The 72,089-nt window shown below is 45.8% G+C and overlaps 3 protein-coding genes and 1 long non-coding RNA gene across 5 annotated transcripts; 1 reads left to right on the top strand and 3 right to left on the bottom strand.

Moving 5' to 3' along the window:
• Nucleotides 1–3,458: 3,458 nt before the first annotated feature.
• LOC144097366 (uncharacterized) lies at nt 3,459–8,972 on the bottom strand. Its single transcript, XR_013306992.1, has 2 exons — nt 8,875–8,972; nt 3,459–3,624 (listed from the first exon to the last, which is right to left on the bottom strand). It is a non-coding gene; the product is annotated as an uncharacterized LOC144097366 (long non-coding RNA).
• A 6,377-nt stretch (nt 8,973–15,349) lies between these two features.
• On the top strand, nt 15,350–66,854 carry LOC144099450 (uncharacterized). Of its 2 annotated transcripts, XM_077632754.1 has the most exons (5): nt 15,350–15,469; nt 16,375–16,971; nt 42,806–42,911; nt 45,365–45,661; nt 66,729–66,854. In XM_077632754.1, the coding sequence occupies exons 2-5, from the start codon at nt 16,396–16,398 to the stop codon at nt 66,731–66,733; spliced, it is 984 nt and encodes a 327-aa protein (XP_077488880.1). In that variant the 5' UTR covers nt 15,350–15,469; nt 16,375–16,395; the 3' UTR covers nt 66,734–66,854. The 2 variants fall into 2 exon arrangements, with proteins under 2 accessions (XP_077488880.1, XP_077488879.1); XM_077632753.1 differs by lacking the exon at nt 66,729–66,854 and having other exon boundaries at nt 45,365–45,811.
• LOC144097365 (arylamine N-acetyltransferase-like) lies at nt 61,405–62,953 on the bottom strand. Its single transcript, XM_077630104.1, has one exon. It carries the CDS (start codon nt 62,748–62,750, stop codon nt 61,782–61,784), a length of 969 nt encoding a protein of 322 aa, XP_077486230.1. The 5' UTR covers nt 62,751–62,953; the 3' UTR covers nt 61,405–61,781.
• Nucleotides 66,855–70,831: 3,977 nt separating the features above from the next.
• LOC144097980 (arylamine N-acetyltransferase-like) lies at nt 70,832–71,830 on the bottom strand. The gene has a single exon (XM_077630564.1). The coding sequence runs from the start codon at nt 71,828–71,830 to the stop codon at nt 70,832–70,834; it is 999 nt and encodes a 332-aa protein (XP_077486690.1).
• Nucleotides 71,831–72,089: the final 259 nt, after the last annotated feature.

Raw genomic sequence — 72,089 nt, 5'->3', positions numbered from 1 at the left:
GCGCCACCCTGCGAAGAGAATAAAGACGGCACCTGGTCGTGGCTCGTGCAGCCACGGCTAGGCAGTTCTGTTCTGGTGTCGGTTCGTAGCAGTGGTCTCATTTCCTTCGCTCCTGAGGCGTTAAGCCTACATTGTGGTGACCCGTTGAGCCGCGCCTTCTCCATCAGCTGAGTTCCTGGATGGCTTACTGGCAGAACCCAGCCTTCGACCCGCCGCTTCCGGCGTTCCGGCCTCAAGGCGTCGGCGGGTGGTTCACTCAATTCGAGGCGGCCCTGTACCTGAAGGGCATAACCACTCAGCCGTTCAAATACGCCGTCCTCTGCGATATCCCCCGCCCGACCTGCTGCGCCTACCTGCCTGCCTTGCCCTGGGCAGCCGGCCGTACGACGAGCTGCGCGCTGCCATTCTGGAGGACTTCGGCGTCTCCTACTGCCCGCTGCCGCTCTACGACGCTGCAGACCCCCTGTCACCGCCGCCAGCAGCTGGCGCAGGACCAGCCTCGGTCTCACCCACGCCGCCTTCGCCCCAGCCCTGCCCGCCTCGGCAGCCCCTGGCCGCTAGCTCCCCGCCACTCCACCTCTGCGTCTCCGGCGCCGCCGTCCATCGTCACGACTCACGAGCTCTTCCGGCAGGCTCGGAGCTCCCGGCGCCCCCGGCCCCACCTTCGGCCTCGGCTCTCCCGGCGCCGCCAGCCCTGCCGGCGTAACCTGCCCACCAGGTGTCATCGGCCCTCCCGACAGCCTCGGCACACCCAGCGCCCCCAGCCATCCTGGCGGTCTCGGCCCTCCCGGTGGCCTCGGCTCTCCCGGTGCTCACGGCCCTATCGGCGACCGTGGCACTCCCAGCAGCTCCGCCACTCCAGGCGCCTCCTATTGCCGCTGCCTCGCCAGCGTCCTCCTACGTGCACGGCTCGGCGCCAAGGGCGCCACTCGTGCGCACGCCCGTCACGTTCAAGTTAATCGCTCCAAGGCTCTCTGTGAGCGTGTCCCAGCACCCCATGCAGTCCACAACAGCTACTCCCTACCTAGAATATCGATGCGCCTCCCGTAGCCGCCCCTCTGGGTACCAGGCAGCTCAGCCCGGCGTCAGCTGCGCTACACACCTAGCTCCCTCTGCTACACCACCTCTCATGCGTTGGCCAACAGCTGCTGCACCTGCACCACCGGCACTTGGTGCATTTCGCAGGCCGACCCAGATGACCCATCTTCTTCACATTCCCCTCCGCGTCCCTCGACGCCCTCCGTAAGCTCGGCCTCAACGCCACAGCCAGAGTCGCCCTCCTGAGCCTCACCTTCAGACCCCGGCCGGCCTGCACGACTCTTGACTGATACCGACTAATCGTCCAGGAAGGAGGGGGGAGCCCTGTAGCGACCCTCGCCTCCCGGACCAGCCCTGGAACGACTCCCAGCGCCGCCTGACCTAGCGCTCGAGTGCCATTGCCGGCCCTCCGTCCGTTTCGACTTCCAGTCTAGGCGGGGGGCCCTGTAGCGCCCTCTCTTGGGCGGCGCCGACAACCCGGCTAGCGCGCGCCACCCTGCGAAGAGAATAAAGACGGCACCTGGTCGTGGCTCGTGCAGCCAAGGCTATAGGCAGTTCTGTTCTGTTGTCGGCTCGTAGTAGTGGTCTCGTTTCCTTCGCTCTTGAGGCGTTAAGCCTACAGTCCTTTTGTGCTGAGCTCGTTGCAATTCAAGAAGCACTCTGCTCCGTGGCCGACAAAACTATGCTCCCGGCGGCCCGCGTTGTCATCCGCACTGACGCCCTTCAAGTTGTCCGGTTGCTACGACGTGTTAGCCGCGGTCCAACGATATGTCAGGACATCCACCGGCTCGCGGCACGCATCCCGCAGCCAGTACGTATTGAGTAGGTCCCCCGGGATCTGCTGACCTATCAAAGCCAGGTAGATTTAGCGACCCGCCTTGCGAATACAAACTCATCACCGCCTCGGCTCCATCATTTGGACAATTTTACCCTCCTTTCATCAAGAAAGGAACTCCTCCGGCGCCGCACACGTGCTCTCATCCCTCCGTGTGCGGTAACCCTCCCCCGCGGTCTTACCAGTGCAGAGGAGGTTGCGCTTAGTAGGATCCGGGTCGGGGTTTGCCCTCACACCAGCCATCACTCGGAAGTGGCCTCTGTACCGAGAATTGTTTCATCGGCCAGGGTGTCCGATATGTAAACACGAGAACATTGAAGCCGACATTCATCACTTATTGTGGGACTACCCAGCCCTCAAGCCTACAAGGATCCGGCACCTGACGGTAGCAGGTCTTTGACCAAGAAACCTTGCTTCATACATTGCCTGGACGCAGGGTCCGTACCATCGTTCTCTACTGGACTTCATGAAATCAGCTAACCTTTCTCCATTCATTTAATCTCTACTGCATAATTCATCACACCTTCACCCATCATAAACGCCCTGGGGCAATAAATTTCATTTAAAAAAACCGTATCTATTCGTCTTCACCAAAGGTAACTTCAGGGCTTCGGTTCAGGTACTATCGCATCAAATGCAGCCCTGTTGATAAAAACGGTGTGCAGAGTGGGCATGAGCTATGAATGGTTTATAACATATCTCCCTTTACTAGCGCATCTCCTCTACATTTTATTGAATCATAAATATTGCCCACACTGTAAGAAAAATCCCGCATAAATACAGGACATGTGGCCGCTAACCTTGTTGCCGCAACATGTGCTGCACCACTCCGTTGTGCAAACACCCCGTGGTAAAGTGGTGCGGTGCATTTTGCGGAAACAAGGTTAGCACACACACGCTACGTACCCTGTTATGATGTCAGATGTTCTGTATGCCACGGTGTATGTGCTGTTATTATGTCCACATAACACCAACCATCACAACAATATATAGCATGTGTGCTGTAACCATGTTAACATGACAGGATCTGTGTTATATGACTACATATCACGTTCTGTTCTCATGCTGCACTGTACATTCCACTGCAAAGATGCTAACATATGCATGTCCCGTAGCATTTATGAGCAGCCCATGTTCATCTTTGAAAGCTGACTGAACACATGCTGTTTAATGCTTGATGGCACATGATACGCAATATTACACTCCTGTATTTTCTGATCGGAGCCAGGCCCACGTTCAGGTAAGAGGCATGCTATGCATGGTAAATGTGTCATGTCTGTAGCATGCAAACAAATTTTTCTGCACACAGATTACGTATCAAAATGAACACACTTTGAAAGTAAATTGCTTGCGTGTGGTATTTTGCACCTCCTTCAAACACAATCTAGGAAGTGATAAAATTGCATAGAAGTGAATTAGTTTGAAACAGTTTTAATTAAGAACACAAAAAGGTACAAAAATAGCAAAAACAAGCTACACATCCAATGATATACAATATGCATGTACTTGAAAACTGAATCTAATTTCCAATATCTAACTTCCGATATCAGAGTTCGTAATCTGAGCCACTCAATGAATCCAAAATGAAAGTTCAAAGTTCACAAACACACTAAATCCGAGACATGCAATCTTGCCACTTTTTTTTGAATTTGTCAAGCTGCTGAAGGGCGCTCTGCACTTTTGGGTGGACTGAGGTGATCCTGCGGTTCAACTGCCAGCTCCCTTCCTCTGGGTTCATGCCCACTAGTTGCCTGAAAAGAATAAGACATATTAAGAAGCTAGATCATCCGAATTAAGACGTGCGGAATTATAGGGCTAGTCTAAATGTAGATCCGCATTTGGTCTTTGCGCCACTTCTGTGGAAATAAGGGTTCATGTTAACATCATTTACATGGTTATACTAGCTTTTCAAGAAAAACCACGTATCACAAAACACAGAGGAAGAGATGCTGTGATGCCAAGAAAGCAAATGCCTCCAGCATTAGGCAGGCAACAGTAATAGCAATACTGCAGTTACTCACTGCATTCTGATTTAGCATGCTTTACACAGCAAATTTCTGGTGCAGAGATATGCCTTGTGCGTGCTGTTGCTGCACACAAGTACAGTGCTGTTGCTGCCACATGCCTAAGCTTCTAATTTTAAGAAAAAGTTGAATTCTGTGAATTCCATATGAAGAATCTGCAATATTCTCCGCGGCCTTACAGCAACGGCTCGCATGCCATCGCTTCCTTTTCTCACTGCTTCATGGTTCATGCGGCACAGTTGTGTGCTTGTTAGCAATTTTTTTCCTTCCCTACTACTCAAGGCTCTTTCAGTGCCTTCTATTCTTTCTCAGTAGTCTGCACGGTTTCCTTTCCACGTTCCTGGCCACCAAAAAGTTGGCTTACTCTCGCAGCTCTATAGTCTGTTGGGTGAGCTTGCTATGGGTGTAAAAAAGTTAGAAAAAAAATTGCTCTGTATTCATACCTTGGATCCAATATAACGTGAGGTGCTTTCTGAAGCATATGATTTTAAAAATAAACACGTGCTGCATTTGTGCATATATGGTAGTACTGCTGAACTTTTTTCATTGCCAGGTTGCACCCTTCATGATAAGTCACGTGACAAACAATAGCATTCCTATCGTTACGTCATTGTACTGATTACTGAAGGCACAATATCGTCCAAAAAAGATAATGTAGCTGCTAGCACACCATTGCACAGAAATGCTAAAATCAGCGGGGTTTTTTTTCTCAAAAACTGGGGATCTTACACATGACAAGCCAATGCAGTTGAGCTCTGATTTTAATACTGAGCCAAATGATTAATGTAGCTTAAGGAAGTTATTAACTGAGCCACAGTCACATAAATGCTAGCCTTCAAGATTTCAGCAAGGCCATGAAGAACTGCCCTAAAGCACGATACACAATAAAGATAATGTAGCTGCTAGCACACCATTGCACAGAAATGCTAAAATCAGCGGGGTTTTTTTTCTCAAAAACTGGGGATCTTACACATGACAAGCCAATGCAGTTGAGCTCTGATTTTAATACTGAGCCAAATGATTAATGTAGCTTAAGGAAGTTATTAACTGAGCCACAGTCACATAAATGCTAGCCTTCAAGATTTCAGCAAGGCCATGAAGAACTGCCCTAAAGCACGATACACAATAAGCAGACAGGTTGAGCGCACGTGTGCGCATGTTGTCTTTTAGCACAACTCTTGCTGGGTGTGGAGAATAGAAAAAAACTAGCACCTTTCCCAAGACTTACTTTGCAGCTACAGCACATTAAATTACAACTCATCTCTCGAGGAGGGCCGGCTCAAGGGCGGTAAGAATATGAAAATAAATATTCTTTCCTAGCTGCCTTGCTATACTGCAGGCTTACATAAGCCATGCCCAACATGAATTCAAGAACAGCAGATACCAAAATATTGCTTGCATGTTTTCTTTTTTTCAAATCATGTATTAGGCATTAGTATATATGAATTACCTTGTATTATTTTCCTATTGCAGCTAAATTATTTATAATCACATTTTTCTTGATGCTATTTACACTTCATGAACCGAACAATAGCCTCGACATGTGAGGAGTGAACTGCAGTATAATCACTGATTTCTAGTTATAAATCACTGTACATGTGTTGCACCGTCATAGCAGCTCCATGTTTGAAAACAGTCACTGCGGAAACCTGAGCATTTTAAATCCACGTGTTACCGCCTGCTCTGACCTGCACTGCAGAAGCTACGCCTTGGACTCAATCATGGCATCTGTGATGTCACATGCAACCCATGTAAGCAGGGAAGCTGGTCTTAGAAAAAAAATTTCGAATCATAGTCACAACTATGAAAATTCCATGGAACGTGTTTCTACACGGTGATTCCAAATATGCCACTGAATTTTATAGACATCTAGTGCTTGTGCACTTATATGTTAAGTAAGATTTTGGCGAGAAACTAAAGAAATTTTGCTGCAGAAAACTTGCTGAAATACATGCTATTATTTTTGTCTTGACATCAACAAAAGGTAAAATTATCCTGCCTATCATATAACTTGAGTTATAAGGTTCTTGTGTTGCCATTTTAAAAACAAGAATATGTACACGCTTGCCTTTCCGTTTCTGAAGTGGCAACTTCAAACACCAACAACTTAATTTCTATGATAAGTAAGATGATAATTTTACCCTTATTGCATTCCCTGACGTCACTACAAATGAATGGCATGCCTTTTTACAAGTTTCCTCCAGCAAAATTACTTACAATTTCTCTCCAAATTCTTACATATGACATAACATAATGAAATTGAATGGCATATTTTCAATTAGCATATAAAAACATAGTGGACAGGGTTTTTTACCTTCGGCTTTTTTTGGCTTTTGGTATTTTTTTGTACAACAATAACTGATGGGCACGTTGGTATATTATTTGCCTTTGATACCTTTGTTATTTTTTTGTCAATTTAATTATTGGAATAAGCCTGTGATAGCTATGCCGGGACACACATTTCCACACATTTACTTTTCCTTTCTTTGTCATGTTCCTTGAACATGAGACACCAAAAAAAGGAAATGACAGATGTTTGATTCCAGAAAAAATCACAACTGTGAAGCATTTTTTTCATTTACGAAAGTCCTGTTATACTTGTTTCAAAGAACAGAAAAGACATCTTGAGGATTATTACAGACAGTTAAGCATCCAGACTGACAGCGAAATGTACCTCCGAACACTTGTGATGAGCTTGAAAATCGAGCTAACGATGATGTTAATCATAACCAGGGTGCTCAAGTGCCGGTGAGTGGCTGTTTCCTTATTCTTTTAGATAATAGAAGAAGCATCCGCCGCAAACAAGACACCTATAGAGGGTATAGTTTTTTAGTACCGAAGTCAAGGCAGTTGCCCATTACACCTTCCTACATAAACTTCAGTTTGTTTTACCAGTGCATTGTCTTTATGCATTCCATCCTGAAAATGGTAGCACAAATCATGTAATCTGATAGCTAAACATAGAGATGCATATTACAAAAGTACGCACTTAAATATTATACTGAACATTTAGACATTATTATGCAGCTTCAAGAGTTGGCTATCCCGTAGCATTCACACCAGCAGAATATATGTCTCAAGTAGATGACACGAGCCTGAAATTTCATCTTAGATGTAGCACTTTGACTTACATTATTAAATTGCAATATGGAACGTTATTTCCAATGCACCACATTACTATTTCAACATAAATGGAAAGCAACGCGTTCTTAAATTTTATTGTGACCTCAAGCACAGCAAATGACAGCTTGGAAAATGCGAAATGAAAATCCTGCACACATTTTGTTTGCAAAAAATTGATGTAGGGCTACGGAAAAGACTCCGAATAAGATGCAGCCAACTTGAAATTATTCTGTAATTAAACCACATTACCTGGCAGGTTGTCTTAACACAATGGTGAAACATTGCAATGGCATGCAAACAAAGCAAAGAAAGGGCATAGCACTCCTGTACATTAGCGAATCAGTGCGTTACATTCACTGGTCTCCACTAAGGGGCTGAATGATGCAAAAGATGCCTGAGCATGAAGTCACTGTAAGTGAATGAGCTTGTCCCAGAAGCCAGCCTTTCACAGTACACTGAATGGAACATCAGCAAAGTTCTGAGGTTTCCGTTTCGCATCGTTCATTACACATTTCGTCTTTGCGTCACTTTTGTCTTTTTTCACAACAATGCGTGGTTGTTGCGCCATCAACTATGCAAGAAAACTAGAAAAGTTTTTGAGAAAGACATTTCAGGAAGAAGGGTCCTTCAGAGTGCAACGGGACAACAAGTAGGAGAGCCGACGACATGACAGCGCTACAGGCAATCTAGAGCCTTGTCTCCTAGGCTCTGTGTCGTCCTGTTGCACTACAAAATACCCGTCTAATAATATGCACCACGAAGCCCAGCATGAAGTTCTGCTTAGTATGGGACTTTATTCATGGGGCTTGGTGCAGTTGGCTTAAAGCAGCGCATGTCCTCTACCACTCTCTCTTGTTGGCCATTTCTCTCAAGCTGCACATATCTAAAATGGCACATGCTGCCGTAAATATTCATCGTTCTCACAAGTCGTTCCTTCAGCTCATGACTAGCCCAAAAACTATTTTGCGTGCTTCAGGTAGGTGCCGCTAGATAAACTTGGCTGTGCTATAGGCATGTCCGGTAGCTAAATGAACGCTTAAAGCAATAAACATCTTCATCCACCATCGATGTCAGGAGACATCGGCTGTTTGCAACTTCTAACGCTGTATATTTGAAGTATTTAAAATCGAGCGGCTGTTCAAAGGACGGGTGCCCTGGTTTCTGTCATCGTTCGCCTATTCTCTGCTATGCGAAAATTCAGTTATAAGATGACCTTAGCCTCATTGTCATTCTACTAGTACTCCATTGCACTCTGAAGAAAAGAACGCAGAGGGCTATGCAAGCACCTCTTTACCGCAGCATTTGCATGGATATTTTCCTGGATTTTCCTGAAACTGGAAGGTTTGACAAGCGATGCTCACATTTCTCGTGTTCATATTTCTTATTTCTGTGATACAACAGCAGTTGCCACCAGAGAGTGGCATAAAAACTATGTACGAAAGGATGAAAGCTGTGGTTGCATTCACTGAAAAGCACAGCAGCCTTACGTCTTCTGACAAGCCATCCAACTCCCAGTGGCTTCACGTATGCTCAGCTCACATGAGAGAATGTGCCATTCAACCGCCTAGTGAAGATTAGTAGTTACTTTCTTTTTTTGTCCGTGTGCCACTGCACTGTTTCACCGCAGTGTTAGACCAACTCGCCCATCAGTTCGTGTTATTAAGGTTGTCAAACTATGCACAAAATGTAGATGCACATTGAATCGCAACAATGTCGAGATGCTGCAGGAGGGATGCCAGGCATATGCAGTTTACATGCTATTTTTTTCCTCACGTCTTACAGAATATATACTGCAACAGTCATAAATAGATATAAAAACTGGTCTATACACAAAAGAAAAATTTATGTGGTTACCTCTGAATGAATTCCAATGTGGCTTGCACTTCTTGATTGTATTTCATGTTGAGACAAAAGTACGCAGCATACAGGGTCTCCATGGCGGCCAGAAAGCTCAGTCCTTCAAAGCACTTCACTCCGTCGAGTGTCACAATGCACGTACAATCACAGTCAAAGATGCTTGTGCCTGAAAAGAAAATTATCAACGACTTGCTCAAAAACTGAGTTCGGATTAAATATTAGCAATTGTGGAGCAATTTGTTTTTTAATGCTACAGCTCAGAAGATTAATTTTTAGCATGATAATATGAACATGAGGCATACAAATCTTTCTCACATAGCTGATCATGTCAGCACAGCTCACAAAAAAAATATGACGGCACCTCTATGTAGATGCAAATGCTAGACACTGAAGGTATTTATAAAGCAACAGACAAGAGCAGATGGATGAATGGCAATGCATGCGATATTTTCTAGAGATGATTCTCAAGTTAATATTATAAGCCACAAACCTGAATTTTATAGCTACCCTAACAAGGTTCTAGCAGCGGGTTATGCTGCCAGGTACAATCTCAAAGAGAAGACTGTGGCATGCGGATGGTTAATTTAGCTTGCTGGGCATGCCTTATCGAATTCTTGAAGCTGCATTGAGTCTGACATACAGGGTAATTCACAACAACCTCCTTCGTTACCACGCTCTAATTCTTTGTGATCAATAAGGTTTCATACTTCCATGCTTTTTAGAAGGTTATACTCTGCTCAAAGCATCCAGAAAATTATGAAAATCTTACCAAGTACAACCACCATTGGTGTAGTAGGCAGGTCACTAATCAGTTCAGAAACACAGGTTGACGTCTGTGGAGGTAAGAAGCCATTATCATAAGTAGATGAATATAAGGAAACTGCATGTTCAACACAAGGGCACACAGGTAACAAGTGTGCTGAAGAATCACAGGAATAATGAACACCGGGCTAATTGCAGCAGCAGGACTACAAAAAGGAAAGTTCACAGCTTTTTGCACTTTGGTAACTTTGAGGTGGTGCCCATAAAATTCTACTGGAACAATGACGCATGTTAATTGTTAATTTTTCGTTGCCACTGGGTACAATTTCTGTGAACTCAAATGATGGAGCAAGTGCTCTAGAATTTTACAGAGATATGTGAAAGTTTCATCTACGGTCATAAAGCAGAAATTATGTTAATGCTGAGAGGCTACCGAGTATCCATCCCCGCAATAATCTCACCTCAAAAACACTAAATAGGAACTCTGTCTTTTCCTTGAAGAAAATGCACAGCAATGGGAACACCCCTATGAGCAGAGCTTTTGGACGGCCCATGTCCTGTGCTGCCCTGTCTGTCATAAGGAGCCATTGAAGTGCCTCGTCTCTCTTCAGGCTGTGCCGCAGGAATGCATACAAGACCTTGAGGTCTGCAATTTCTTGATTGACAAATAATCCTTCTAGCTGCGTGTCCGTTAGCCTGAAGAAAAAAAGCCGTTTGGCTGTAAAGCCTTCTTGACATTGCTAAAAACAACCATAACAGTGAGTGAAAGGTAATTTGTGTGCTTGCACAAGACTTTCACCTTTTTCAACCTAACGATCCAGTGCTGACCAATTTATCAACACCTACAGGGTATTCCCTCTCTTCTTTGTGTCATGCATTACGCCTTCATTTTTTGGCCCTGCCATCTTGGTGCGAAATTGATGGTCATATGCAATGTGTTTCAGGGAAGCCTGCCACTAATTTTTAAAAATGAGCTTTTTGAGTTATGAAGACTGCTTCTGCGGCAGAATACCAGTGTAAGCGGGAAATGCAAACAGGTGAATAAAGTCTGCTAGTAAGTTGGTTAAATAATTTCTGATAATTAAATTCATAACTATCGCAGTCAGGCAACTGGCAGTAATTAAAAATTGTAGCCGGTCATTAGTAACAGCCATATAAGTGTTTGAATTTCGAAAACACGATTACTCTAGATGCTGTGGCCCAGCAAATTTTAGCTAGATCATGCCAAGATACAAGCACTTTTGAAATGCATGCAGACAAACCAATCCCTCTTGTGCATGTAACTATATATTCGAAATAGCCAAACTTTCCATGTCACAGTGCCAAAGGTAATCGTGTTTCAAAATTCTAAAAATTGACATGGCTATCAGTAGTGACCAGCTAGAAATCTCTAATTGCAACCAGGTGCTAACTGTGACAGTTTTATCAGAACTTAGTTATGCACCTAACTAGTTAACATGCGGGCTTTCCTGAAATATCTGGTATACACTTATATGCATGACCACACTAATACCTCATGCCTACTGCGACATACTATCAACAGCAAGAATAAATGGACTGCAAAAATTGTTGATTTTGTACTGCAGGGTAAGGCTCTCAGAAGGCAGCACGACAGACTTACAAAGGCAACTGCACCAGGTGCAGTCATCATCATCATCAGCCTGACTACACCCACTGCAGGGCAAAGGCCTCTCCCATGTCTCTCCATTTAACCTTGTCATCATAGGCGATCATAATCGCATTTGTGGATGCCCCCTCGAGCCACCTGATTCCGTCCTCGCACCTCGCAGAGCATGGCTTTTATAAAAACAGCACACCAAAGCATCTCCCAAGTAACAGTGCAGAACACAGACGGGTGCATGAGATGAGAAGGCGACACAACAAGCGCTGACTTGCAATGTTTGTTTTGAGAAATACAGAACTTCATATACCCTTGCATAAAGTCGCCACATGTTCCAAGGACACGTGGCTTGCACACTGTGTGGCACACGCACTCCTGCACAGTCGTGAAAATCATTGCACATTTGACAGCTCAAGTTCTTTTTGTGTTAGCAGTAGGGACGGTGTGCTGACGCACTGTTCTCGTAGTCAGAATATCCTAGCTGCCCCAATAATCTCACAGACCACCTGTTCACTGTGTGTTTTCAGTACTTTTCATCGATGATTGACTGAGGAATTGATTTTGCATTGTTGCATTGAGCACTACAGCATATTTTTGTCTGGATACACAGAACAACGCACTTTTTCGCAACTTTGGAATTTTTTTTCTGAAAGTTATTCAGTTTAATTTTAGTGTAAACAATTTCTTCATGTAGTACATGTTTTGGCGAGACAATGAAAAGTTTTATATAGCTCATAAATGTCGTGTGGACTTTTAAAAAAAAGTTCCGAAATGAAGCATTTTGAGCTAAAAAAAACAAACTACAAAAAACAAAAACCTTGTGCAGGCATTGTCTTGACACATGATAAAAATACAACTCATATAAGTTGCCCAAAAAAACTTTCGAGGCCAAAAAGAAAAGAAACATTTTATCATGAATTTTGTACAGAGACCTACTTTTGCACTAGTCTGGAAAATTCAAAGGGCTGTCAGATGATGAGAAAAATTTTTTCTCAGTGGATATTACGAGAAATTTCTTTTGTGAGTTCAATAAAAAGACAAATTTTTGGACCAAAATCAAAAAGGGTTATGAGCAAACATTGGTGCGTTTGGCATGAAATGACCCATGTAGTCAGCTGCATAAAATTTAGATGAGCTATATTACATGCACACATCTTTTTTTTTAATCAATTTTACTGCCTCAGGGCATATAAAGGGGGTGTTTGGGTGGTTTCGCTAGATGCTAAAATAAACTGATGACCACTTGCTTCGAACATGTATAGCAGACCTCCCAAAATGACAACTTTGGTCCAATACACAAAATTCAAATGTTATGCTCATTAAATTTTTCTGGTGCTGGCGAGAATGGTGGTAGAAGCCGCATCAGAACTTGAACATTTATTGTGCCAAACACAAAACAATTGAACACTTGGAAATTCAGAAGTGGAAATATACCAGTAATACAAAAATGGCAACCCTTATCCATTCATTTTAATTAATGAAATACAACCAAATTAAACTATTCAGTTCAAATCTGCATTAGCTATTATAATTTACTCAAGTTCTCTCATGGCCCATGCAGAGGCAGTAAGAGAGGGGAGTGAGCGGTTGCAAAGTGATACATAAGAACAATGCTGAACTGAAGGTTTTTCCAGGAAAAATAAATGCACGAATATATTAAAATATTGCAACATCATTAAACAGGATTACGGGGCAAAGTAAATACACATTACACATTGCTATAAAAAATATGTCTTGTACAAAATATATTAGGGTGAGAAACAAAACAATGCAAGCCGCAGTATCATAATTGGTTCAAAATGTTTAGAAACAGTCGCAACAGCAGCAACCAACGACACCACAATGGCAAAACAATGTATAATTTGTATCAAGAACAATAAAAATAATGCTCAAACATGAAAAATCGGTTCAGTGAATTTGGCAGAATATTTTAATTTGTTTCAATTTGCTTGGAGACGAGTATTGCACTTCACTTAATTAATACATTAATTAATTACTGAAATAATGAATTCGATTCAGCTATTGCACGCCCTTAATGACATGTTCAATTCTAAGAGATTCACTTGTCAAATGGTTTCACTTGTATATAGATTCACGAAATTATGCAGACAAATAAAAATGCGTACATGCTGTCCTATAGCTGCCTCATCTGTCGAAGACAGGATAAGGAGCAAAAAAGAATGTAATAACGGTATGTATAGCATGTGCCCATCACCTTGTCACTTCTATACGGCGAATCGAAACCATGTGCGCCCGCGCTTCGCATGTATACGGTAACGAGCCACGATACTCGATAAAGGTGTATTTCGAGCTGGCCAGGTTACTGATACGCCGATGCGAGGGCCATTTTGGGGCATGCATATATGTTTTCTTTGCATTTCACGCGACAGTACGCGCTAACTCGTTCGTATGGTTTCTTTTTCTCCTCGTTGCAGCTGCCAATCCCTACAGTGAGTTGTTCGCCACGAAAACTGACAGTGCTGTCTTGATAATCGCAGCGCTGATAAAAGCTGAATGTATAAATACCTTGAAAACCAGCAGCACTTGCTTTGTGCGGCCAAGAAATGCTGTCTTGTTTGGCACACAGTTGCAGTCGCCGCCAAACGACGTGCTGTTCGCGCGCCATTAGTTGAATCAGCAGCCGCGTTTTGTGGCACTCCGCGCTGTGTGCTGCGGCTCCAGGGGTGGTATCACTCCGCAAGACAATCATGTTTCGAAGAATAAAAGACGCTATTTGCGCTTACGGGCAGCCTGAAAGTGCGTGACGCTTATAATAAGCGTGCAATCGCTCTGTGTAGCGCTGAGCATAATAGCACGAATGTACCAAGTCTTTCGCACTTTAGTTGCACATTTCTGAATTGCGTAGCAGTTCCCGTTTCGAAACCGAAACTACACTTTGGCGATTGCGCCGACGTGCGGGACGGGAGCCGTTCAGCTTTTCCCGTAGTTTTACAGAATTTTCTAAGAGTGCAGTAAATGTTCTTTGCTGTAAACGTTCCGGCTCTTATAATTTTATTATTTATAATAACTATAATTATTAATTTTTATTCTCTAATTTATTTATAATTATACTTAAAATTCATAAATTAAAATTATAAATTACATAATTAAAATTTTTATTCTCTAAAATTCTATTCAAGGAATGAGTCAATCGTAATGGAGAAATTTAACGGGAAACAAATGAGGAAATAGGTGCACAAAGCAGCTTGATGAACCAATTGACCGAATTGAAAACCAGCTCAGAATAGGTAGACGTGGCCTCGCACATGTGTCAGAAACGGTTAAAAATAAAAGAACAAAACTATAGTCGCAGGCATTCCGGCATGCATTAGAAATCATACAATTCAGGAATATAGTTGAGACATAATTACGCAGAAATTCTCATTTAAAACGTAATTACGCAATGATTATCACCATTACACTAAAGGAAGACTCAGAATATTGAATTGAAGCAAATACTAAGGAGTATATAGGGGCATATATATTTGTTATGTACAAGAGGATTAAAAATGTCGGTAACTGAGAAATAAGTAATCCAATATATACCGTTTAACAAACTCCGAAATATAAAACTCAGAAACGCGACCCTGCATGAATAATTTCATGTCGTTTGAGTAAAATATCCGATCTGGCATGCTCTATTGGACCTTAGCTTATTTAGAAGCCGGCATATGAATCTGGACAGGTTGCCCATGCGGCGCAAGGGCGCTGGCTGAAGATAGGCACGTGGCATAAATGACACCGTATAGCTGGGGACAAAAGTGTGTAGAACACGCGTTCTTCTGACGAAGCTGATGGCTATACGAATTGTCGGCGGCTGGAGGCCACGCGTCTGGATGTGAAACTCAAAATTTTGTTTCATCCCCACACGTGTGGCCTACAGCCGCCTGTTAATAATAGAGCTGTCGGCTTGATTTTGGGAACAAGTGGTCCGAAAACTTTGTCCCGACTGCACGCGGCGAATGTGTGTATAGGTAACAAAATTTAAAAAAAAAGCAAAAATGCAGCAGGCAGATCGAAATACTGTGTTGCTTCGCCCGGACAGCAGGTGACGCGAACATCAAAACTAACTATCTACTCAGCCGGACACGTCACGCGCTTCACCGCTGTACGCATACCCGCGCGCTATATATTAGACTGCAACAAGGGAAGGGTGTCCTACACTCGGCTCCTCTGTTTCACTTTTGGGGCCAAGAGCGGCCATTGCAGGTGAGTTACTAACAACCTTGTCAGTTCTTGACTGTGGCAGTTAAGTAGGTGCATGTTAAATTAATCACTAGTCGATCGGGAAGACCAACCTGGGCCGCACAATACCCTCCGCAGGGAGCGCCTGCCATCCCAGGGCAGTCGCGCATCGCTTACCCGTTGCACCACTGCGCCAAGAGGGGTAGGAGGATCCCCAGGGATCTAAGAATGGAAAGTAGAGAATGACCTTCGGCATATATGGCAATTAACTCTTTACGCTATCGCGTCATACTCTGAAGGTGGAGCTTAAGCGTATCCTTCAATCTTTTTTTATTTAAAGACATTGCGACTTGGCGATTTGGTAGCGCAGTCCGCAGCAAAAATTTTTGCTGTAGTGACGAAAGACTAGGGCCCTAACTTATAACAATCTGTGAAAGATTGTTCAGCGCACCCTTTCTATTTTTACTCCTAATGGTTTTTTCCTTCTATTGCATTTACATATAATGGCTCATGTAAATGCTACTTACGGACCGACTTGGGTTAGTATAACACCTCTATATGAGCCGACAAACACTATCTTTAATGCGAGATGGGAAAACGTGGTTAGAAAAAAAATTAAATGTCAATTTACGCAACTATTACTGCGAAAGATCACAGATCGCTCACATGCCATAATGGTTGCGCACATGAAACTGCAGCCCGTTCTAAGTCCTTGTCCCCTGCCCTTCCTCCTGTCCCACTGGGCCGCACGGACACCAAAGGTCTACGACACAAACGCACTTTTCTTTGGAGCCTTCACTTTGTTTTAGGAAAGTTAGCTCACACACCACTCCCGGCCTCCTTGTGTGGTATATTACTATGAACCAAGGTTTTCAGCGTGCTAAGCTAGTGGATGCTCTTATCGGTTCACATGCCTTGTTCTCTCACAGCATCGTGCACGCTTCGAGATAATGCTGCCCGAAGTCATCCCACCGCCCTCCAAGGTCGCCCCAGTAGCCAGCTCAGCAAATGCACAACGCAGCAGCTGCGATATGAATCCTTTGCACTACGTTGACTTGAGCGCCAACAATTTTCGCGAGAATCTCAGGGCTATGGAATGTGTGAAGTTCAAAAGTCCGCCCGAATACCAGGGACAGTACCTTGACTTGGGCTGTGGTCCCGGCGACTTCCTCGCTGAACACTTGTTGCCACGCTTGCGGCCATGCAAACGTGTCGTGGCTGTTGACATATCTACAGAGATGCTTGACTACGCTCGGAAGCAACATCAGCACCCGGAAGTTTTCTACGAGCAGCTAGATATAGAGCATGGTGATCCTCGCACCATCACGGAGAAACACGGCGTTTTCGACGGCGTTTACGCTTTCATGGCACTCCACTTCGTTAAGGACTTGGAGAAGACTTACTACAACATCAGTCGCCTCCTTAAAGAAGGTGGTGAGTGCCTGGCCCTCAACGCATACAGGTCAACAATTACGGACGCTTTGCAAGAGGTCTACGGGATGAAAACGTGGACGGACCTTGCTCCAGTGAGTGCATTTCTGCGTCATCAGCGTTCAGCGGTAATTGTTAGGCACTCGAGTTCTGTTTCTGACCATCGTTGCAAAGGTAATTTCCCTAACCAACGAGAAAATTTCTATGAGAAAAACCGCAAGCGTATATGGTTTTGCATGCATATTCATTCACACAAACTTCGTAACTTAAAGCGTCGTTCAGAAGCTCCTTATCTTTTCGAAGAAAAGAATTTGAAAAGAATTGAAAAGTTTATTCGGCCATATTTACAATATGCCCCCGAGAAGAGGCAAAAGAAGGCAGACAGAGCATGCCTCCTCACGAGGCCTACACCCCGGCTTAGACATCAGGGCACTGGTGACTAAACGGCAAATAGCATTTACAATAATAAAGAAACAATCACTTTTCAGGAAAAGAGCCGCATGAATTAGGGTAGCAAACCTGATAACAAAGTCAAAAGAGAAAGACATTCCTAAAATGTAAACAACAAAACAGAAATATGACACCGTTACGCCCGAAATGTCTGACCATAAAAATACAACACAGCTTGTAACTATAAAACTGAAAATCATATGAAAAATTGGTAACAGACATTGAAATATAAACATGCAGGCAGCAGAAAAATACACAATTCGGATAAAAAAGACAGTACCACCTAAACTAAAGTAATCGGAAAATTACAAAACAGGAAAGAGCAACTTCGATTTCTTTTTAAAGGCAAAAAAGCTTGTAGCTTCCTTAGCCATTTCCACTAAAGATCGGAAAGCTGCAATTTGGTTCATTATACTTTGTGCTCCATAATTTGTTCTGGATCTTGTAGTAGATAGGGAAACCACGCGCAATTCGTATTTAATGTTTCTAGAAAGGTGCATATTCTGGGAAGAAGTGAAATCCTCCTTAATTTTATAAAACATGTGACTCACTAAGCTAAAGTTGTAAAAGTTAAGGAAACTGCGCGCATGAAAAGTTTTGAAGAAATTTGTTTCATCAGTTGAACTTGTACATGAGGCACATGAGGCTCTTTTCTGGCGAGCAAATAATTTTTTTAATCATTTTTATTGCAGGTACCATATACTAGATTGCAATATACTAGATGGCAGTGAACCAGAGCAAAATATAATTGTTTTTTAACCCTCTGTGGGAAAAGGTGTCTTACCCGATAAAGCACACATAAAGATCTGGCCATTTTCAATCTTATGTTGTTCACGTGATCGATCCACCCTAGATCACTGCGGAAATACACTCCAAGAAACCAAATGATATGCACTTCTTCAATTTTTCAGTTATTAAACTGAAGTGAGATGTGGTGATCTAATGGCTTAAATTTTGAGTGGAAAAGCGTGACTTTCGTTTTGTTAACATTCAATTCAAGTTGATTAACAGAGAGCCAGATCATCAGCTCTTTCAGCCATAAATTAGATTGCTGTTCAATTGATCGTAGGTCTGTGCCTGAAAAGAACACGTTTGTGTCATCGGCATACAACACAATATTAGTAGTTAAAAATATTAACAATGTCATTGATATATACAATGAACAAAAGGGGTCCTAGAATAGAACCTTGGGGACGCCAAAGATTACTAAACCAAATTCAGATTTTATATCATGTATTTTCGTGTACAGCCTCCGTGCATTTAAATATCTCTCAAATAGTTTATTGACAATTCCACGAATTCCGCATATCTCTAATTTTTTAAGTAGTATAGAATGCTTAAACGAATCAAAAGCCTTGCAAAAATCTAGAAATATTACAACAGTGTAAAGCCTATTTTCAAAAATTCTGAATTAAACATTTTTTTACTTGTAATAGTGCTTTTTGAGTTGATTTACCTTGCTGAATGCCATACTGCTCTTCACAAATTAAATTTAAGCTTGAAGGAAGCTATTTACTCGCTTGAAAAGTATACGCTCAGCTACTTTCGAAAACAGTTTCATCACTGAAATGGGGCGATAATTATTCGAGTCATTTTTCCCCCTTTGAAGACCACTGTAACACGCGCAACTTTGGGTGTATCAGGAAAAACTCCCGTGAGCAGCATTCTATTACAGATATGTGCGAGAGGGCCAGCGATACAACTAACAACACATTTCATTGAAAAAACGGCTATTTCGTCGTCACTAGGTGAACAAGTGTTCCTAATAGAATTAATGATGGATTCGACTTTGGGTGACAAAAATATGGAATCATTACTTCTGGAAGGCATGTATGAGTCTACCGTTCTAGTCGCGTAAGAATGAACAGCCCCGTGATGAGCTGCAGCTGCTATGAAATGATCGTTAAGTTTATTGGCAAGCGAAACCCCCGTGTAATTAACTCCATTAATTCGTAGTTCGCAGGGAAGATCCTTTTTTTATTCCCTATGATTGCATTGATACCTTGCCAGATCAATTTAGGGTTGTGCGAGACGGCCAAAAACTTGTTTTTATAAAATAAAGACTTGTCCTTTAAATACATTTTTAGTCTGTTTCGGAACTTCTTAAAATCAAATAAATCCTCCGGGTTTCTTGTTCTTATAAAACGAGAAAATTTTTTTTATTTTTTTCATCGATTCGTTTCAGGAGAGCACTTCTTATCCACCTTTTCCTGGCCTTTCTATGCTTTTGTGGTCATCATGGGGAAAGCTACATTATAAAGTTTTAGTAGTTTTTCAATAAATATTTCGTACGCTCGTGACGGGTCTGTTTCATGATAGACTTCGGCCCAATTGGTAGACGACATCAAGTTACAAAATCGGGCAATAATATTATCAACATAAATTCTCCGCAAGACCATCAGTTTTCTTTTTCTATGAAAAAAAGTGAAAAAATCGGCAGATGATCACTTATCCCTGATGAAAAAACACCTGATGTAGTTCTGTTTTCCGGAATACTTGTAAAGCATACATCAATTAATGTTTCGGGGTATTTTGATATGCGCGTGGGTAAATCAGTGGTATTCTCACAACCGTTAGAAAAGAATATTTCACTTCATGTGATCTTTGAAGGAATATCTTTCCTAAAGTTAATGTTAAAATCTCTAATTACAAAAATGCGCCACTTATTAAGTTTTGCGAGCATGAGGAAGGACTCAATCCACGGAAAAATGTATCCAAATCACCTTGAGGTATGCGATACAGTGCTATTATGATAACGTTATGAAAAAGTATGCATACTGCTTTAAAGTCATTGTGTACGAGGGAATAATCTGGCACGTTGTCAAAAGATAAGTATTTCCGGACATAGAGAGACACACCACCCCCACGCCTTCCGTCTTTAAAAACTGAAATTGGTTTGTAGTCAGCAAGCTGAACATCGGAATTTTAATGAAACCATGTTTCTGTAAAAGGAATAAAGTCAAAATCAATGTTAGTTTGTGTAATTCTGCTTCTATTTCATCGCCTTTGTTTTTTTAGGGTCTAGAAATTTAAATGATAAAAGCACAGTGTTTCGAGAATCGTAGGCATTGCTCGTCAACAATTAGTCGAATTACTCAGAAGTGAAGTATGTTATTTTTGAGCAAGTTCACCGCGCAGCCTCTCAGCTTGATGCATTTAAATTATTTTGTCGACGTCTTCCTCGCAAGCGATCGTGAGAACCCGTGCGCCTGGTTGTTTCCGAGCAAACCCCTTTCCTTCCCTTTACCAGACAAACACATAGTTCATTTCTTTAGCTTTCCTTTTAGTGAGCCACATTATTTTCTGGTTGAAAGGGGTCAGGTGATCAAAAAGTCTGACGTAGTTAACACATTCTTTTCGCTTCGCGAACCAGTCTGCTTTAGTAGATCGTTTGGCAATACGGATTAGAACTACAGGGACCCTGTCTGCTTCACAAGGAAGGTGATGTAGCCCTTCAGCGTCGCTTTCTGCAATGGAGGGCAACTCAAGTTTCCTCGCAAGATCGTTACCTTTGTCTACCAGCTTTTCACCATCGAATGTTAATCCAGATAATATCTCTGAGGTCGTTTTAAAGTTATTAATTAGTGCATTTTTTTCTGATATGTAACAGACCTGCTAACTCCACAATTCTATGGACAGAACGAATGAGAGACAAATGAGCAATGCTTTTCTGCCTCAGAGCACGGTGTAAGAATTGCGCCTCGCGGCGCGAGATCTTGTGTATTGCTCCTTGCGCTTCTCGAACGAAGACAGATGGCGCCACACGATCGGAGCGTGTCTAGCCGCCGAGCTGCGGCGGCCGTAGTGCAGGTGTAGAGCGATCGTGCGGTGCCGCGGCGTGTACGTGCGCTTTAAGTGTGGAAAGGCACAGAAGGGTTGAAACTTTTGAACACACCGAATAATTTTGGGCTACTTCGTGTTTTACATGCTGGGAATGCATGAATGAATGGAACCGCAGCGATGACGACGGCCTGCGATTCTTCTGAGCTCGTTATCGAAATGCGCTCACTGCGAAATTTTTTTTTTCGTGCATCCGCACGGATACTGAGACAGTAGTTAACTACACCGACCCTTAAATATAAAGGGTTAGCAGCAACGCGCATGCTCCCAGATTTTGGCCAAATAGCTTACGCGTACATTCAGACATTGCTTGAGCAGTGTAATGCGCCGACGCTGTGAGATCATGCCCGCCGTGTAGAGAACATAGTTAACTTCGGCCAAGTGGGGTTGTTTAATGTGCAGAGAAACCTCCAGAGCGTTTCCGCCTTCCACCTGTAGCAGAAATATTGCCTCCGCAGCCAGGAATAGCATACTCCCGGACTCGCTCAAGGCGCTATTGTCGCTGCAGGGCAGTGCGCGCACCCGTGAGCGAAACATGGTGAGCCTCTGTGCGTTTCTCCAACGGATGGGCTTGACGTCCCGTCTGTTTAGCGCCAGGTGGTGACGCGAAGTGAGCAAACGTTCCGCGTGCACTACCTAGGACGATTAACAGCTAGGCGCCCCACCCCAGCTGTTGTGTGCGAAGGGTCGTGCGCGTGGTATTCTTTTTTATTTTTTCCTTCTTGACTGTACATGCGCACAACCTGGACAACTTTATACTTACCCTTTCTAAACATTGTATATATGACCACTCCCTATGTCCTTTCTTACTGTCCTTTCACCTCTTTCATTCCACTTCTTCATACTGCCTGCTATCCTTTATTTCCGCTGCCCCAGCTCAGGTGCCGCCGCCACAGTGATGGCAGATGCCGAAGTTAGCAAAACTCTTTTAACTTCCATTCTTCTTATTATTTTTCAATAAACACTACTACGCTCTTGTGCTGCATTGCAGAGCGCCTCCAGGGCTATACGAACGCGCAGAGGGACCGAAAGGAAACAAAGTGTGCATTTGCGACGTTTTAACGGCTAGTGCAGTGCACTTTTAGCAACACGACGCGGAAATGGTTAGTTGCAATGTCTCTCGCTATCCTCCCGCTAAGCTCATCTTTTACGCCGAAAACGGCGATGCTGAGCCGTTGTCTCCCTCAAAAAAAAAAGAAAGACTGGTGTGCACGTGCTGTTGGAGATCGGGCTTCAATCCTACCTCTTCCACCAGGGTTGGAGACGGAGGGGCCCTTGGATTGTCTGAATCGTTCAGCACCGCAGGTCCCGGTTCCGAAGGACGGCATCGGACTCCGTTAAGAAGGAAAGTGTACAGCAGGTTTATTTGTACATATTTACAGTCGAGATAGTAGCGCGTCGGGAACAAACCAGCAGCCTGTTAAACACCCTTTGTATTCACCCGATATCTGACTGGTGAATAAGGTTCGGAGAATGATGTCCATTCAAGTAAGCAAACGCAGAGACTGGAGGTACCGCCCACGGAAGGTGGCGGTGCTGATGCTCTCTCGCAGCTCGGTCGATGGAAAGGGGAAAACAGTGCTCCAACCACGGTGTAAGAATAAGCTCCAACGCTGTTGCGTCGGTGACGCCACGGCGACCAGGTCGATGCCTTCGTGGGAAAGGAAGGCACGCCGATTCCCAGCAGGTGAATAGGGACAAAGACGCATTGAACACTGGCGTGTCGATGTTACCATAGCTGTCAGGTGGGCGGCCTTGTGGGGAAGGAATGTCCAGCCCACTGTTTTCTGCAGCGCTGGAACTCCGCCGTCTTTCAATTATCCTCCGCAACCCGAGGCAGACTCGGCCACCTGGTGTCGCCATTGTCGCCGCTGCTTCCGCGAACGCCATCCTTCGCAGCTGCGTGACTTCCCGTTGACTCATCCGCCCTCAAGTTGTTCTAGGAATTCCTCCCAGGTCCGCATTCTCCGATATAAAACAACGCAGAGGTAAAATATTTACGCGGCTCTAAACTGGGATTGGCAGATGTCAGTTGAGAATAATTGCAGTTGCCATGGCAACGCAACCAGTTGACCTCAATAATGTTGAGCCACGAAATTCACCATCGAGCGTTGTAGGGTCCGGCAGTTATGAAGCTGCATGTTTGTTATAAATGTTACCGGCATGTCCTCTGTCTTACATACAACCATCTTTGTGGCACAAAAATCTACAACAGGGACCGACTGGCCACGAGATCGCCGGCCGAAATGAATTGCTCTGCTGCCGTGGCATATAAAGTGTACGCTGAGCATCTACAATATTAAGTACCCGGACCACTGCAGAAGAGAACAAACCTTAGCACCATGAATGCCGATGAAGATGAAGCTTGCACTTAATCCGTCCTCGATTTTTATGTCGATTTCCTCAAGATCTCTCAGAATTCGTGATTTTTTTCTATCTGATTCCTCTATACTTATGAGCCACCTGAGATAAACCTAGATGAATTTATTCCTGTTTGGATCTCCACCAAACCCTGGCCCATCCCCCGCCGACGGTATGTGCCATTATTTCTGAGGCAACAACAACAACAACCAGTCAGGAGGAGCTTCCAAGCCTCATGTGGAAGAAGAGCATGTTCCTTGATCAGCTGGCACGCAGCATGTACTCCAGCTACCTGTCAGCAGTTTCTTTTGAGGGCTCCATGATGGATCGGCGCAGGACCGCTTGCTTGGCTGCTTGGCACTCGTGGCTGTAGACTGTCGTTTTCTTGGAGGCTTTCTTGAACTTGCCTGCTTTGTCAGATATTGGGGACACCCTGGAAAAATACTGGGCATAGTATTCGCCAACAGCGCTGGTTTCCTGGGTGCATTTAAAGTGCCTTGCAATTGCACTCGACGTAGTAGAATTTTATATCGTATGCTCGGGAAAGTGCTTCAGGCAGACGTAGTAGCTCGGTTGCAATATCGTATCTTCTCTGGCGATTGCGTGGTGCCTATGTTCTAGGCAAGCAGGCTCCGACCGAGCTTTAAAAAGTGACTTTTGGTCCGGACAACTCCCGTAGGCCGATCTGCAGTTGGGTACGAAGCACTTCTTACCCATAATCGCGTCTAGATGCACTCCGGCAGCGCAAAACATCGACAAACACAGCCTGAAACGGCACTGAAAGCCATGCAAACCGCTGATCCGTGTTCGGCGCTCCACGAGAGATTGGCTGCTATAGTCACTGGAAAAAAATTTCCTGGCCACTGCTCCGAAGCGCCACGCGCCGCGGCGGGCGGCGAATGTACTCAAGGGCGAATATGATATGTGCGCGCTCTCCGCCGCTTCGGGTGGTCAGTGTCAACACCTAAAATATTCTTACACCATGCCCGGAGTAATTACCTCGCAAATGATAGTGCTAATGAAAACTCAGTCATAGGCAAAATGAACACAACGTGCACAGTGCAATGCCAATAACGTGTTCCGTTTTCTTGCGCATATTCGTCCAGAACGTCGCCGTACCCGGAAGACAACAGGAACGAAGTGATCGCTCTTTGTGGCCTATATGTCGCGGCCGACGATACATTCTTGCTCTAATCATACCGTGCTATATGGCGGAGTTAGAATTTGCTGGTTGAATATTCTTGCCCGTCCATTGAGCAAAATATTGCATGCGCATATGGCTTCTGCGCTTGACAAGGAAATAATACTATCATAAATACGATGTGTTGGCAGAGGTTAATTTGGCAAGGGCTAGCCGAGGTACATATCATCTTGCCCCACAAATCAGCTGTGTCTTTGCGGGCTTCTCTAGGATTTTTCAGCTCAATTTTTTTTCTTGCAGTCTCAAATTTTAGTTGAGAACATTTGTAAATGCGAAAACGTTGGCCTGTTTCTTTCTTTAAAGTAGCAGCATAATAGCAAGTCACCCACGCTATCGAGTATTTCTTCTTTGCGACTGCAAAAAGCGATATCATGCCTATGAATGTGTGACTTCCGAGAATGGTTTGTTCAAAAAAAATTCGGCTTTGCGATGATTCGAACACAAAAGAAGAATATTTCTTTTTTCAGAACTGAAGTGAACTTTGCAGTATTTTGTGCTTACATATTTTTGAGATTCATGTGGGCCGACTAGAATCGTGCTACCGTGTCTGCACTGTTGCACGCATGCGCATTTTCTTCATGAAATTCATCTCTGTGCAAAAATGCGTACCTAACGATACATAATATTTTGTGTATTAACAAATGCTTGTAAGAAAAAATATTTGCCTTGCGCGTCAGTTCATTAATATGAAATAAGGGTTTCTTCTAGTCCTCGGAAAATCACAATCTGATAGCTTTGCAAGCACAGCCTAACGGAAGGATATTTTTTTATCCAGGCATCATACGTAATTTGATGCCGCATTGGCAAGTCCTTGATCACGCTAAGCCATATTTTAGAGCTGAGTGACCGAGGTCAGCCACGCTATAAAGTGCCTTGTCAGAATGTTCACGCTGCATTATATGCTTTACAAAACTGACGTATCAATCAGAATGAGCTTGCTACAATAAAAACATGAAAGGCTTGGCTTTCTTATATTAATGTGAAAGCATTAGCTGGCTTATCGACATGAACACCCGCCGTAGCCAAGAAATGGCGTTGCAAAACTCGCGATTGGTCTGAACTATGTGACGTCATAAGGACGGGAAAATACAAAATGTTAAAAAGTAGTTGCCGGCACTAGTACTTACAACTGCACCAACAACAATGGAATCTAATATAATGCATTTGAATGTCTTGAGATCACGTCAACCACGACATCTGTCGTTGCCGTTCACATATCACACAGCATCGCTTCGTATCCAGGGTGTTTCGCGTAGCTTTAACCGAGTATTAAAAAAACACCGGTGCATCGTAGCTGGGTGCAACCAAAGACATATTGTTTACAACCGTGAGCCGCTCCTTGAACTAATTTTAAATTCAGCTTAATCACTTATTTGTCTAAGAATAATTATGCAAAAAAATATATAGCCACTTTAACGTCAAGCTCGTTTTTATAAGTATTAAATGGAGTTAAGAAAAGACAAAACCAATAATTTCTACCAAGGTATCTCCTACGCGCATCTTTCGTCTAGCATTTAAATGATCCCCCGAAATATGAAAAAGCAATGTCGCTGCACTCTTGCCCTACCGTATTGGAGTGGCACCAAACGTGATTTGAGTGAACGAAGCGTTCGCGCTCAGAGACTCGTGGTCAGCGTAGTCTTGAAAGTGTGTCATCGCATTGTCCCCGAGCGTAAAAAACGTGCGCTGTGATCGGCGATAAGCGACGGAAATGCTGCCGAGAGCCAAATTCAGGCGGAGCCTTTCTTTAGCCATCAGATAGGAGAACCAAAAGGGAAGGAAAATCAGGGAAGTTACGTAGTACAAAGCAGCCTCCGTTCTCTTCATTTATATCATTGGGCAGCCCATCAAACTGAGCCGCGGCTGCTCACTTGGATACGGACATCCCGCGCATTTCGTTCGTTCAAAATCATCTGAACTTGTATACAATGATCAAATCGTATCCAATCATAGTCGAAACTATTTTCTTCGTCAGGAAAAGGGATGCCACTGTACCACTTTGAAATATCATTCAAACGGAAACATCGAACTCCTAACGCTCCTTTCTCCTCTCACGTGATTGTTGCTCCATTTTCGTGGTCTAGAGTGAGAATAATGAAGCATTACTTTCGCTTTAATCCGCAGATAGCAGCACTTCTTTACTTAAGCAGTGATGTGTTCCTCTCAAAAGTTTATAGTTCTACTCCGGTTTCTGGTTTCCTCGCCTAGAGTGCCATGAATCAATACTTAGCACGACACTGATGCATGCACATCCTGCTGCTATCTCTTGAGTAACATCCTCTCGCGCCCAAGAGTACGCAAATGTGCGTGTTCACTTCTTCTTTTCTGCTCGGGGACAAGTGCTCAAACTAGGGCTTAGTGTGAAATTAGATTCAAGTAGGGGGCCCATCACCAGCGTAGCGCACATTGATGAAACGCAGGTGCAGGCAGAAGGCCGGAGTCGAAGAGTTTTTTTGTTGGGCATATTTCTACGCGTGTGAAATGAACTGGAAAGAAATACACTGAGTAGTGTAAGTTGTCATGCTGGAATGAAATAACTGTTGCATAAATCATTGACAGAGTTTATATTTTTTATAAATTAAGGAAGATACAATTCTGTTCATCGTCAGAATTTGAACCAGAAAGAGCACGCTATCTGTTCTTGACAGAATAAGATCGAATATTGGCAGAATTTTTCAGCTCTATGCATGGTGAAGGACAGTACTGTAATAAAGATTGTCCATAAGCAACGGCGTTTAAAATTTTTACTCCTGGGTCAATACTTAATAGACTTTTTCTTGCACGCAGAAAACTACCTGCAGCTCTTCAGATTGGAAGCCCGGGTATCAGATGAAAAACGCCCTGCATTTCGGAAAGCCTTGTTGTCCTCTCTGGTTGAGCGACAGACCACGACTTCAAGCGGAGTCGGTTTCACATACTACTTCTCCATCTCTCACACCCGGAAGCCTGCAGAAGCTTCGGGTTCGGACATGAGACGTTGAAACAGTTTAACGTAAATACCTTGGTGAAAAGCAATTACACCTTAAATCAGACAAGAATGCAAAAACAACCTTTTCTATATACGCTTGATTGCTCTAGACCGTATCCTGTAACCTGCTTGCATCCAGCTCTAATTGTTGCCTGAAAGTTGGTTCTCATGCTTAAATAAAGCCACTGCCTGACTAATAACCATAGGAAGCCGTTATTTTGTGAAAGATTAATACAGCCAAAAGAGCTACTACTGGGGCTAGCTGGAAATACATCCTTGAAGGTATTGGTGAACGCTATCAAAATACGGAAAGGGACGAACAGACGGGACGAAGCGCTTTCTAACAACTGTTTATTCTCTGAAGAAAGATGACTATATGCACATATTAAAGTTATATCATACACGGAAGAGGGAAGAGTGCACGGCGCTGACAACTATCGCCTTCGGTAATACTAGGGAGAACTGAATTAAACTACCTCAGGAATAGTAATCTTCTGCTGTTGTAAGGGCACGTGTTGATCTTTTTCCCTTTTTTCTTTTTTCTTTTTTCCTTCATATCACTATTGTCAGTGCCGTGCGCGCTTCCGATTTCTGTGTATGATATGACGTTAATATGTGTATATAGTCATCTTCAGAGAATAAACACTTCTTAGGAAGCGCTTCGTCCTGTGTGTTCGTCCCTTTCCGTATTTTGATAGCGCTTACCAATACCTTCAAGGATTATTACAGGTTATCTTTCCGCGCTAAAGCTAAGCTCAGACATTTTTATTACCACACAATGTTAATCCAATGAACTAATGCGGATTTAAGCAGCACTCATCTACTGAACTGCTACTACTGCCAAAAAAAAAAACTTATTCTCTTCTCACTAATATCCAGAACAAATAGATCACATCAGAAATATTAGTGGAGTATTCAAAAGGCACTGACAGAATAAACTACCGTAGCCTTCTTACTACATATGATATCAGATATAAAATGCTCATTTTAATTCCCAATAACCTCGGTAATCGCGTGAAATGTCTCACTATTGATAGTTTTCTGCCTGCTTGCTGTGTCCTCTGCTAGTACACACAGATAAAGATGTTGAGTTCATCATGTAGGCAGATCAAAAGACCCTGTTTTCATTCGCCAGAACATAAATGACTTAGTGGGAAAAGGAAATGAACTATTACCTAAACTGAACTATGACTATCAAAAATGCTCTTTTAGTTAAAAGAAATCAAACAAAAATCATATATTTTTCTCATAAATACGGCTTATGATCTCTATAAGGGTCTGAGATTGTGGTTAATGAAATACAAATAACTAATGAAGTAAAATATGCCGGTCTTTCTTTTAGTAAGTTCATAATATGGGATTCTCATATTGACTATATACGGAACAAACTCGCTCTCGTACAACCGAAATTCTTAGAAAACCACAGTGTATCTTACCTGTGAGAACTAAGCTTCTGTTGTATTTCACGTTTTTCGAATGTATTATAGGATACTGTAACCTACTCTGGGGGTAGCACTACAGCTACCGATACTAACAAACTCATAGTGCTACAAAAACACTGTTTTGAAAGCAATATCAAATTTACCTATTTTTTCGCTTTCTGGTCTTTATGGTCAGAATATCAGGTAACTCAAACTTACATCGTTTTATTATTTCCGCCTTCTCCAACTTTAAAAAGCACTGTCCGACCTTAGAGTGCTGTTCTTAGTCGAAACCACTGACTTGCGTCAAAACACACACAACCATTAAATTCGTCATCATGAACTTTGGTATGCCCCCCTCCTCTCCCAAATTACGGATTTCAAACACTAAATTACGATTTGCCTGCATTGCTTAACCCATTTGACTAACCCAATTCTTCCGATTGTTTGCCCACGCACCACTCTTCGTCCCAGAGGACGAAACACTTCGTATACCGGAGGGCTGGCGACACAGGTTGTGGGTTTACTCTGTCCCACGCAGTAATACTCGGGACCTCCACGAAGGCCGTCTCGCAGCTCGAGCGCGGGTGCTGCATTCAAAATGCGTCCAACCGGACGCCTACTACTCCTATGTGGCAGATCCCACCTTTTGGAACCACTACACGGCGGCGGTGAACCAACGCAACGCATAGGCCAATGGGCTCTCTTTCCGCGCTGAGAGTGCTCATCGAGCCGAGAAAGTCGCAGTTGCCCGTGCGGTTTCCGACTCCAAATGCCGATCTGCCATGACCGATTATAGATTCGCCTGTGAAAGCTCTCTGCGCTGTGAGGTTCGCACACTGGCTCGGCACTTGCTATACAATGCGGTCCGCGACGCAGAACACCAGCGTAGGCGCATCGTGTGGGCGCCGGTCCATCAGGGACTCCCAGGGATCGAAGCAATGAAAGCAGCTGCCCACGGGCTTATCCTGCGGACACCCACCCTCCGATCCCCCGATGAGGATCTAGGTCGACCGCTGTTGTGGTTCCGAGAAATTATAGAGTACTGCAAAGCTCTGCACCCATCGTACCTTCCTCTGGGAAAGGGGAAAGAACTGCAGACTTCAATCGCTGTCGATGCTTCAAAGCATCGAGCGCAATTATCTGTATCCTCAGAAAAACAGTTAAAACCACTGGCCGCGCCAGAAGTTTCTAATTTCGCGGCAGCTACAAAAGCGTCGTTCAATTCACGAACTATGTTTGTGGGCGTGTAGCGACGACGGGCAATTTTCGGGACTACTCTGCACTTTCAGCCGAGTTCCCACAGGCCGCAATAAACTTCCACAACGGCAAGCTGGCCCCCCAGCCAGGAGCACCTTGGCTGGCTCGAGAAACGTGGCGCGCACTCTCAGGCCTAATGAGCTCGTTTGCATAAGCTCGCGGGCCTCGCTGAGGTGTAGATGTAAATGACCGCAACAACATCTGGCCGGCGTGCAGAAGGGGGCTGGAAGTTTTGTCGCAAAGCCCATGGGCTGCCAGTGGGCTGAGAGTGCTCATCGAGCCGAGAAAGTCGCAGTTGCCCGTGCGGTTTCCGACTCCAAATGCCGATCTGCCATGACCGATTATAAATTCGCCTGTGAAAGCTCTCTGCGCTGTGAGGTTCGCACACTGGCTCGGCACTTGCTATACAATGCGGTCCGCGACGCAGAACACCAGCGTAGGCGCATCGTGTGGGCGCCGGTCCATCAGGGACTCCCAGGGAACGAAGCAATGAAAGCAGCTGCCCACGGGCTTATCCTGCGGACACCCACCCTCCGATCCCCCGATGAGGATCTAGGTCGACCGCTGTTGTGGTTCCGAGAAATTATAGAGTACTGCAAAGCTCTGCACCCATCGTACCTTCCTCTGGGAAAGGGGATGTCGAAGGCCGAAGAACGCGCCCTGCCGCAGATCAACACCTTCAGGTGTCTGGCGCAGGCTACTCGCTACGACCGGAACGTGAAGCACAAGTGTCCGCAGTGTGAACAGAGCCGTGGCACTATGTGCCTTTTGTTGTGGGCATGCAGATTCAGTCCTCACTTCTTTTCCCATCCCCCCCCCCCCCCCCACACTTGAGAGGGCTGGGAAGTCTTCCTCCTCGGGTACTCGACGGTCGGCGCCAAAGGGGCCTTGCCCACCGTGCTCGCGAGGCGGCTGGCGCATGTGGCAGCCGGGCTGAGGCTGCTTACCAACTGAGGCCCACATTCACCTGACTATGTTAATAAAGGTGTTTCACAGCTAAGCCCTCGAAAGAATCGATAAAAAAATGTTTTTCAAAGTTTAAAATAATTTCGTTTGTGTTGATTATATACGCCGGCATACTTTCTAGCCTTGCCATTCCGATTTCTTATCGCTTATTATGTCGGGCTATATTTGTCCGTTGCAAAATATTATATTACATTTATAATACTCCGTTCAGTTACAGGTAAGCTAGGTATTCATATTGCCACGTGCCTAACGCGCCGCGCGACCTCAGCGCTTAGTCTCAACGACGGCGAAGCGGTGGTCGGCTCTCGAGGCGCTCTGGCTCTGTGAGCTAGAACCTGGCTGTGCACCGCAACAACAGCAATGCAAAACTTTTGCCACCCTGTATCTGAATCGTCTACTAGAAGATCATCTAAAGACCCTGCCTATAAATATTGCAATAGCAACGGACCACCGCAATGCAATGAAAAGGCAGGTGTGGGAATATTCTGTTCGCATTTAGACTGCTCCTTTTCACTACGCCTTCGAGATTTCACCGCCATTTTTCAAGCAGAGTTTCTGGCAGTAGTACTTGCTTTACGCAAACTAGACTCCTCTATTACAGCAGTGGTAGCAATTACCGATTCTTTATCATTGCGTTCGTCCCTCGCCGCGCATGTTGACGGTCCCATTTTATACACATTCTTGTCCCTACTTCCTCCGCACCTGAGTCTTGTTCATTAAGTATGGGTTCCCGGTCACAGCAGTGTCACAGTTAATGAGATTGCTGATACTCTCGCAAAGGCTTCCATAAGCGGCCCCGTGTTGCCCATCATCCCGGCTACAGAATATATTACAGCATCTAGGTTTCAGCGACGTGCGTTTTTGAACGCGCAAGGCACAACACTTTGAACATCGGCGGATTACCAGCACCTCATATATTCTTGGAACAGGCAAGTTTGTCGATCTCGGCAGCTTGAAGTATCTGACGAGGCGGCGCTGCCGTATCCCTCCTCTAAATTTCTATTTACACATATCAGGCTTAGTGCTCTCTCCCCTTTGTGGATTTTGCCGATAGCCTGAATCTATTGAGCATTTTTGGCTCTACTGTCGCCGATACACCTCTTTGAGAAGAAGATTGCTGAAGGAGCCCTTTGCGGCCCCTTGGCCTAAGTTTAAACAGCCCGCTTTTGCTATCATTTGCTGCCACGACATATCGGTTCAGCCACACATCTGTTTGTACCACTGTTCTAAATTTCCTGCTTGAATCTCACCGACTGCCATGCTAAGTGTTACAAAATTTTCTTTTCTATCAATTAATATATTTTGACTCAATAATTTTCTTTTAATCACTCCCTTTATTATTATTTTTTTTATTACTAATTTTGAAATCACAACTCTCACCCCTTTTCTGTTCATGAGGAAGAATCCTCCGGTGTTGCATTCCCGCGTGCTTTTCTTTTTTATTACCTGAGTACAGGTGAATAGCCACCCGACTCTTGGCCGATCCTCCACTGTGGGCATGCGCCATCTGTTGACTGGCTAACAACAACAACAACCTGGCTCTTTAATTAGAAGCTCTCGGTCTTGGGTTCTCCCCGACGCCTACCTGCACGGCTCCTCAGGTCGTGACACTGGTGGAGGTGCGACAGATGATCCCTTCTTCTGCGGGCGACTCGACACGCCCGCCTCTTGTGACCACCCCTGTTCATCGTGCCAGCCGGAGGATCCGAGGCCTGTCCACTGAGGTCTTCCCTCTTGTAGGCGCGCCCTTGACTTCCGCTCCGCTCATGGCGACGCCACTGCCCTCCGTGACTACGACTGTACCTTCAGCCAGCCCCACATATCTCACTCTTCTTACCCCACGAACACCTAAGCCCTTTCACGGTGGCCAGTTCGAGGATGCCGAGGACTGGCTGGACCACTATGAACGGGTAGCGACCTTCAACTGCTGGTACGACGCGACCAAGATGAGTAACGTGTATTTCAGCCTTGAAGACAAGGCCCGCACGTGGTCCGAGAGTCGTGAGGCTACCTTGTCTACGTGGCCTGACTTCCGACGTCAGCTCCTGACTACGTACGCCAACAGGGACCGCCGGGAGAACGCGGAGCGTGCCCTGACCTCTAGAATTCAACTTCCAAATGAAGGTATTGCAATGTACGTAGATGTCACGCGTCTTTGCCATCGTGCCGATCCGGCCATGAGTGAACAACAAAAAGCTGCGGCATCTGATGCGTGGCGTAAAAGTCCAGCTCCTTTCCGGCCTCATATACGAAACCCGCCCAACAGTGCGCGGAGTTTCTGGCCGACGCCGTGAACATGAAGCAATTGCTGCAGCGGAGGTCCAATAAGTACGCCCGGCAAATGCGTCCAGTGCCGACGCTGTCTACGTTGGGCCGATAGGACCATGATCCCGGGACGAATACGAACTCAATTCGGGAAATAATCCATTCCGTGGTCCGCGACGAGCTGCAGCACTTTCAAGGAAAATTTGCCCCTCGCATCGATTTCGTTACCAGAGTAATCCGCAAGGAAGTCCAGCAGGCACTCAGGGCACAAGCTGCGGCGGTCGTGCCGGCACCGCGACCGGCCCCATGCGTTCCCTCGCCGTAACCGGCCCCTGTTCAGCCAGTCACGTACGCGGACGTCGTGCGCCGCCCAGCCCCATTTCATGGGCTTTTGCCGTACACCCTTCCAGTGGTCGCGATGCACGCTACTCAAACGCTTCTTTACTGGGCAGATCGGCGCCAGGCACCGCGGAAGACCGATCTCTGGCGTACTCCGGATCTCACGCCCGCTCTGCTACCACTGTGGTGAAGCCGGCCATCTCTACCGGCGGTGCCCATGTGCGAAATGGGTCTGCGCGGATTTTCTCTGGACAGTCCCCGTCCACGACCTGGAGAGCACCCTCAGGACATCGCCGAGTATGTCGCCCGCCAGCGTAGTTCCCTGCCTCCTCCCCGCCGCGAGTCGCGCTCGCCTTCTCCACGCCGGTCTTTGCCTTCTGGGTCCCGTTATGCCTCAGCAAAACGTGGTTCCTCGAGCACTCATCGAGAAAACTAGCTCCGACGGCCTTTGAAGGTGAGGCCGCCACACGCCGATCCGCCGAAAAGCTTCCACCGCCGCACCGACCGAATCGTCCCGACGTCGAACCCCGAATCTCCGAACAGTTTTCCCCGATGCGCCACTCGAATCGCCCCAACAACGCAACCCCAGTCGCCGACTAGCTTCCGCCGCCGAAGCGACTGAGTCACTCCCAACAGCCATCGACAGGCCGCGCTGAAGGCCGGGTCTCCTTGGACATCCCTGTTCTCGTCGACACGAAGGAGGTCAGCGCGTTGGTCGATACGGGCGCAGATTACTCCATCCTTAGCGGACGACTTACGACGGCCCTGAAAAAAGTTACGACACCGTGGGAAGGCCCCGACATACGTGCGGCCGGCGGACATGTCGCGCCGCTCGGTATCTGTGCGGTCCTGGTTACGATTCGAGACTGCACATTCGTCGCAATTTTTCTCGTTCTGCTCGAATGTTCTAGCGATTTCATCCTTGACATCGACTTTCTTCGCGAGCACGGGGCTATAATAGACCTCCCGAATCGCTTGGTGACGTTTTCTACCAAAATGGCCACAGAAAAGCCGGCGTCAGGGTTCTCGGTCCGCCCTGCGAGTCACTGACGATAAAGTTACGGTGCCTCCACGTGCCAGCATTCTTGCTAGAGTTACCTGTGACGAGCCACATCGGGGACTCCGGGTGGTCGAGCCTAATGTATCCCTCGTACCAAGGGGAATGCGGTGACACGAGGCCTTGGTTGCGTTCATGACGGTTGGACAGAGGTCCTTGTTACCAACTTATGCAATGAGCATCTACATCGGTTCCATGGTACAGCCATCGCTTACGTCAACCATGTTCAGGAAGTGGCCGAATGCTTTGCTTGCGAGGGGGGCACACCTGGAGCTGACGCAGAAGCGCTCAACGACGTCAACATATATCGAGGCCTTTCATCCGCTGAAACTAGGCAACTGCAGGACTTCTTGCGGGAGCTTGGTGCTTGTTTCACGTCGCCGTCTAAAGTGCGACAAACTTTGATAGTTAAGCACAGCATCATCACGCATGAACGAGCTCAGGAGTGGTATTGGCCGATTAAAGTCGATGAGCGGGACCGTGAGAAAACCGACTTTATCACTCCAGACGGGCTCTATGAATTTTGCGTCCTCCCATTGGGGCTCTGCTGCGCTCCTGCCACGTTCCAAAGAAAAATGGACGCCGTCCTCATAGGTCTGAAGTGGCAGATATGTCTTGTTTATCTTGACGATGTCATAATTTTTTCCGCAACGCTCACGGAACATCTGTACCGCCTCAGAACTGTCCTCGAAGCCGTTCGTTCCGCCAGCCTCTCCCTCAAACCACAAAAATGTCACTTTGGATTAACCGAATTGAAGTTTCTCGGGCACGTCATTAGAGCTGATCGAATCCGAGCTGATCCAGAGAAGCTTGCTACCGTTGCTGCCTTTCAGGTCCCCACTCTCAAAGAAGCAGTGTGCCGTTTCCCAGGCCTCTGCTCCTAGTATCGCTAATTCATTATAAACTTAGTCCAGCTCGCCAGACCTCTGACGCTCCTAACCCGGGATGACGTATCATTTTCCTGGGGCACCGAACAGCAGACTTGCCTTCGACGAGTTACGACGCCGACTGCAGTCGCCGCCAATGCTAGCACATTTCGACGAAGATGCCGACACGGAGGTACACAGGGATGCAAGCAACGTCGGTCTTGGCGCCGTTCTAGTCCATCGGCAAGACAGTGTCGACAAAGTAATTGCCTACGCCTGGCGCGCACTTTCGCGCGCTGAGTTGAACTACTCTACCACCGAAAAAGATTATCCGGCGGTAGTTTGGGCTGCCGCTAAGTTCCGCCCATACTTGTAAGGCAGCCCATTTTGTGTAATCACCGACCACCACTCGCTGTGCTGGCTGAAAAATTTAAAGTACGCTTGCGGCCGCCTCGCACGTTGGAATTCGATTTCACCGTCAGCTATAAGTCAGGCCGGAAACACACCGACGCTGATAGCCTGTCACGCGTCGCACCTCCTCCACAAGGCATAACCGACGACGATAGCATCCTTGGAGCGGTGAGCACGTCTGCGCTCGTTTCCAGACAGCCTGCCGACGCCGAGCTGTGTCTGCTCATACAACATCTCGAAGGTTGGCGCCCCGAGAAAACACGGTGCCTGGCTGGTGGGCTATCATCATTCTGCATCCGGAGCGGGGTGCTTTATAAATAGAACTCTACTTCCAGTCCGACAACTTGCCTGCTCGTCATACCGTCTGATCAACCGGATGAAGTCCTCCTGGCGTGCCGTGACGAACCGACTTCCGGCCACCTTGGTGTTACACACACCTTATCCCGAATCCGGCAAAACTACTACTGGCCCCAGCTCACTTCAAGTGTCAAGCGTTATGTCCGGACATGCCGGGAATGCCAGCGGCGGAAAAACCCGGCGCTCAAGCCTCCCGGACTGCTTCAGTGCATCGAGCCGCCACAAATACCATTCAACAAAGTCGGCATGGACCTTCTGGGGTCATTCCCTTTCTCGTCGACCGGCCACAAGTGGATCGTAGTCGCCACAGAATACTTGACCCGTTACGCTGAAACGAAGGGCCTTGCGAGAGGTACTGCCGCCGAAGTTGCCCATTTCGTTATGCACGACATCGTGCTTAGACACAGTGCCCCAACGACCATCATTACTGACCGAGGCAAGGAGTTTACAGCCCGGCTCTCACGTGACATCTTAACGCTTAGCCATACCGCTCATCTACCAACAACAGCGTATCATCCCCAAACCAGTGGTTTAACGGAAGGGCTCAACAAAACATTGGCGGACATGATCTCGATGTACGGCGACGTTGAACATAAAACGTGGTACGTTATCTTACCGTACGTCACCTTCGCATGTAATGCAGCGATGCAGGAAACCACCCAGTTTACCCCGTTTCGTCTCGTCTATGGTAGGGAGGTCCGCATTATATTGGGCGCGATGCTCCCGTACGGCGATGCAGAGGTACCCCCTGAAGCAGGGCACTTCGTGGAACAAGCAGAGCAAGCCTGTCAGCTGGCCCGCTCGCACATCAAGTACGACGAGCACTCCACCGATGCCCGACACTATAACCTTCGGCACAGGGGCGTGCACTGCGATCCGGGTGACCAGGTGTGGGTGTGGACACCCGTGCTCCGCAAAGAGTTGTGCGAAGAGCTTATCCATAGGTATTTCGGCCTGTACAAAGTCCTTCGCCGCCTGAACAGCGTCAATCACGAAGTTGTTCCCGATGGAACTGTGGTCGTCGGCCCTCAGCGTCAACGGCCTGAAATCGTCCATGTAGTGCACCTAAAACCGTACTTTTCGCGCGAATGACAGCTGTTTTGACGCTGTGTTTTGTATCTTAATCGCCTTACCTTACCCCACGTGCGAACTTGACTCTCCTCACCTTTCCATTAGCGCGGATTGTATAGTTCACCTCACCCCTATTTTTTTTTTCGTTCTCCTCTCTCGGTACATAACCCATTCCACATCGAGGCCATGTTTGCTTTCGTGGGCGGGGGGGGGGGGGGGGGGGGTAGTGTCACGTGCCTAACGCGTCGCGCAGCCTCCGCGCTTAGTGGAAACGGCGACGAAGCGGTGGTTGGCTCTCGAGGCGCTCTGGCTCTGTGACCTGGACCCTGGCTCTCTAATTAAAAGCTCTGTCTTGGGTCCTCCCAGACGCCTACTTGCAGGGATCCTCAGGTCGTGACAATAGTATTCAGTCTATCGCCCAAATTCTGAAATGTAGAATTGTTTTGTATGAAGATAAATAGCCCTTTTTCTCTGCTGACGATGTTGTTCAGTCATGTGATATACATGCCTGATATAAAACATGATTTTCATGCACCGACATCAGAAGAACACATTCTCATAGCAGTTACAAGGCAACAGTGATATATAGTGTTTTTTTTAATTGGAACAGTGTGTTTATTACATGTTCGGTGAAAGTGTACGGTTTCTTCACCGTCTTCAAATATTTAATGAAAATTTATTCTTGATTACACTTACTAGGCAACAAAAAATTTTTCATGACCTGCAATTTCTGAGAATTTCCGAGTACAGTTTAGCTTTTCCTAATTTGGACCATCTATTTGACGCTCTGTCTCGCAACGTCTTCCACTGTGAGGGGTTGCACTCTGAAAGAGTGTATTGAATATTTTTCTTGCTAATAGTCGTCAGCTCTAGAGCACCACATGAGCAGCATATCTATGTAGGAACAACACATCCTTGTTTTACTTGAGCCATAATGCAGCAGTACACGTTCCCGAAAATCTTCACTGACCGAAATATAAACATAAAACCAACTTAGTGAGATTTAAATCAGAGTGCTTTTCAAGAAAAGTGTAAAAAAATTCTTCTTTGAAATTACGATAAACCTTGAAAGACGCATTTTCTACAGCACAAGGGAGGGAAAAGACGCAGGACCTGAGTTACGCATAAGGCACGGCATGAACGTGTTCTGTTCTATACTTCACGTGTTTCTTTGCTTTCTATGAATTCTTAATACTATGAATATTATTGTATTATTTTTGTTGCTTTTTTATTACTCCCATTCTTGGGATGTCCATTTCAGGATGTATTTCTACAGTTCCTTATTTGTAATGAACTACATATGTTACGAATCTATGTAACCACTTCCCTTTGGCAATTTTTAAATGTTCGGTCTTCCAATATGTAGCCGTCTCATTTTTCGTAGAAAACGGCCACTGATATGTTGCAAAACGGTATGTTGGATGATACTGGAGTGACCACTGCTCAGAAAACCCACCTTGTCTGTTTTTGCTCTCCGCTGATGACTAAGGTATTACACGTGCCTCACTACTTACATTAGTCGCCTTGTTTTTTGTGTATGTTCGCCAACTGAACATGTGGACTGTGAGAAATATCTTGCAGTAAATTTCAGTACCGACTTTCCTTGGCTGCAGCACTTATCGTATGTTTTCTCAAAACTGAGTTGAGTAGTGTCGTTGTCGTTCAACATCAGTCGTTTTGTGCCACTCTGTGTAAACCAAATGATTAAGTGTGTCTTGGCTCAGAGTGGGCTCAGATATCGCATTACTGTCTTTGGATTTTGTTGGGATGGTTGCAGGTGTGCGGCCGGCAGCAATATTAAACTTATTTTTTTATAATTTTGATTGCACTTTTTTAAGCATTAGCTGCTGCAACTATCTTTCGAGACCTAGGACTCCAGAATTTTAAGTCTCCGCTTGGCCGCTTTTATAGATAAATTACCTTCACGCGGAAGCTTTGAAAACAAATTCGTTATGCTGTTCCTATGGAGCGGAGAGGAAAAAAATGAAAATTGGTTTTAGGGGAAACGAAATGGCGCTCCCGTTAATTTATCACCTGTTATGTTATTATGTATAATCACCTGTTTTGTTTTTGTAGTGGTTTGTTAGTTTAGCCTTTTAGTTGTTTCGCTGCGCACCAGCGCGAGTAGGAAGCGCGATTCATAAACTGTAGGCACAGTGAAATCTGCGAAGTCAACTTTCGTGTCACCAGTGCTGCCTGCTTCTCTGGGGTGTTTCGTTCCGGCCTGCTGTGTCCAATATTTTCTCGCTCACTGCCACCACCTTTGCTACTCGCAAATGAGAACCTCGTGCCAAGCAAAAATGCCTTTGCTAATTTTACGTGTGTGCCGAGCATGGCGTGAATTTTCTGTTCATCATTATCAGCAGCAGCATGACTGCACCCAATGGAGGACAAGGACCCCTCCCTTCTCTCTTCAATTAATCCTTTCCTGTGCTAGCTGCGGCCACATCTTTCCCGCAAACTCCTTAAATCTCATCCTCCCAAATAACTTTCTTCCGTACCTTGGTACACTTCTCTTCCTTGAAATCTACTCCATTACCCTAAAGACCTTTGTTTATCTGGACATAACATGCCCTGCCCAACTCCGTTTGTTCTTCTTGATTATGTCAAGAATGTCATTAACCCAAATTTGTTTCTTGACCGACACTACCAAAAATACGGTCTACTCTATACTGCCATTGAGCCACTCATGCACTTGATTGTTGCCGAAAATGCTCAAGGTAAAAGCGCTGGCGGAATGACTCATTCATTTAAAGTAGTTTTTCGAACGTATTTCTGTGTGCTCTTACCCATTCCATCAAATACGAAAGAGTAACACTTTGCGCAATATGCCATTGCCCGCTCCTGGAATTCCATTTCCTGACATATCTTTCCGCGTATTCCTGCACTAAATCGCTTTATTACTTCAGTAAGCGAGGAATACCTGCAGCTTTGTTTAGTCCTCAGATGCGGAAATTCTCGTTGGAATTATTCGCTTTCTTCAGAAACAAACGAAATCAGGCATAAATACTGTTAAAAAGGTGCGTGCACTTTTCCATGATGTTGTTGTGTCCTTGTAGATTGCCGCATACACACTAGGAAGATTGTCCACTTCTACCAACAGACCTTTGGCACAGCAATGGGGGCAGCCATCTCGGTCACAGCGGCTAACATCGCTATGGAAGCCATCGAGAGCAAAGCTTTGGACACCTTCCAACCGCGACCAAAAGTATTTTTTAGGTATGTGGACGACTGCTTCGGCGTCATAGACCGGAAGCACACCCGCACTTTCCTCGATCACCTTAATGCCATTGAGCCCTCAATCAACTTCACTGTTGAGGAAGAGACTGACGGCTGCCTTCCGTTCCTCGACACCGTGGTAACCCGTACTCCAACAGGTCTTAGTTTTTGCGTCTACCGGAAACCGACGCATTCCGGAAGGTACCTAAATTTCAATTCAGCACACCCTGTCAGTCATAAGCGGTCAGTGGTGGCATCCCTAATCAACCGTGCCAGGGAATGAAGACCGTGGAAAAAGATTTGAAAAGAAACGGCTACCCGCTTTCCTTCATTCGGAACACGCAAAGAGTGGCTGTATCAAGTAAGCCTGCTGCTCGGGAAGACGAAAGTGCTAACGCACCGAAACGAGCCGCTATCCCGTATGTACCGGGGATCAGCGAGGCGCTGGCGCGGATGTTCCGCAAGCACGGCGTCCATGTTGCACATGTCCCAACAAGCAAGATAAGAAATGAGCTTGTAAACGTGAAAGACCAGCTCCCTCGTGCCAGTTTTCCCGGCGTGGTTTACAAGATTGCCTGCGCCGACTGTTCATCAGTTTACACAGGGGAAACGAAAGACTTCAAGAGACGCCTGAAAGAACATCAGTACGATGTACGAAAAGGAAAAGTGACAACGAACGCAATCGCGGAGCATGCACAAGAGACTGGTCACGAAATTAACTGGGATGAAGCAGATATAGTAACAACGGAAAAGAATGTATCAGCCCGCCGAAATCTCGACTCATTTATCATCCAGACTACGCCCAACACAATAAATAAGAATGACGGCACGTTGCACCCTATCTACGCGATAGTAACCGCTACAAAAAGCCCGGGACGTCCAGCTGGTTGCTCATTGTGAACAAGGGAGCCGTAGCGCTCCCGAAACGTCTTTTTTTTTTGTTGACCTTGGTCAGTGACCAGTGAACCAATGTATGATATCTGGGCGCAGGATTCTCGCAAATGAGGAAAAGAAAATTAGCAATGACTTCATTACCAAAACAAAAATGCACTGCACGTGGATTGTGCATATTCTGCGTCTTCAACACGGGAGTTAGAATGTAAACATGAAATTAGCTAAGCGTACTTCAAGAATTCTTCACCTAAAAATAAACAAGAGTAGAAAGCTTTTCTATCTATTTATAGATCGTACTTCAGAGAACTGTATAAGCATGAACTTTCTTTGCACGAGTACCCTGCGGTACTCGAAGCGAAGCGAAGCGAGCGAAGAAGAAGATGGTTAGCATCCCAGTTGGCTCCTTTCTCTATGGGGATATCTGCCCAGGAAGCAACAGTAAACTGTTGTTCTAACAGGTGAGATCAGTTGTATGTGCTACATTAATTCCGGAGCTTCTAGGACCCCTACGGATACGAATGTCTTATTGGAGAAATATATGATTCGCCACTTCATCTGAGCAACTGTTCGAGCTTGTATAAATAGAAGTACTAAGAAATCTGCAGACTTTTAAGCTGACTTTTATAATGTGGGAGGTGCAAATCACAATAGTTCATGCAGAGACACTGTAACACGCAGGTATAGTCAGAAATTCCTGCCTTATTCGTCGCTGGTCTAAGCAGTTTACTAGTCATGCTTCGGAACGTCTTTGGTGTTCTTAGCGTTCCCAGCGCACACGTTGCCAAAAGTATGGTCCAAATCATCATGTAAACCGGCAGCGCGAAGCAAAAAGGACGAGAGACAACACGAGAACACAGGACAAGCACCTGTCCTTTGTTCTCGTGTCTCTCTTTCGTCCTTGTTGCTTCGCGCTACCGCTTTCAATGATGATTCACCAACTGGCCCGCACGAAGATATTAATATTTTCCAAATATTTTTTTCAGCCTTGGAGCAGTGACAGGTTTGCAAGAGTTGGTCTGCGACGCCTTAGTTTGTACGTAGCAGCCACGAAGCGCTCAACACATTTCTGGCAGAGGGTACCTATAGCAGGTAAGAATCATTCCTACATTATAACTGTGAAAATACATTATGGTCCTAGATCTAAAAGTTTAAGGAAAAAAAGACTGACCGATTTCGTCCAAAGATTTCGTCAAAACCCTGAAAGGTTACGGACAGATTTGTGCCGCATTTTCAACGCGTCTGTGCTATTCACTCCCATAGCTAGGCTCACCCAGTGGATTGTGTGCTTTTCTTGAACGTTTTTTACATGATAAAAGAAACACATATCACACAGTGTGCAGGTGATCACATAAAATTTGTGACGCCAGTCATAGTAAACCCGTTTGAGTGGAACCTGCCGATGTGGCTTAGTGGGTTCGCCATTCGGTAGTTTACCAAAGACCACCGCACGTTTGCTACCTCCCGCGGTGCCCGTACTTCGATGGAAGCGAAATATAAAAACGGCCGAGTGCTGCGCTATGTCAGCGCACGTCAAGGAACCCCAGATGGTCTATGTTAATCCGGACCCCTCTACAGTTGCGTCCCTCATATTCGGGACGTTAATCTTCACAATTTAAAAAATGTTTAATTAGTAATTTCCGGCTATACATTCATGGAATGGCACACATGAATGTGAACGTTAGTAATATACGTTGTAGAGCTCTAGAACTACATGCCTCGATACGAAAAAAGCCTGCGATTGAAGCCTCCATCTGCCACCTTTAATCTTTCATGGTCGGCAGGGGGAGTGCACTACCACTACGAGGGCCACTAGCCAAACAACCGTCATCTGTCCTGGTGAAGCCTCCACCGGCAAGCTTGCCACCTGGCAAAGCGGAGGAAACAAAATCCCTCTCTCCACTTTCAAAAGCGAGAGAAACGCGAGCGGGGGAGGCAAGACGAATACAGGGTGACAGGCGACGGGTTAGGGGTGGCAAAGCTTAGAGAGAAAAATTCCGCCTTCCTTTCTGTGTGATAGCACTAAGTGAACCATGAGCGAAAAAGCCATTATTGTCCTTGTGAAGGGGGAAAACCGGTTTCGCGGCCGACCCAGCCGCATGTAAAGGGGGCAAACTGGTTTCTCTGCAGCTGCAGACAAGTGAAAAGACGCATTATTTTACAGTCTCATTAGTTCTACGTACTTCCATCGCCAACTCTGGCTGTCTTGAGCAAAAACACACATTGCGCCTTTGAGCGCATTCAGCCAGCTCCGTGGAGCGCTGCCGCTATCTGCTGGGAAAGGAGCAGTTGACAAGCAGAGGTCTGGGTTAGTCGCCGGTTCAGCGGATGCTTTCAAAATGTCGTTTCATGCGCTCATTACGCTCGAATTAACACGGAACGCGTTTCGCTTGACCTTCGGCAAAACGCACGATGTGTCGCGCCGGGTTTCATGGATTTCTTGAACTTATATTCAAAACTATTTTGAGGCCTAAATGCCAAAACTGCGTGAGTTTATTTTACTTACTAAAGAAGGTAATTTTCAGTGTCCTGTGCTCTCGTTTGAGCGTTTCTTCAATTTGTTACAATCTGGAAAACTGAGGAAGTGCCAAAGCAATGCTATACACACATTTTATTAGTTAATGCTCGACGCATTCTACAGTATATCTGAAGAAACCAGCGATAAACGTTTGCCAGCTTGAGTTAGTGGAAAGAAAATTGCCGTTCTTCATTAGTTGACAGCTGCTCTCACTGTGATGGTGCTCAATCACCATGCCATGGCACTAGGGCAGAGCTCACGGTAATTTCTGCGAGTAAGGCTTCGAAATAAACAAATACTGATGAAGAAAGCATAAGAGGTGCAGTAAAGTAAAAGTGATTTGCTCACACCATCCGAGTTCACTGGTTGCTTCGAACTGTCGCACTGCGAAAGTTTCCAGAGGGTGTAAGGATATTACATAAACGTGACGAATAAACTAAAATATTGTAAAATATCGTGAGTTTGCAACGCAGTCCGGTTTCTGTTCCATGCTCTTCAGGCTTGCTGCCTCGTCAACAGACACAAACCCGACACACACTGAAAACTGTGGCCCAGGAAAAGGGTGTTTAACATTCAAAAAGGTTGACGGAAATATTTAATCGCCCTCATCACTCCCTTGCACTCTACTTATGCTAAAATTGCAAGTAACTGTTTACGGTGAATTACCCACTCACACATCGATCACTAGAGAAATAAGAGAAGCTGTCAGCATTAAGCAGATTAAGCATTAAGCCTTAAACATTACGCATTAAGCGAAGCACCGCGCTTCGTACATGGAAATTGATTACATCTCTAATACGCTTTTGACACTTATGAGCTCGGCAATAGGAATTTTGTTTATTTACTTTCTGTATCTTCCACGTCTTTCGCAACCGAGTTGTATATAAGTAACGACCATGCAATAAAGCATGTCGTATTGTGTTCCTACTTCTGCTCCTTCTTGTGGACGTGTTTTTTATGTGCTTTGAATGTTTTCCTGCGAGTGAATAATATTTCGTTACTGAAGTGGTTATGCAACACTTTTCAGCTTGCCTATATGGAAGCGGCAAATGGCAGTGCGGGCCGGGTGGTCACCGCTCCGAAAAGACCGCGGGCGTGTCGGCGCCTGTGGGTCATACTGTTGGATACGGCCGGTGGGGGTGTTCTCTTCACTGGTCTCGCCGCCACACTGATCTCGCTAACCCGAGTCCTGACACAGCTGGCCGCCCTGTGCACCACCGAGACCTGCGTACAATATGGGGCGCTGTTGCGCGACAGCGTCTCTGCGGCCACCGATCCTTGCGAGGATTTCTACGGTCATATATGCGGACACTGGGCGTTTTCCGTGAGTGTAGTTTCAAATCATTAATGAGAGTCCTTTTAAAACTTCTACGAATTACACTTTCCCTAACACAAGCAAAGGTACAAAAAGGAAAAATTGTGGCTTTGTTATGGTGTATATAAGACTGGAACAATACGAAGATGAATAAAACCATATTGGGGGCATTATTTTTATTTAGACCTGTACATTGGTTTGAAGAGCAAGGTTCCGGGCTAGTTGGTAATGCATTGTACATAGAAATAGCGCGAAGAAACGCGGACCCCACGAAGAAAAGACACACACAGCGCTCGTGTGTGTCGTTTCTTCGTGGTGTCCGCGTTTCTTAATAATTGGTTTTTGGGGAAAGGAAATGGCGCAGTATGTCTCATATATCGTTGAACACCTGAACCACGCCGTTATATAAGGGATAAAGGAGGGAGTGAAAGAAGAAAGGAAGAGAGAGGTACCGTAGCGGAGGGCTCCGAAATAATTTCGACCACCTGATGGATCTTTAAGATGCACTGACATCGCACAGCACACGGGCGCCTTAGCGTTTTTCCTCCATAAAAACGCAGCCGCCGTGGTCGGGCTCGAACCCGGGTACTCCGGATCAGTAGTCGAGCGCCCTAACCACTGAGCCACCGCGGCGGGTCCGCGCTGTTTCTTAGTACAATACACTGGTTAACTGGTTACGTATATACCAAATGTTCCGAAAATATAAAACGCAAAATGGTACGTCTTCGCCGCGAACTTACGCTAGGATATCCGAAAACCACGTGAGCGAATCTATCAACTTAGCTACGCGGTACTGAGCTACTACCTTTTAACACTTTCTGTGAGACACAGCACCCATTGATAAATTATGCTCTGGAATAAACTACTTCTTGCTGAACTGTTGAGCAACTACCTTTTAAAACACTCTCTGAGACGCAGTGTAGACTGAGTAAAAAATGATTGCACAGCCTTTCTTTCCTACGTATACAAATAGTTAATTTTACGTACTCTAATATTGTTTCTATTTGCAGTTGTCTGTTCGTGAGTCTCTCTTCGAAAAGTATATAGGCGATGTCGCTCAGCACAACAGAGAAACCGTCGTTCCTACGAGCAATCAAAATGCGGCCCAGAAAGCTGCTCTATTTTTCCAAGTTTGCGAAAATATTGTAGCCCACAACCGAACGGAGATTGAAACAGTGAGACGCCTTCTAATCGACGTCGGCCTTTACGATCCGCTCCCGAAGCCATTTACAGAGAGTCTTCTCAACATCACTCTCCTGTTGAATATCATTTGGGCCTTCGACACGCCGCTGCAAGTAATTCCTCTTGAAAGAAAGAACTCGGTCCACATCGAAGTGTCCGTTGGTTCTTTCTTTTTAGAACATGCTCGACGCCTCAACAACGACAATGAAGAACAACACCGCGCCATTTTCGCACGTCTCCAGCCATACATGGAACATATACATTCTCCAGATGTGAGCCTTGCTCACGTCAATGCCGTTGATACGAGAGCGACGAATGTCCTCTCGGCTTCGCTTTCTCCGTCACTCAACTACACCACAGAGAGCATCGACAAAATAGAAAACTTGGTTCCAGAGCTGCCGCCGTATGTTTGGAGCCGGCACCTCCGCTTTTACTTCAGTGACGTCACCGCCATTCAAATACGTGTACAAGACCGAACCTTCTTCCGGCAGTACTTCGCTTTACCTGAAGTTCTCAATGTGACTGACATGCAGGTATACATGCGGTGGTACATGCTCCTCGAACTGTCCCTGATGACCGACTCGTCAGCTTTCAACCTGTGGCACGGCGGGTACAAGGCTGCAAAGAAAGCGCGCGCACGTTACTGCTTTGAGGCTGCGCACACTCTTATGAAAGGCGCCCTGACTGCCACCTACGTGAATGCCCGCTTTGGAGGCCGCGTTTTGGCTGACATAGGCGACCTCATAAAACAAATTCGGAGCGCCCACGCCTATATATTCTCTAAGGCAGGCCCGCTTGATGCACTTAAAAGATCAGAATACCTTGCCGACACAGCAGTGCCCTCGTTTGAAGCCGTTGTCGAATCCAACGAAGACGTACTGGTTCGCTCCTTCCAAAACTACTCCGATATGACGATGGATATGACGCTTAACTGGAGGATCGCCAGCGTCGGACTCCGCGCTTCTACGAGCGTCAAAGACGCTGCTGGCCTACACGTGGCCTGGCCGACGGCATCAGTCGAAGTGCACGAAACAGCTTTTTATAACCCCTACACCCTTTCTCTTTAACCGTCTTAGCAGCGGGGCCATTCTTCGATGCGCAGAAACCATTCGCACTCAAGCTAGCTGGGGCCGGTTCTGTCATTTCCGAAGTGCTGGTCACTCAGCTCTGGCGGCATGTACAGGACTGGGACCTGCAGCCGAGGAAAGAACTCGAAAGTCAGCGACTGTGCCTCTCCAATTCAACTGCACAGAACGCCGGCGCGGCGAAGCTGAGTGCGAAAGCAACCAGGTTCGACGCAGACTACATCTTAAAACTTGTGGTATCGCTGCGAGGATTGCTTGCTGCCTACCGAAGGTGCGGCGAGAAGATTGCACTGTCAATCAAGGACTTGCCTGGTTTTAATGGACCTCAGCTCCTCTACGCCGGGTGGTGCTATATGTACTGCGCAGAGCCTGGCAGGCGAGTTCTCTGCAACGAACCACTGAGAGAGACTCCAGAATTTGCTCGTGCTTTTCGCTGTTCCCCATCAGCTAGTATGAGCAAAGCGAATGTTTGCACCACACATTGGTTTACGAGCTTTCGATGATATATAGTTGTGATATCAGTGACAACTAATCTTGCTGTCTTACTTTTATTGCCGCCTCGCGTCGCCAGCCGTACTGCACCACACCGGCTACTGAGGGCTTTCCATATCAACTTTTTCTACAAGCAAAATTTTATATATAATTTCGCACTACAGCTGCAGAGAGGTTACTACAGAACGACATATTAAAATAGCACATTTTGTTTAGCTTATACTAGAAGAAATACAGATTCTTTTGACGGTCTTCAAAGCTATCATACACTCCTCAGTGCGTCTTAGCGTCCATAAATAGAGATAGGGACTGATAGTTATTGACTGGAGAAATATTGACTATGAAATGGACTAATCAGGCTGTCTGCTGCGATTTCCTCCATAACCTATTTCTTTGTTGGAAGCCTCCAATCAATTCGCTCAGATTTGAGACGAGCCCCGGTGGGCCTATATATGTACCCGAAACGCTGAGACCTATTGTGAGGCTACGGTGGTCGGGGTGTAAGCAAATTCTATGGACGCTGCCAGTTTGAAAGCGGTTCCAGAGTAAAGTATTCAAAAAGTTAGTTAAGTACTTGGCCAAATGTAAATTTCTCCCGGAATATCCGCCCACTAGCTTACTATCCGTACCATAAAATTATTTAATTCGGCATTTTGACACGAAAGCGTTGAGTTTGCCGTTATGCAGAAAATTCGGCTTTGTCAGTGTTAATTGTGTGTTGGCCGGGAGTGCGGATATTGTCACTTTAAAATCTCGTACTAGTCTGCTGACGTGGCAGCTGTCATGCGGCGTCCACTAGAACTAAGATGTGCTGCAGAGCACAGCTGCGCCAAAGTTGTAGCAGCACCATCGCCGGCAGCAATTCAATTGAAGACTAGACAGAACTGCTGCTCAACGTCTTCCTTGTTCACGCCGAACGAGCGCAGTGACATTGACTGAAATAATCAGTTTTCTCCCTGGCAGGATCGCAGTCAGGGCCTGTGTTCGCCTCGCATTCTTTGTGTACGCTTCCGACTCTTTTAAATAATATAATAACATTTCAATGCGGCACATGTGCATTTTACTCGTTTCTTAATCACATCAAGCAGCCATAATGCCCACGTCATGCCCTTAAAGCAGAGCTTAAGTGTCACCCGAATTTTTTTGTAGCGTCCCGAGCCAGCTGCGGCTACCTTATTTTTGTGAACTACCTAACCTCATCTTCCCATCTGACACTCTTCCACCCCCGGATACGTTAGCCTTCTCTTGAAATCCACTCCATTTCACTGAAAGGTCATCTGCTAATTAGTTTTATCTTCTCATTTCGTCTTGTCTATTTGTTCTAAAGTTCACCTGGCTTGTTTTCCATGACCGAATCTGCTGTCTTGATTTCTCTTTACATTACTGCTTTTATTTTCCATTTCATAATTCACTATGGTGTGCTCAATTTAATTTCAAGCCTTTTCCTTAGCCATCGTATGTGACTATTCGCTTTCTACTTAGGGGCATTGGTAAGCAAGTAATCATGACCTCAGACCACCTGGAAAATACCCTCCAATCGATTTTTAGTATTCTAGCTATTTCACTCCATCTTTCCTTCCCTAAAATGTTAGCCTGCAGTCCCTGTATACCACTATGAAGGCCGCCTAGACCGCCTAGAGCTGGTGATGCCTTCCACGTAAGTAGGGCATAGCTTATAAAAAAACGTTCTTTGCGTACTTCGCCAAACCAACTAAACTGCGGCAGTCAACATGCGTCAACAACTTTTTGCTTCGAACCGCGCTCCCCATCATCGACGTCTTCCCCGAAACTCTAGATAGTTACACCAATTGCATGGTGTTGCTGGCCGCATTAGCACATCTGCATTTCATCCCTGTACATTACGACAATTTCGACCGTGGAAAAAGATCCGCAAGGCCTGAAATATTAGGCTTTCCGAAAAATACTCCCAGCATTTTAGCCTATAGAGCTTCGCACAAGCACGCTTACAAGAAAATTGACGGCCCCTGTATTTCTCACTTCATTCTTATTTTTGTTTGATTTTACCTGCTTATAAATTACGTGGTAAGGGACATGGTACCGATGCACAGGTTACCTTCAGCAACCCACGACTCCAATACCACCTGGCAACCTCCACAATCGTCAAAACCATGCATGGGTTCCTACGGTTGAAAATGACAAAAAATTGTAATTTCTGGAAGATAAGTAAAGACGATTTTTCACCGCACATAATGAAAAAGTGCTTTAAATTTATCAAGAGGTAGCATTACGTTACGGATATATCAAAACACAGAAAGGAGCAAAATAAATCCAAACAGAAGCTTGCATTATATAGAAGCAAAGAATAGTGTCTCTTGTCTGAGGGTGGGCACCTTACGACTGACTCGGTATTTGTGTCCAATTGGCACACATGCACTGTCGGCCGCAAAACTGCGCGATCTGCGAAGCGTGGCGGAGCAAAGCAAAATTAGGGTGCCTCGATGCCCGCGCTTCCGCTTTCAGGGTGGGGACACCGACTCTTTTCGGCGCCATCTTAGTTCTTTCCAATTCGGAGGCGCAGGGCGTGCAGATTAACTATCGGGCAGATAGAAAGGGGCGCGGGCGTATGAGGGCGATACCACCGTTATTTAAATGCAAATTTTCTGCTTTACCATCTATTGAGCATTTTGTTTGCATAAACTGTTCAGTTCCAGAGTGGTTGTGGCGACACTTTTCGCGTGCATCACAACCTGATGTTGGCAAAGATTTGCATCTGAGGTTACCCCTTTTTATTTACTCATTTCACTCGTACATCATACAAACATTACTGGAATTGCGCACTTGGATGAAATTTATTGTTTGCAGTAATTTCGTAACAATTTTGTTTCTTATTGTGTGTTTCCGGTCAGATTTATAAAACTAGGAGAAAAATGGGGAGACGCCGCGTAAGTTCGCCGAAAGCAGCTCACGTGCTAACGGAAGAGCAAAAAATGCACTAAAAACAGTCTTCAACAATCAAACACATTTTATTTGTAAAATAATCACTCATACTTCACGTTATGAGGTCTCAACGAGGTTATAAGGCTGAAATGTAATTGCCTTACTGGAGGCTCGTACCTGCTACAGTCTTGCTAGCGTAACACTCAGCTGGCTTTTCTGGAGTGTTAAGCCATCGCAGATAGATCTGAAGCCTTGTGGACACAAAGCGCTGAAGAAGTTTTTCGATCACATCTTTGTGCTGACAACATGGATTTTCTGGCAAGGTTACATTGTTTGCAATAATTTCCTTCAGTGCATTCAATGGTGTTCTTAGATGGCTCAGATCTTGAGCTTCAGCAAAGAACTTGAAAGCGCTCTCACATTTAAAAACAAAGTCCAGCACTTGTCTGCTTGCATAAATTAAATTCCTGCCACCTTTAACATATTCCTTTAGTTGAGTAAGGTGGTGTTCCGGTCCAGGTACTTCTGCCACTAGCATGCGCATGCATACAGAGCAGTGTTCCACAGTGCGGACAATTGGTTTTAACAAGAAGCCCGCCAAGTGGGCGAGCACATCTTCCTAAAGAGAAGACACTTCCTCTAAGTCAAGAACGAAGTCTCTTCTCTCATCGCTCTCTTCCGACTGGATGATACTTTGAAACTGTTTAATTTCTGGTGAGAGCAAATCGACAAGGTAGGTGCTGTCATCGATTGTGTATCCAGACGCTTTCGGTACCTTGAGGAACTGGCTCACCGACACTATTCTTAGGGCGTTTTTCAAATCGTAAGCACTCGGTACTGGACTCATCATGCGTACTACAGAGAACAGGTTTTCAAGGCAGTCTTGAGCGAGCCTTCCAGTCAGCACAAATGTGTACCCACGCTCGTTAATAAGAAGAGCATGTAGTTTCATTACCACTTCCGTTGACATCAAGACGCCAGACTGGCATGGCTTCCATACACCCTTGACGCCAATTTTGAGACCCCTGATCACATCTGAAGCAAGACTCAAAGTTGATATGGCTTGCTTGTATTTTGCGTCATCGAGATGGCTCAAAGCAACTACGGGATGGCGAGCTGTCATGAGCGTGTACCATTGAAAGATAAGCTCAAAGAACCATGCTGTTGTTTCAGCTTCAGGAGGAAGCATTTTTTTTTCAATCCAGAACCGAATGACTGGTGGTACCTCTCTGAAAAACTACGGCAATGCCAACCTTCATTTTCGTGAAGTGGCCATTTGATATGTGAACATCACTAAGGTTTGAGGCCACCTGTAGCTGGTCATCTCGCTGCAGCTCAATCACACGTTCAACATGCTGTATCGAAACATGAGCACTTGGTAATCCATACTTGGATACAATGTCATCACTAAGGCGCATAGTGTCCTTTCGCACAAGGTGCCCTCTTAGGTTTTTGAGGACATGCGCAGGGTCCGGCATAAAGTGAAGTTCCTTTTGTTCATCACAAGGGTGTGGTACACTGCATGTAGTCACTGAATTGCGTGAACAGGAGAGATTTAAAGTCCGCCACATGGCACGGTTTGACGAACCCATATCACAGGTTACACATAACACACGCAGCGATATTTGTGTGCAGAGACGTATCAAGTGGAACACGAAGTCTTTCAGCGTGTCTCCAGAAACATACGCCCCGGTGAAGTGGTAGGCGATCACCTGCTTCCATCGGGTGTTCATTCCACCAGCCATAAAGACAAGTGCATGGTTAGCAGGTTGGTCACTCTCTGGAAGCGTTGTCGTTCCAAGGAATGCATCACTGCCACGGTCAAGTTCGAGTCCCCTTCTTATTTCCATTTCGTCCAAAAATAAAACACAGTCCTTCTCAATGTCTGTCATTGCTGCAACCTTTGTTTCCATGATGTCAAATATCTCTTTAAGGACACCAGGTTGAAATGAAAGATGTTGAAGCCGCCTACAAAGAGTTCTGCTAGAAGGCAAAGGATTGCCCTGCTCTAACAAAACGTCATAGCCTGTTGAGCCGCAGGCAAACTTGAGCTGGAGAGCCTTCTTCACAGTCTCGGCACTCCACACGCACCCCTTTCTGTTCCGCTAATGCAAGGCAGACTTCTGATCCTCATTTAGAAACTTCATGTTTGAAGTCAAAGCAGACATTTTTGCTTGAAGACGTTTTGTTCGTTTTGCTTCTTTTTTTAGTTTCTTATTGGAACGTAACAGCTGCTCATTGAGTGCAGTATTCTTCTTTTGCAAGTCCTGCAATTTCTTGATCAGCTCGCTTGGTTGCAGAGAAAAGACATCAGCGGACTCCGTCACTGTCTTGCACTGCTCAGCAAAATCGGAGTCACTACTGTCACAATCCCCTTGTGCAATAGACGAACTCTCTGAAGCATCGACAACAAGGGTCGTGGGCAGCGTTCGCTGACACGGAGGCTTTCTATGCCTGGGCCGAGCTGCAAAAGTGAAAATTACAAATATCAATAATTACGAAAATTCTGTATATCTAAAACCACCTAGATTAAGCTTCGAAGCTTGTGTGCAGTTAGTGCAGCCTCAGTATCTACTACACAAACAAGTGGCGAAAAAATGAGGACAACACCTTTGAGAAAAAAGTCGTAACCAATGGGAGCAATAAGTTCATAAAAAACAACAATGAATCCACCCTGAAAGCAGACGGCCCACAGAGCTTGTTACCCATGAGAGCCACGTGATTAAGGAACTGGCAATGACAACACAATAAGTGCATGTCATGGGAAGCACAACACCCCTGCTGCTAATAATTTGTAATACTTTTGACCTAATTAAGGATTCAATAATCAGTGAGTCCAATAGAGTAATCAAATATACGCTTGCATATTACAAACAAGCGTGTAAGTTCCGCCGATCTTCTACATAATGAGCAATACATGCAGCGCAACATATGCACACTCCTTGAGCAAAGCTTAAACGAATGCAGTCTGCGGAAAACAAACACGAAAAATTCGCGCGACTGCAAACTTTAGAAGATTTTTCACAATAGCAAAAGATAAAAAACAACAAATTCATGTTTACGTACGCCTAAAATCGAAGAGAGTAGGCAAGGCGTTCCATTTGAGCAGCCGTCGTCCATCCAGACGATTTAATTCATATTGATCCTGCCCAAAGTGGAGCTGTAAGAATGAAAAAAGAAGCACAGCATGTCATTGAAAGATGAGGTGGCAAGCAGAATCGTAAGGCACTTTCTTCACACACACCCCAGTCGACGAATAAATAAACCCCTCATGCCTATCGAGATCGGAAACGAACCGAGTTTATAAGCGCCCCAATACTTCTAGATAGAAAAAAAATGCGCAGTTCACACGTCTAGAACAAACCTACGCCGTTGCAACGAGTCAAACACGGTGATCGCACCATACTGCAGCGTGATCACTACAAAAGGCACTCCTACATATGCATGCTGCTGTATTGAGATGATGAAAAGCAATAGAAAATGACATTATTCATAATAGTGTATCACAAAATCATGAGCCTTACCTCACATATCTTAGTTGTATCCGTCGGTTCCCAGCCGTCACGTTTTACTTGCGCTGCCCATTTCTTTCTTCGTTCAGCATCGCGGGGGAAACGAAATACCCGCTGCCCTTTTGCGCTCGATCCAGTGCACAGAGGGACACAACAGCCCGTCATGTTTCGTTAACAAGCGCGCACATCCCAACAGACCACATAAAACACGAGCTCTCGCACCGCAACACCACAAAGACAGCAAATAGAATGCGACGCGCTTCCGTTCAGCTCGACGGCCGGCGGGAAAGAACCAACATGGCGCAGAGGCGGCGCGGAGTGCTACAAAGGGTGTCCCCGCCCTGAAAAGCGGCACTGGCATCGAGGCACCCTAAGCAAAATTTCATTGCTGCGCCATCTGCCGTCACAGAGCGCGATGTCGAGGCTCACGGCACGCCCGCTGCGGCAGTACTGTGAGTAAGCTTCGACACCATGCTCTGCGACGGCAGATGGCGCAGCAGTGCAGTTTCGCTTAAAACTCCTTGATAATAAGAAAGTTCCGCCAACCATTGAACTTCGCTGCCGCCGCGCGACCTCATCGCCTACACCTCACCTATTTCGCGCCCCTTTCCTGACGGCCGGCTCTCCGCACGATTTTCTGAGCAACGATTGGTTTTCCTGCCGTTTCCCTTGGAAACGCGTGGGTCCGGCGTTGTGCTTGTGTTTTTATTTTTCCTCCGCGCCATTTTTCTCCTAGGCTCGGCGAGCGAATATTACAGCGCCGTGCTTTTATTGCAACGTGCAAGCGCTATGTCGTGCTGTTGCGCGTACAACAGCAGCAAGCCGCCTGATGATGGTTATGGGTATTAATGATACCATATATGTTCACGTTAGAGCATTAACCATGAGTTCATAAAAAAGGTTTGACGCCGTTGGTTTCAAGGCATCATTCGAGGGTTGTTTGCTGTTTTCGTTTTTAGGTTATTTTGCATGCGAGGCCAGAACGGTACGAATCTCCAAAGCATCCGCGCATTTATTGCATCTTGTGTGCAAATTGCGACTGGGCTCAAAACGTGCTAGTTCCTGAACCTGCAGCATCGTCTCTATAACAAGAAATCTACAATTTTTAACAGACAATCTTTTAGCGTAAGATACCATTGTCCTTCAACTTTTTGTTGCATTAAACTGCTGTATCGATGTACAAAGTGACGTTGATTTGAGCTATGACATACAGCACTCTTGTATTGTCTTGAGCATGTTTTTCTCAACTGTCATCAATACTGCATAGCACATTTCTGCACTAGCGTAGATGCTGAATATTATGTGATACTCCCGTCTGTTACGTGTACCTTGCCAATCAAGGTTCTTTTGCGTGAGCGAAAATAAATCATCCTTCTGACCATGCTATTATATTCTTTAATGATACATTTTAAGTGATGCCTAATCAAAATACCAGTTTTATATCCGCTCCTACATACTGCAACGAAATTTTTGTGTCAAGTATAATATTACATTATCGAGAGGCTTTTATCTACTGGTCTCCACTAGTTGGCTGGATGCCGCAATCCCGCTTTCCGAAGTGGGCGCAAGTGAAGCCACCGGAAGCTCTGTCATATATCCCGGAAGTTCTGTGTCTTTTGTGTATTTTAATGCAAAAAGTCGCGTCTTTCGTCATTCCGTTCTCAGTTTTTCGCATTGTTTTGTTGTAACGTCTACTGTAATATCAAAAGAATATGCAAGCTCAACGCGAGAAAGGTGTGATGTTTGGGGAACCCTGTAATTTCAGAGAAACCGAAGAAAACAGACATGCCGCGGCAAAGGGGTGCGTGCATTAAACAGTATTTTATGATCTGGTTCTTTTCTTCCGAGGGTAATTAGAAGAAGTAGGGGAATGCCGATAAGTCTTGGTCATCTTAAAAACAAATTTTCGCGTAGCAATGAAAAGGCAATGGTGCAGAAATCCTGACACTCGAAGAGCCACTCGTTATACAGCTGCCGCTGTTTCAGTTCCGAGTTGGTTGCGGACGATGTATCTTCTCATCGATGGCAGATGATGCTTATCTCTTTATTGTGTCATTTACCTTCCAGACGTGCTTTTAATCTAACTCTATAGCACAGCCACGTTTCATCTGTTCAGCACGAGAGAAACGACTGACGAGAAAGACGAATGGCAGCAGCGCATGCGACAAGCGCTGTTAGAAGTCTAACTGCACCAATCATCACCAATAAAAGCCCATTCAGGCATAATTTGCTACAGCACGAAACATTACGTGATACGCTCCATCGAAAAAGCGCTACCATATATCTTTTTCACGCGCTAATGTGAACCAGCAGAACACCGACGGCACCTCACCAGATTGTGGCCTCACCCTCGCTCCGGTTGGGTCTGAACAGAATTCTGCAAAATGGTGAGTGCAAAGTCGGCTGCGTGGTGAAGGTTTCGACCTATTCTTCCTTAAATTTATCCGCCATTTATGGTATAATTTAGGCTTAGAGCGCGACAACGTACATCAAAACAAAGAGCAGAGTTGGCGATGCTAGCGCAACGGGACGACACTAAGCTGAGCAGACGAGATTCCGTACGTACTGTCTGTAGCGACGTTCTGTCGTCTGCTAGTGTCGTCCCATAGCGATGCAATTGACCCTTATTTTTGAAACGCTTTTCCCGAGGCCTTTGCTCCTCTCCTCATACAGTTGATGGCGGAACAGTTAGGCATTGTCATGAAAAAAGACGAGAACCTCGAAAAGACAAAATGCTAAGTAGAAAACGAGAACTGAAATTGAAAAACCGTGCTGAGGTTCGATTTCGTGCACTGTCAAAGGCTGACTTCCGGGACATGCCGCCCAACTTCCGGTGGCTTCACTTTCGGGCGCCCGATGCGGCATCCAGCCCCCTAGTGGAGATCAGTGCTTTTATCTTGCCTAGAGATATAGAATGCATTCTCTCATAGGTATACCGAGTATATTCTTAAGCTGCCTTGACACCAGTGCCTAATAATGTTCGATGAATAATTGTCCGCACGCCTTGATCACATTGAAAGTGCGCAACCGTATGCACAAGCAAAGAAACACATTTCGAAGCAGTTCGTGTTAAGCCTAGTTAGAATGTTAGCTCTGTTGTTGTGAGGTTTTCCTTTAAGTTTGGCTAGCTAGTCTAACGCGTTTACGCTTGCCCTTAGTTTCCCGTCTTTAGTGCAAAGTTTGGATTTAACTGCAGTTAATTATTTAGCACTAATTAATTCGGGTCGATGACTAGCACAACTCATTTGCACTGACCTAAGTTTTCGAAGGTATATGACTCGATGCTGTAATCCAAAGGGTGGTTTTGATTGCATATAGCTCAATAACGCTAATTAATAGGGATCGCTAATTCAAAGCATTTGCATTCATTTTAAGTTTTTCAAAGGTATATGACTTCACTGTCTAGCTCATTGTTGGGTTTTATTCAAAATTAAGTAATTAACGCCGACTAAGGCGGATCGCCAACTAGCATAGTGCCATTACGCTTGGCCTAAGCTTTGCAGCGCTATACGACTCGATGCTGCAGCGCAAATTTGGGTTTTAATTGCAATTTACTAAATATCAATTAATCTGGCCCTATTAATTGGTCAAAATAAGTGTATAATTAACCAATGATCCAAACTCACGGTTGGTCGCGGGACATTACTATGCTTAGACTGTTAGCTTGACAGTAGCGAAACAGATAAGTCCCGCTTTGACCTTCTCTCATCTTGAAGTTCAAAGCACCAGTCCGGGTCGTTCTCCGAAGTTTTATCGCGGTGACAGAGTTCACGCTCTAAACAAACAAGCACAGACAAAGTCAGAGGCAGTACTAGATCAGGAGCACAAAGTAAAACACCTTATCCTGTGACTTAAAAATTGTCTGCAGTACCAAACTCGCCTGAAAGCGTTGTTTATGTCAGTATTCCCCATTCCCACACTTCTAAGAAGAAACCAATCTCTTCATGAACGTTACTCTCGGCATCCTCAATGCTTTTCTAGCAATTTTTCAAATATTATGTGCACTCTTGGAGCGCAGAACTGGCCCAAAAACACGCGCTTCACTCACTAGTGCGGTCGGCCGGCGGGCGCTAAGGAGAAAAAGCGCGTCGTGCGCAGAGCTCGCAGCCGCCGCGCGAGGAGAATCGAGGAGTGTCGCTACTTTCAAATTATCAAGGGGCTTTAGTTTCGCTTAGCTCCGCGACGCATCGCAGATCCCGCAATTTTTTTATTTTATTTTTGTTGCGGCCGACAGTACAATTAAGGCTTTCCCCTCCCTTCGACAACTACAAACTCGATACAGTCCATTTCGCCTCAGTGACACTGTCGTGAGAAGTCATCCATGGCGTTTATGCCAAACTGCTGCCTTTACTTTGGCCGCTGCCTCTCACTTTATATATCACAACATACTGTGGTTATGTACCCAGCGTATGCAGATGGCAGACATGCAAGATTTTTTGCCTAGAATGATGCAGCGAGCTGCGCCGATCGCCACAGCGTGGTTAGGGCAGAGAAAGTCGCGTTGCGCGTGCGCCATGAATTGGTACTTTCTGGTAGGCGTGTTGTAATTGTTCCAGAGGCGCTCGGATTTGATATGGCATGCTGGGCGATCAAGGTTCGTTGTGCTATAGGCACCAAGGTTATTCGCGTTTTAAAAACTCGTATGCGTATTAATAATCGCTAGCTACCAATTCCTAATTGCAAATACGCAGCGAACTAGAATCATCAAAACGTTAAATGTGAGAATTTAGTTCATCAGCTTTGTAGCAGAATACTTCACCGAGTTTATGACGTTCCTGCGCCTCGAAAACCATTTTTCAATTCATAAAGCGCGTCTCAAAAAATTAGTAGCGCCCTTTGAAACAGCTGATAATACCAGCTGACATACCCGGTATTGTGTCATAGTCACGTTTTTCAGTGCGGAGCCATCTCTCTTTATTTGCTCACCTTGATATGACAAACCCAGATCTCCATCTGCTCCAGCATACACACTGTTCCAGTTGCGAATATTAGTATTACTGTAATGATTCGATATTTAGTCCTTTTTTCGTGATTATTTTCTTCCTCAGAAATTTTTATCTCTTTTATTAGGGTTTTATCTCTTTTCTTCAGAAAAGAATTTTTTTATACCTCTCGTTGCTCATGAGTTGATGGTTCCCGGAACAGCACGACGACACATGTAAAAGGTGCAAAAACACAGCATACATGGTTCACATGGTCTGGACATGCCCAAACATAAAGCAAAAACACATCACGAAGAAAGAAGAGGCCTTCTGGGGGACCCTGATGCTCAGATCAGACTCACCTACTTATGTATATATATGCTCAACTTTCAGTCATCCAACTGGCTGAAGACGCCGCCCAGACCAAAGAGCTCTCAGCCGTCGTCTAGGCGGATAGGTATCCCCATCCTTCTCTGTTGGATAATAAAGATATTTCGAGCCATCTCGATCCCTGCGCGTGCAGGCACCAACATCAAAGACGGGTGAGATTTGTTACGACCTCAGTATATTCTAGTTGGCACCGAAAACGGATCTTGGGAGCAACATGAATGGTTCTGTCCATTCATTTCCATGAGTAATGCACCCCTAACGATCAGGGGAAGGTTCCAAACGTCGTCTTCGCTGAAAACGGCAGTTTACAGAGTTTGGTTCCGAATTTAGAGTGGAAATGGGAATCTAAATGAAGAGATGTTCGCGAGCGCTGAATAATTGGGATTCTAGACACTTCCGTATCATAGTCTCTCGATGATGCGCGAGCACTTCGCGTGCTAGGTCTTGCGGTGCGTGTCTGTTGTATAGGTTGGTTTCTTTTTCTCTTTGGACTAATGGCGTACAATCAGAAACGGTTATTTTCCGCCCCTTGTCCTTCCGGTCAGCGCATAGTTTCAGAGCAGCCAATTGTTAGATGGTTTCCGACGTAGAGCAGTGTGTGCGTCCTCCTAAATACCTGAGGTTTGTTTGTCGGTGATCTCACATCGTGTTTTGTAGCGGAAGTTGCATTGACCGCGAACTCGCAGTTTCGCCGTGCTCACAGTCCCACCGTGGTCGCACCGGACCACGTGAGCAACCACATGCTGGTCACGTGACCAACCGCGTGACGAACCACGTGACAACAACTAGCCAGACAACCAGACTTACCTGGACTTGCAATCAAGATTATCCAAGGCTAGCTAAGCTATGCCTTAGCTTTTGCTACGTATATCCTGGCACAGCCGAGCTAAGCCACTGCCAATTTTTTCTGAATGTGCAGGCCCTGCAAAGGGGCCAAAGTTGTTCCGCTAGAGACAGTGAGGACGTAATGGGAACCGGCCCCACGTGTACAGTCTTGGTCAAAAATATACAGCCCAAGGTGTTTTCTTCTAAGCCATGTATCTTGGTTGTTAAGCACATTTGACAGTCCTAAGCTCGGAAAAGTTCAGGACTTCAGCACCTCTCCCTTTCGCGAAATTAGGGGCCCTGAATATGCAAGAGGAGCCATTCTATATGGCTCCGAAGCCGACGCCTTGGGCGGAATACTTTTGACCAAGACTGTACATCAATAAGCCGGAGAGCCAGCAATCCTAACTGCAATCAGGAAACAAAATGACGATTGGTTGCATCGAGAAAACTGCATTTATTAACACATCAAAGCATGGATAGGCGTAACAGGTAAAGAAATGCTCTTAAAGTTTCTAACTTGCAGTTCTTGTTAACGTGCAAGTTTTCACAACACTGTAATTGTATAACGTTAGAAAAGCTTCAGTAGCGTGCAAACGTTTCGAGAAAATTCTGAAAGCAATTCATAAATAAATTTTGGCTTTAAAGTGTTTTTTTACGGGGACATCGGCAATGCGGAATACTCCAACCATCAAGATATATTTTATTACTTTTTTCCGCTAACAATCACAAAATACTTAAAAGCTCTGCGCAAGTATAAACTAGCCACCATTTTTTGCGCCCAAACTTTGGAAATTAAGGAAGTTGCGACAATATAAAAAATTCATAGAATGGTCTGAATTCGCGACCTCAGGCGTTGGATATTCATGTCAGGATTGATCTTCAAAGTGAACTCTTTTTCAATGAGACTCAACACTTCGTCGACGTCCGTGACTTGACGCTGCTCAACTTTGCCGCTCAGTGAGCGGCTGCAGTAGCGGCCGTCTACGAGTGTCACCCACGAGTCATTCACGAAGCGCCCTACCATGAGCACGTTCCGAAACAAGGACCGCGGGTGAAGGCTGCCGTACCAATACTGGGGCACGAAGTCGATCCACTTCTGCGCGGGGGGGAAAACGTGGTACAATGGACGCCAAGTGGCCGTTGCTCCAGCGCGAGCAGTTGATTTGATGGCCACCTCGATGTACCCTTTGTCGTCGAGTCTGCTTATGCGGTACGGGTCCTCAACTCCTTCCACTGGTAGGGCCTTGTAGGGGTTCGGCCCCCCAAAGCCCACGTCGGCAAAGAACTGTCCTTCCTCGCCGAGGTCGACGCAGAACAGAGTGTGCCCCAGCGGTGTCAGCGGCGTGTTCATCGGACGGCCCCAGCGAATTCTGGCTGCTCGAATGTGAAACTTGAAGCCCAAGGTCAGCAGGAGTCGGCCGAAGATGTTATTGAGTTCGACGCAGTAGCCCCCACGGCGCTGTTCGATAACCTTCCGAAAGATTGACTCGTCGTCCAGGAGTGGCAGGTCTCCCACGAAAGTGTCGATACCCTGGAATGGGATCCGTTCGAGATGAGCAGCGATAAGTGTGTTCAAGGTGGCGAGGTCCGGAACAGATAATGCATCCGAGTCAAGTCCGAGGACATCAAGGTAAAGTTCGAGTTCTCGCTTACTTAGCGGCCCCATGCGATATCCACTGAGGTCGATCCTTCGCTTTGACGCCTCGGCGAAGAGTTCGGCATCGGGATGGTCGAAGGACTCAACATTGCAGGTGGTCGGTGGCGCCGAGGCGTGTGTTGCGCTTACCATAATCTTACTTGAACTTTCTGCTTACTTTACGTCCGATTATTCGCGAGCACACTTCGCTCTGTTCGAGACTGTGATGCACCGTCTGTTTGCACATGGACTAAACACGCCAACTCTAAAGCATCGCTCTTGAGCGACAAGTAGGCGGCGCATCTGGCGGATCGGCGACTGCCTCACCGGATACACGCGCCGTCCGCCGCGGAAGAGAGTCAGCGACCCTGCAGTGTAACGCAGCTGTGCTGTTTCTATGGACCTAGTTGCCAACGTTTGAGCTTCATGAAGCATCGCTCTTCGAAAAGACGCTTACTTAGCCATACCTGTACATTTTTCCTGATAAAACAGGAACGCAGAACGCAGACTGAGCAATACATGCAGCGTGCATCCTGTCGACTGTCGGCCTAATTACTGTACGCCCAATTTTGTGCCCTGGTTTCCCGTTATTATCCGCCCCATCGCTCAAGTTTTGTTGCACTTATCCCTTCTCACAGCTAGGGAACACACTTGAAAACCAAGATATTCCTTTGTGTGAGGGAAAGACATATATATATATATATATATATATATATATATATATATATATATATATATATATATATATATATATATATATATATATATATATATATATATATATATATATATATATATATATATATATATGTACTATCGTGCGCTGTAACTAAACCACATTATTGCCGTTTTCTTCCTGTCCTGACGTTGCGGTCTATCAGCGCAACAAATCGGGTGAGAAAGCGATGCGAAATTCAAGTATGCTCAAGTATGCAGCTTTATTGTTACTCCAGAGCACCCAGAAGTCGACCGTCATAGCACCTGCTTCTTTGAGCGCTAGGGCACTTAGGGAAAAAAATTCTTCTGGTGCCTCACTTTTATTTGCGTACCAAAACAAGCATCAGGTAAACGCGAATTTTCTGGCATCGATACTACACAGAAATATAAAATCCTTTCCGAGAACACCACACAAAGTAATATGCGTGTGTTCTTTAGCAGTTTTTATCTTTATAGAACTCAGAAGAAAAATTTCCAGTGGCGATGGGCGCCACGTTCTAATCACAAAACACCAATGCAGATGAAAAATGCGTGTGTTCGTTGTCATTTATATATTTTGCCTTTATAGGGAAAGTGAATAAAGGTAGAAATTACTCTATATCAAGTGGACACCGCGTTGTAAGCACTAAACACCACTTACACCTAAAATGATGCGTTATATGCTATAAAAAAATGAAATCTAGCGTTGCCATAAACCGCTCAACACGCAAAGAAATGGCTTCCGTAGGCACCAGTTTTTGCGCGGCCCATTGAGGCTATGCTGCATCACCATTCAGTGGAACTCTCATATTAGGTAAGAATGTCACGAGTTCCAATCGGCTTGCTGTAATACTTTGAAATCCTATTCGCTTACCGATAAAGTCTTTTGCCGCTGTGCGAATGTCGGCATAGCCGAAAAGGGCCAGAGAATCAAATGCTACCGAAAACCATTGGATGCAGTTGTCATCAGCATCCCTTTAAAAAAATTCGCATCATCAGTCAGACCGGAAAAGGCTGCATGCTGCCACAAAAGAATGCATCAGCTGTTCGTCAAACTCATAACATAGGGGAAGACGCAGCGTTAGGTTTTCTCGTCTTAGTGCTGCAGAATGTGTAACAGGCATTAAAAGAAAATTGCCGTCCTCAATGCACAGTAGGTGCAAGCGGAACATTCGTAATATGGAGAGCTACGTAACTCATATCAAGTGTATATCCTACAGAGAACCGGAGATGGAAGATATATCTACCATAATGCGCAGCCGACTCGTTGGTATGGCAACCATGGAAGCACTGAACAGCTCTTTCTCAGCTCCGGTTGCAACCTGTGCTCTTACCCTGTGTGCATATAGTTTGACACGTATCGCTACGCAACTATTCGGGACCTCACAGAAAGGTCCTAATGTATGTCAGCATACTTGATGAGGCCGGTAAAAAATTCTGCTATTTTCACCTTCACTTCAACATGCGGTAAGGCACCTTTTGACACTTATCTCTCGTAATAATAAAACCATACCATAGCACACATTTTTGCTACGAAACCTCTAATTTTCTTCGCTGCTTCTTAAATTTCATTTTTGTCATTTGCGACATTTCCCAGCTGACGGCCTAAATGTCTAAATGCAGCTAACGCCTTTCCAGAATGTATTCTGGACCAATGTTACCATTTCCTACAGGTATGACAAGAAATTATACTGCGTGGCTGAAGAGAATATGGTTATGCTCAGCACATAGTTCCCCCACTATATTTTATACAAGTGTTCATGGTTCAGGGGGTTTAACACCCCAAAGCAACTTAGGCTATGAATGACGCCGTATTGAAGGGCTCCGGAATTTCGACAAACTGGGGTTCTTTAACGTGCATTGACATCGCACAGCACACGGGCCTCTAGAATTTCGCCTCCATCGAAATTCGACCTCCGCGGCTGGGATCGAAACCATGTCTTTTGGGTCAGCAGCCGAGTACCATAACCAGTGAGCCACCGCGGCGGCTCTTTATACAAGTATTAAGCCCAGTATATCACACTCAGTAAACTTTTCTCTCTCCCCACATAAGGGATGTGTCCTACACTGCTTGGGTGTAGGAACCGAATCATTGGTGTTGGACAAATTTTATTACATCAGAAAACTATTTTGCATTTATGTAACCATCCCCGTTTATGCTCCATCAACGCATTAAACACCGCTTTCAAAAATGAATAGCCATAATATGAGTAGCCATAATGTTATTTTCTTTCGTTGCCGTAATCATGTGTCGAACACAAGGATTTTATTTTGTCGCTTACTTTTTACGACATTACAAGTCGGATGCTGTTGAGCTGCTCTAGCAAGCAGTATGCATTTATATGCACGTATGCACTCAAAGTCTACAATGTTCCTTCTGGCTTAATATGAGTTTCAAGCAGCGTATAATTTCTGGAAAAGTTGTAAAGCGACGAGACTGTTTAAATCTTTATTTTTGAAACTCAGCAGAGTCGCCGACCAGTAGAAAAGATATTTGTCGTTTCAACTCCCAGCCGCGGACACTCTTTAAAGTGAAAACATCACCAAATGTGGGTATTTTTAAATAAGATCGAATAATCGCCACACGAAGGGACACTTTTTATGAGCTGTCCCCGGCGTTACCTGCCCAGGCATGAGATTCAGACCTTTTGTTTCGGCACGAGTCTGCCCTAGGCACTCTTAATGCGAACGTATTACTAGCCTTATTTCTAGAAAAACCGGCGCCGTGTGCGTGCTTGCAGATGGCACAGAAATTCCGAGCGATGGAAAGAAAAGCATAGTGACGTCATCAAGGGGCCGCATGACGCACACAGCAAGCTGAGGACAGCAACTTCAGGCAGTCCTATGCATGTCGTCCATGCATACACACTCGCCACTGGACGATCTCCGTGTGGCGCTTCTTTTCCCGACAACATTAGAATCATAATTCTGACGAAACCATTTGTCGTTTAGCGTACCAGGTGGTGTCATACGATCTCTCGTTGAAGTATAACTTACATGTGGTATTCGGGTTGGAGGCTGGCTTGTGACAGGAATTCGGACTGACGACATATGCAGCTTCAATTGTATGCCTTCCCAGACTTTCGCATCAAATTGTTTTGCAATGATTCCTCACACAGAACGCCTGGTGGCGTCATACGCGCGTGTATGTGTGTGGGTTGCGTGTGAGCGGGTGGCTGTCAGAGCACCAAGGGACAGTTATACTTTCGCTTTGCCAAACGCAAGCAGTCTTAAGTGTCTCCACCGGAATTTTTTTCCCACTGCCTGCCCTGCTACCTGCACACAGGTACTTCCTTCAATGCGCTTTCTTCTCTCCCCGTTTTTCTACGCACGCCCAATCCTCTTTCACCCTTGCAATACCTACCCATTGCTTTCCTCCTGTTCTTTTTGTTTCTCCCTTTTACAGGTCTTTCCTTTTCTTTCTCCCGGTTACAGTTTGAACCTCCTGCCACCAACCAGCGAGCGTCCAAGACCTTGGGCACAAGGGACATCCTCCTGCCTCATTCTCTTTTCCGTGACCGTTCTAGCCAGGGCTCTTCAGCCTTTTTTGATCGTTCTTTGCCCCCTTTTCATTTTTTTGTCACCACTTTTTTCTTTTTAACTTTTATTTGGAAATTTTTTGTGGGCGCTTCGCTCCTAATCTTCCCTTTTCAGTTGGTTAATGTCTACTATAAACCTGTGTTAGGAGCGGGCTTCCTCCACCTTTATTTTTGTTGCTGCTTTCAACCATGGAACTTCCACGCAAGGGGTGGAATGCTTAGGAAAATTCGTCGTTCACCCTACCTTGGCTAACGAAAAATAACCTTGGGCCATATCGCTCTTTCGCCTAATTAAGCTGACCTTGCGCCGATGAAATTCGTGATCTTCGATGCTGGCACACCCTTCAATTTACGTGCACGGATCCAGTGAGCCTCTCCAATCCTTAGCATTATTCCTTTCTTCAAAATCAATGCTTCAGGACAAATTTTACGCCATAAATAAACATTCTCTCTTATGCCTAAATAGTCGAGTTTTGTATAGCAGTGGTGTCTGTCTCCAGCTACCCGGTAACACTTCAAGGGGTTCCAATGCCATACGTCTCCCACCTCAGATTTTTGGGCATTATCATTGACCGCGATCTGTTATGGTCGAGGCATATAAATATGCTAAATAAAAGACACTCTTTTTTGCCATGTCCTTCGCTTCGCAGCAGACAATAAATGGGGCCCAACGGAGCGATCCTTGCTAAGACTTTACTATACCCTCTTTATAAGCTACATTTGTTACAGCCATTCTGCACTCTCTACCATGAGCATTTCCTGCTCGCGGACATTCGAGAGTGTCCGAGCACAGGCGCTCAAGATATGCCTCGGATTATCACGTTGTGCCTCGAAGGCACGATTGATGGCACGATTGTTGAATCTCGTTCATGCCCAAAATCGATCTACCCGTCACATGAACCACTTCGTGTATATTTTTCGCGCGCTTACACGGCACCGCTGTCACCCGCTGACGAAGATTTTTGATGAGGGACCCGACAGCAGTTTTTCACGTGCACTGCGCTACCATCAATCCTAATTGCCACCAGACTATGCCCTGCCGCATCATCTCTTGCAACCACCATGGGTGACTGCTCAGCCTTCAGTATGCCTGCATGCCCCTGGCATACTAAGGAAATCTGTGATGCCGGATAGCGGACTGAAACAACTTGCTCTTGCCAACATCTAGCCAGAATACCAAAACTGCATATACGTATACACTGACGGATCTGCGTCACCAAAGGCATCACCAGCAGCTTTGGTAATCCCCGTTCAGCAGACGACTCGCAGATTCTTTTAGGACACAAGTCTACTTCAACCGCTGCAGAGCTTGAGGCCTTTCGGGAATCGATTCACCACATTTGCGGAGAACCGCCAAGTTGAGTTTCTCCTCTTCAGACGGCGCCAGTTGCAATCCCCTTCATGTGGCGATAAGAGGAATCACCTTGTTTATGATGAAGTGGAGCTTTCTTGATGACGCGGTGGCTCTAACTCGCAGACATTAACGTTACTACAGGAAAGGAGAAGGTTAGCTAATTATTTACAACACAAATAAAACAAGAAGAAACGAGCAAGGAGAAAACTATATACAACATGACTAAATCGTTGACCAGACGAATTAAGTCCTGGTTCAACCCAGAGCGCTTACATTTAAACCCTCTGTCTCCGTCCTTAGCGGGGACAGCAACCAATAAGGTTACAAGCGACTCACCTCACCAATCAGTGGTTAGGAAAAGAAAAATAAGGTTTCCGCCAACTAATCACAGATTGGGGAAAGAGTACTGAATAAACATTAGGGAAAGGAGAGGTTCCAATGAAACACACAAACAGCACAACCACGACTACCATTTCCCAAGACACCACAGTTGTTTACAGAAACAAAAATGGAAAAAGAGAGGAAGGCAATCGTTAAGGAAATAATGCGCTTCATGGTCACTCGACTCCTACCCAGCCGTATCTCCTTCCTTCCCGAAGCCTCTGCAACCCCTTGACGACGCACACATGCCGACAGCTGTACCTGCCTAAGCTTCTTCAAGACGGGTTATGCCCGTGACAGCGCGAAGTAAACAAGGACGTCGGCTGCAAGAAGGGGAGGCAGGGACGGGACGGGTCCCTCTGTTGGCGACGCACGGATTACAAAACAACCACTTCCGACCCCACTTGTGCGGCCTTCCTCGCGAACACGAAAGCGTCTAGTTCACGGAAATGTCAGCGAACTTCACACGCCTCAGGATTGGTGCATTTTCACTGACACCTAGCCTTCGCTACAAATTTTGATATGCTTCCTACGCCACAACGCCTACCAAGATCTGGCTCTTGATATCATTAAAATCCTGTCACCTGCTCAGGAAAAAGCCACCTATAGTCTTCCAGTGGATCCCTGGACACTGCGGACTCGATAGAAATGAGACCGCCTACGCTTAAGCAAGGAGCGCCTTCAGCAGTGGCCTGCACACAGCTGTGCCGTTCTCTAGTCCGGACACAACTTGTCTCCTTTCGGGATCTCTGAGGAGTGCGACGGCTAGATACTGGGCCCGCCAGACACTGGACACATCGCGCCTTAAACGGCTAGATCCGGCGATGACCTTTTCTCTTCCTCGCGGAATACCACGCCCGATTGCATGTATAATCCATAGGTTACGTTCAAACGTCGCCTTCACGCGCAAGTAATTGCACTTAATAGGACAAGCGGACTTCCCGGACTGTGCCACATGTGACGTGCTAGAGACTGTCGAACATGTTTTAGTGGCGTGCCCAGCATATGCACGAGAAAGACTCAAGCTAGCATCTGCTTTGAAGTCTCTTGACACCAGGCCCCTCTAGGAGGGTTTGATCCTCGGCGCTTGGCCAGATAGTTCGAAAACTCTACAGGCAACGCGAGCGCTCTCACGCTTTTTAAGCGACACGGGTCTTGCCTCGCGTTTGTGATGTTAGAAAGTGTGCCTTGTTTTCTTCTTTTTCTTTTTTCTGCTGCCTCCTCCCAACATCATCATCACCCGTCGTGACCCTCTTTTTTCTCCTCTTCCCGTTCCCCAGCGCTGAGTAACAGGCCAGATATTTATTTTTTCGGCCAACCTCTCTGCCCTTCTCGTCAGTAAACCCTGTCTCTGTCTCTGCCTCTCTCTCGAGAGAGAGAATATCGAAATGCTGAGTGCAACATTGCAAGAGCTATTCGAGGATCAACGTTCCGGAACGTTGTGTGCTATCGTTTGAGGGTTCGTTCTCTCGGTTACTTCGTTGTCATTTTGAGGCACCGGCTTTCCTCAAGGCCTCATCTCTTCATTGAAAATAAATGCATGGCCGGGATTCTAATTTACACGTTACATGTGCAACACCAGTCGCAACACACCCACCTGTGCTACTTTTTGAGTGGTTTAATTTCCGTTACATTCATTTTTATTCTAACAGCTGTGAAGCTGATTCGCCGATATGCGCGTTTTACGCCGTGTTTTATGTCCCACCCATCCCAAATGTTTGCAAATTATATTTCCCGTGAGTGGAACGGGTGCCAGACTGCTCAGGTGTTAAGTAGTATACGAGCAGGAGAAAGACCATCAGGAAATCCGCTTTCCTAGTCGTATCGGTGCAAAAAGAAAAGAACGCAGCCGTTTTGAAAATAAGCGCCTGTGCCTACGCTTATGATCCAGCAGCAGGAAACATATCGTAAAACACTTCCTACATATAGCGAGTGCGAAATATTGCCTGCAGGTCACAAACCAAGTACTGAACACGTGAATTCATATAAAAAAGGAGCGTTTCATTGCAATGACAAGTGCGTAATGACATAGAGAGTTCACTGCTTATACCTAATGACCGAATTGGCGCAGAGATATGACAGTTTGTGAGTTTTTGAGGAACTTGTTAAAAATGACACAGCGATTTTGGGAGGCAAAAAATATCATCAATCCTTTTTTATTGGCTCAGCATGAGATGTCTTTACTCGATATATGACCGACACATTTGCCCGACAAAAAGTTTCTAAACACGTGAACATTCAGCATGGCTTAGTCTTAACTGCGTTTACAACTGCTGCACCCTAGCGAAAAGCTTTTCTTTGTCCAAGCTGGGGTCGAGCTTGACTTTAAGCTCCAGATCCAGAAAACAAAGGATATCTTCGACGTTTGTGGCGAAGCGCTGTTCCACAACTTCTCCAAGCTCGTTGGAATCACAGCGTCGCCGAGTGAATTTCTTGTTGCGAAGTGTCAGCCAACAGTTCCCGTCATAGCGGCTGACGGCCAACACATCGCGGAAGACCACTCCCGGATAGGTAGGGAAGTACCAGGACTTGTCCACAAAGTCGGGCCACTCGTGCGAGTATGCAAACACTTGGTACAACGGCAGCCAGCAATAATCCTCGTCCTCTCGCTGTCTTCGATATTTCATGGATACCTCGATCGGTTTCGCCCAATCTTCTTCGACGGTACTCAAGCGGTACGGAGACGCGTCACCATCCAGGGGCAGTGCGCGCCTCGGAGAGGGACCTCCAAATCCAACGTCGACCAGGAACCGACCTTCCGACCCATGCCCAGCTTTCCCATCGAGACTTACGCAGAGAACCATATGATCGACTGGTGCAAGCGGCGCGTCCTCAGGAACTGCCCAACGCATCCTTGCGCAGCGGACTTCAACATGGTAGCCGAAGGATAGCAGCAGACGAGCAAAGAGGGAGTTCAGCTCAAAGCAATTTCCTCCTCGACCTTGCTCCACGACTTTAGAGAAGACGGCTCCGGCTTCTAGCGATCCTTGGCGTTCCAAGAATGTGTCGATACCTTGGAAGGGAATCTGCTCGAGGTGTGCAGCAATAAGGGCATTCAGGCTTTCTAAGTCGGCTGTGGCAGGAGCAGGCACTTTCAGAATATGTAGATAGGACTCGATCTGCGACAAAGAGAGGGTTCCGAGCGTGAAGTCTCCGTAGTCTAAAGATTCCTTCGGTGTCTTCTTGCTTGCCTCCGCATCTGGCGACTGGCAAATGTCCTGGCTGTCTACCGCAGAACCGCCACAAGTTATCTGTGTTGCCATTGTTCGTGAAGAACGTGCTCTGGCTGCCTGAGAGATTCTCTCCTGCTCTGAGTAGTGACACGTTTGGATAATGTAGACTGCGCAGAAAATGAACCAGTACCGCCAGAGCGCAGCTGTCACGTGCCGAGGAACCGGATGTGGGAACGGGCGACGCCCTCAGAACTATTGCAGCTGGCGCCGACGGATATCATAGCAACTCGGAATAAGGGTAGAGGCCATTAAAAGCTTCGACAAGAAAAACAAAAGTACCGAAGCTTTC

The sequence above is a fragment of the Amblyomma americanum genome, chromosome 7, assembly GCF_052857255.1.
Source record: "Amblyomma americanum isolate KBUSLIRL-KWMA chromosome 7, ASM5285725v1, whole genome shotgun sequence".
Taxonomy (NCBI): Eukaryota; Metazoa; Arthropoda; class Arachnida; order Ixodida; family Ixodidae; genus Amblyomma; species Amblyomma americanum.
Note: the sequence above shows the minus strand (reverse complement) of the source record. Positions and strands in the feature narration are given on the sequence as shown.

What these genes read in the sequence shown, in the direction of transcription:
- LOC144099450 (XM_077632753.1), top strand. Translation starts at nt 16,396, where the DNA reads ATGCTGCCCGAAGTCATCCCACCGCCCTCCAAGGTCGCCCCAGTAGCC. An exon ending in CGTGGACGGACCTTGCTCCA is followed by an intron (nt 16,972 to 42,805) that starts GTGAGTGCATTT and finishes TATTTTTTTCAG; the next exon opens with CCTTGGAGCAGTGACAGGTT. An exon ending in GCAGAGGGTACCTATAGCAG is followed by an intron (nt 42,912 to 45,364) that starts GTAAGAATCATT and finishes AACACTTTTCAG; the next exon opens with CTTGCCTATATGGAAGCGGC.
- LOC144097365 (XM_077630104.1), bottom strand. Translation starts at nt 62,750, where the DNA reads ATGGTAAGCGCAACACACGCCTCGGCGCCACCGACCACCTGCAATGTT.
- LOC144097980 (XM_077630564.1), bottom strand. Translation starts at nt 71,830, where the DNA reads ATGGCAACACAGATAACTTGTGGCGGTTCTGCGGTAGACAGCCAGGAC.